We start from the raw sequence: 70470 nt of genomic DNA, 5'->3' as shown, positions 1-70470 counted from the left end.
CCAGTTTCTCTGCCAGCGCGGGGTCCCTGGGGGGCGCAGAGTCCTGCGACTGCACAGGGTGACCCGGTGCAGGCTCTGGGGCACGCTCCGTCCATGGAGCCGGGGGGGGGGCGGTTTCGGATCTGCCACCACACGCCCCTAGAGCCAGGTCAGTGGGTTCTCCTTCGGGTATCTCTCTGTCACTCGCCACCGGAACAGGCAAGCCAGCTCTGCTGCCACAATTATAGGCTATTAGCAGGTTAAGCAAACCCCGCCATGTGCGTAGTAATTCCAGCACTGGCAGATCCCCAGATGGGAACTCGCACCAGAGCGCAGAGCCGACTTCTTGCCACAGCCCGAAACCCAAGGCGGTGTCTCCGTTCGGGGAGATGCCATGCAGGGCAGCCCAGTCCAATAACTCACAGAGTGAATTCTCAGAAATGGAGGTGTTCATTAAACTGAAAACACCTTTCCAGACTGTTAATACAGCGTCGGTTTTTAAGCTGCTGTTCGCCATTCTTTCAGTCCCTTCAGACATCCCAGTCCGGAGGGGGGGAAAGGGAACAGCGTACCTCTAGAGAAATTTGGCTTGGCTTGCAGCGTACAGGACATGTCGCAGTATGCAGATCACGTTGGCATGCACCAAATATTACTGTATCCTGCAGCCGTAGGGAGGACAGGAGAGAGACCCAACAGGCAGGAGTTGTGCAGCAAGATTGATTTATTTAATTATTTTACAAACTCTTTTATAGACTTTTTTCTTCATAGTCTAATTGGACAAAGGATCAGCCACCCCCGGGTTGACTGGCTAGAAATCCTAAACATCCATTATCAAAATATTTTCCCACTGTACCATAAACAAAGCTCTGCAAGGTCGCAGGCGTTCATAGTTTATAGAACTCCGCAAATATCTTCATGAGAGAGAAAAGTATCTCACGGGCTTAGAAAGAAGCAGGAAAATTTCTTGCTAACAGCACTATTGTATCCACAGTACTACACATGACTAATCGTGAGCTGTGAGATAAATACTTGTAGATGCTAAAAGAGCTGGAAGAGAGATTTTCCTATTTTTAACAGCCACTTGTGAAAGTCTCCTTTCTTACACAAACTAGCTGGGAAAACTGTTTGAAGTTTTGTAAACTATCTCACAGGTGCGCAAGTTGTTTGTGTTTTGTTTTCCACACTGGGAAAAATATTTTGGAAATGGGTGTTATGCCATTCAGCCAATCGCTCTGGGACGCAGATGCTCAAGCATCCAATGGTTTTATGCCACTCTTGCAAACAAAGCTATATAAGCTGATTTATATAATTAAATATAGCCACTTCTGGCCTTTGAACCCGATCCTGGACTGTGTTGTTCTTGGTACAACAGTGTAGATACAAAAATGCTGCTAGCAAGGATTTTCTTGCTATTTTCTAAGTCCGTGAGAGACTTTTCTCTCTCACAGAAGAGGTAGCAGGGTATGTAAACAACCAAGCTACCTGCAACCTTGAAAAGTCTTGTTTATAGTAGAAAAATATTTTGATAATGGATGTTTTAGGATTTTAGCCAATCACCCCAAGGGGTGGCTGATCCTTTGTCCAATTAGACTATGAAGAAAAAAGTCTATGAAAGGGTTTGTAAAATAATTAAATAAATCAATCTTGCTGCACAATTCCTGCCTGCTGGATCTTCTCTCCTCCTCCTCCCTATGGCTGCGGGACACAGTGATATACCGTAGGAACCAGGTCTGCGGTAATACAACAGCAACAAGTACTCTCTAAAAGGTTTTCGGTTTTTAAGTGTTGGGAAAAGGCAGCAGACAGAAAGAGAATCTAAAAGTTCTCTGGCAATCCGAAAGATAGATGCAGCGTAGGCAAGGATGGTGTCAGCCTTCAGATACTGCCCCCTCAGCCTGCCTGGATGGTGAAATGAATGGGCCACTTCCCAAGGAGCAGAGACTACTTGAGCATCTGAATACCAGCAGTTTGAGAGCTCTCTGCTGAGTCTGCTGACAACAGTACTATATGGTGTGGATCCAGTGTTGGCTTTGAATTAAACATACCTTTCTTGTGCAGCTGAAGAGCAGTAGGACAGGCAATTTTATCTGGTCTTAACACTGACACCCACCTTGAAAGAACTTGATCAGTATTTCCAATTGCCTGCCTCGAGTCTTTTGTGCTTTTCTGAACAAGCAATGGTGCATGTGTAGCCTTCACACCTTACCTGAAGGGCCACCAAGTTTCACAAAGCACATGAGGGAGAGAAGAGTAACAAAATTTTCAGAGAAGGTTGCTGTCAGGCTAGGAGAAGGGATTACTTGTTATGGACCATAATTAAATGAAAGGCAGAGGGAGGAGGATATGTCTGTGTTTGTTTGCATCAGACAAGAAAATGTACATCCAACACCACACAAAATTAACATTGTCACTAGAACACCAGTTAATCACTTCAGACACCTTATCTGTCTCCCATACCTCCCTGCCTCAGATGTATCATCATTTACACTGTAAAATGTTGCTAACTAAGAACAATCTGGAGGCTTAATGGACCACAGATCAAGAAGCTTGACATGTTAGTGTTGTTTCCCTGCCCACTGCCTCTTTTACACAACATGTAAATAATGCTGGTCCATCACCAAACACTTGGTAAGGATTTGGCTTGTCATTCGAGGATACAAAACACACAGGTGGCCAGTTACAAAAGGGAACCAGGAGAAAAACAGTTTGTGAGGCTGCAAGACACAGAAAGGGCACTTCAAGGGGTCTGCAGTAAGGGAGAGGCACCCAATCTGATTTCACATTGCACTTCTGCATGCACCTTTTTAACACAAAGGCATTCATGAGGGACAGTCCAACAGTCAAGAAGCACATCTGTAGTTCTGTTGATAGCAAGTGTGTAGAAACAAAGATTAGAGCACTCTTTAGGGTATTTAGCTGTCAGCTAAAGCTTCAAAATTCTCCTTTGCAAACGGCCTAATAGCCCCAAAACTGCTACAAAAACCACTCTGAAGCTGATCAGTATGCAGGAGCAGAACAAATTCACACGGGTAAGTTTTGCTACAATCAGGCTATTAAGCTTTTACTTTGCATCCATAGTCTGGCATCAACTCTTCAACAGCCAGAAAGATGCTTCTTCAAGAGTAACAAGACTGTATAAGAGGTTTATTCTTTTTCCCAAGCGATACACATACTTCAGATAATGAAGTGGCCATCTGGAAGGACAGATAAGTAATCCGGAAATCTTTGAAAAGTCAAATATTTTTTGACATTAGTAGGAATTTTATAAATCTTAGTGAATAATGTAATTTTTTTTCTTATTATTCGAAAGAGATTCAATGTATAAATACCTCTGAAAGCATTGAGGACCAGTCACTCTGCAGATGGCAGTCATTCATGTGAAAATCCTTAAGTCCCAGTATCATTCAGAAGGAAAAAAGAGGAAACAACAGCAAAAAAAAACCACAACCCCCTCCACTATGCCACACATATGAACTGCTAAAAATAATAATCCACAGTCTCATATTGTTATGAAAACGCTGTCCAGCTGAGTCCCCTAAATTGTGCTTTTGATTTGTCTGTTATTTAAGATTTGTCTGTTTCTTTGTTCAGACTGACTAAAATACTTTAAGTTGGCAAAGCCCAGCTCCCAGAAAACAAGCACATTGAATTATAAGTTATTCAATGACAATTCACATGCTATCCCTTCAACTCGATTCAAAATCACTATTACAAAAAAAGTAAACCTAGATGTTTGTTTTATTGCCACATGCCACAGACCAGGAGCTTTATTTTACATAGTTTGGATTACATAATCTAGGGGTGAATCTGAAGAAGGTATCATCTCTGATGTACTGTTCAGCTACGACGTGTCTGGATTCAGTTTAGAAATAGGTTTAACCATTTACTTAATTATTTAGTTATAAACCCAATTAAGAGCCTCTACATCAGCAAGCAGCTGTAGGCATGGGACCCAAGGTTACAGGATCCATTATGTAGGACCACTCTTCCCTGCTCATCATGGTCAGACTCAAGCATGGAAATCTTCATTCCACATATGAGGATATTTGACTTAACCACTGTTTGAAATAATTTCCACTGTAACGCCATGGAGCACAATGGGTTACTTCTGCTCAGTCTAGTATCTAAAATATATAGGTCTGAAAGACTAAAGAAGAAGAGAGAAAGACTTTGATATGTTTTTCCCATGATTCTCATCTCAAAACTATTCCTATGGGTAAAATTGCCTAAGGTTTTCTTGAGCAGAACTGTCTTAGATTAAATCTTTTCTCTGCTCACTCTGTTCCAGCAATGGCATCATTATGGTTCTGATAAGCTGGCGTTAGACAGTGTTGTGGTTTAACCCCAGCTGGCAACTCAGCCCCAGCAGTCATTCACAGTCTCCCCTCACTGGTAGGATGAGGGAGAGAATCGGAGCAGAAACTCTGAGAAGACTTGGCGATTGAAATAAAGAAAGTTTACCAGGCAAAGTAAAGCCATGCACACAAGCAAAGCAAAGCAAGGAATTTATTCACTGCTTTCTATGGCCAGGCAGGAATTCATCCTTCCCCAGGAAAGCAGGGCTCCAACCTGTGTAACAGTGATTTGTGAAGGCACATGTCACCATCCCAACACCCCCTCCCCCACTCCTTCCTCCCTTTTCCCCTGGATTTATATGCTGAACTTGACACTGTATGGTCTGGGATATCCTTTCGGTCATTTGGGGTCAGCTGTCCTGGCTGTGTCCCCTCCCAACTCCTTGTGCACCCAACCTCCTCACTGGTGGGGTGGTGCGAGAAGCAACAAAGTCCCTGACTCTGTGCAAGCACTGCTCAGCAATAACTAAAATATCCCTGTGTTATCAGCACCTTTCCCACCACAAATCCAAAACACAGCCCCTATCAGCCAATATGAAGAAAATTACCAAGCCCAAACCAGCACAGTTGGTATCTCACTTCACAATCCCTTTTGAATATTCATTTATCACAGAAGAAATTTTTTCCCCTCCTTCACTGTTACACAAGATTAAGCGGTCAAGGCAAAGTCCAAAGAATTAAAATAATAATTTAATATATAGTATATAATTAATATAATATATAGTAATAAAAACAAGGCATGGAGAAATCTACTTATGCAACAGACTTAAGTATTTGCAGAAACTTGAAACAGTCCTAACTAAAAGCAGTATTCTCCTCCTCCATCCACATAGAGGGACACTCTAATATCTGTCTTCCAGAATAATATAATTCAGATGTTTCCATTCAGGATCATACAATCACAAATGTCAGAAACAATGACCCTGATATGGCCTTTACTGTCTTTCTTTCCATAGGCCTGGATTTCTAATCTCTTTAAAACATCCAGAATTCCCAGCATTATATTAGGGAATGGGTTCCAAATCTCAGAGGAAAGGAGTAAATTATTCAGACCATATTCCAAAGCACTAGCTTTCCTTTGATACTCTCAGTCAAGTACTTGGAAAGAGGCAGGACTTGCATATGGGGCAGTTGTGCCATAAGGCCAACACTTTCCCAACCACCACTTGTTCTGCATGTTCTCCCTCAAATCACTTCCTGAGTTTCTGCAGCATCGCACACAGAACAGTTAGACCTCCTGAGTCATGGAACAAGTAATAGTCTTTATCCTATTACCCTATAAGATGGGTATGGAAGAGCACAAGAATATCAGGTTTTCCTCCCAGCTTCCCACTCAGTACCCCTTAGAACACCAGCCACTGATAAACTTTGCTGCTTTACACATCAGCCCATCAAATTCAACTTGACCAACGTTAACAGAAAGGCCTACAAGCAAGTGAAAATGAAGTTCTAGCTGCTCCTTTTTTTCTGGGAGTAGCTTCCCACTCCTAATGAAGCATATTTTAAGCATGTTGGTAAAATGGTACAGTAAAAACCCCAGAACTTCACTGCTTGCTCCATGGCTAATTAAGCCATTTACCTGTATTGCTGTCAGTCTAGGAACCACCGACTAGAATCAAAAGGGGAAGAGTAAGAGATTTCCCATGGTTTTAAAGGCATTTCATTAATGCATATCTTTGGTCATAAATTACTGTTTACCTGTCAACTGGGTTCAGAACACCCACAAGGTGTTCTTTGAAGTTAACTCTTGGATTTAAAGACTTTTATACAGTTGTTGAGAAACTGTTTGATCTGAAAATATGAGTCTTTTGAAGTGGAGAGCTAATGAAAGATTATTCTTTTTTTGACACAGATCAAGCAGTTAATGAGATAAAGTGATGGGAAGACAGGCTTAATAGAATATGTGGATGCATCAGTGTTACTTTTCTTTGTACGGATTAACAGAAAACCCAGACGTACTCAGGGCCACATGAGTCAAAATCATAACGAAGAAAAAAATTAACTTTAGTCAGACACAGCTCTTAACCAGAATTAAAGGTATTTTGGGACTGTACTCTAAACTCCCTCACCAATACATACAGAATAGAAAATTGAGCTATTAGGGATTTGGCCTGTGCTGGTTGTGCGTGCCAGGATAGCTGGTCCCTGACACAGGGCTAATACACCAAGTAAAGGGCATGGCTGAACAAAATGAAGATCCAGTATAAATGAACTATACATGTGCTCTTAATGTTTTTAAAAGCTATCAGGCACATAGTTTTTATAATGCCACAAACACGTCAAGGAGTGACTTTTGAACCCAACAAGTGAACATTTTGAACATTTTATTAAAATATAGCGCTTCCCAATGGAAAAGCTAATATTAAGGGTTTGAGATACAGAAACATTCTGCTCTTTTCAAACAAAATCCACTGACAGTGGAGTGCCCTAGTTCCATGTACCACTGGCAGAAGTTATCTGTTCTAATTCACATGGGATACAGCACCAGAAATATCAAGACACAAGAAGAAAAGTCATGCAGTTCCAGGACAAAATTTAAGCTATGGACAGTAAACCTAAGAAGCAAAAAATTAGGTAGAAGATTAATTCCTTATATTAAAATACAAATAGCCAAAAATCATAGGTTTATTTACTTGACATGAAATAAATTCACTTACCAGCTGTGTCTATCTTGGTCTTCATTTGGTTTTGTACAAGTAATTTGTCTAAGTCAGAAAAAGATGTCTAAAAATACAGAAAATATTTTTAATACCTTTTTAAGTAGGGTCATGTTCTACAAAGGATGGATAACAATATCATACCTTTGTAGACAAAAAACAACCCAACTTGCTTTCCTCTAAATTCTTGCAGAAGAATAGTAGGAGTACTTCAAGCCTTTAAAAAAATAGGCTACTGATACAATCCACCTTTATTTGTGTCTTTCTTTAGCTCAAGCACAGTGTTTCCCTTGAAATCAACACCTGAAGATGATGAATTAGTCAAAACAGTTGGTGAGCAAATAAAATGCTGAAATGTAAGGAAAACAGCCCTATAAAAGAACTTGCAATCCAGCTTGATAGCTTTGTGCAGTCTACTTTAGCCTTCAGAAGTCATGGTAAAATGGCAGAGGATTTCAGTTCTGCATCCTCAAACCTGCAATATAATTGATAGAAATGACAAACAGAAGCCATGGGGGGAAAAATAAGATACTTCAATTGCTTTTTGTTTAGTACCTTCTGTTCTGGGGCAGCAGTGCCAAAGTCACTTGTAACAGAACTGTTACATGACCTGAGCAAACTAGATAAAATGTAAATACCCACCAAAAATAATTTTTTTAAAAGTAGGAGAAAAAAGCACACAACTGAGAAATCAAATTACAAACTGTAAATACAATCACCGCTAAAGAAAAGAAATTAATTTTTAATTGTCTTCCATTATTTCCGAGAAATAACCTAATAATTGCTAACTAGATTTGTGTGTGTTCATACAAATCTTCCCTGATGGCATAGTTAATAATGTGAAACCTCAGCCCAAGACACATTTCTACGCTTTGATAGACTCGCACAACCTATGCAGTACCTTTGTTGCCAATATTTCCAGAAAGAGAAAAAAACTGCAAACCCCACAACTATCCAATGCTCATCTAATCCAGCCCCTCATCTCTGATAGCAAACAATACCAGATGTTTCCAGAAATACAGGGAATCACAGGATATTCTGAGCTTGAAGGGACCCACAAGGATCATCAAGTTCAGCTCAAGTGAATGGCCTGTACAGGGATCCAACCCAGGACCTTGGCATTATTAACACCCTGCTCCAACCAAGATCATCTCAAGAAATCCCAAGACAAACCCATCCTAACACATAAGGAAAGATGTTTCCTTTTCTCCTTGAGGTAAATATTACTTTATGCTCAGTTTTCTCTGACAACCACCATTAGCTTGAATTAAAGTACTGAGGAGAGAGTAGCTGGATTATCAAACAGCATGTTCATTACAATTTATTTCAGCGTTGCAGTCTCCAATACCTCACCTTGACCACAAAGCAGCCAGTTCAGTGTTCCCCATAAAGAGGAAATGTAAGATTATTTGAGATGTGATGGAGAAGCAGGAATCGAGTTCAAAGTGCAAACTGCTACAAGCTGGTTGGACTGATCTGCTTTAAGTGATGGTGAGATCTGCTATTGCACTGAACTTTGGCAACTCAGTTTCACTTGAGCCTGTTGTCAGTGAGAAAGGAGGTGGCGAGAAGAAACATTCATGAATATGCATGCAAACTAAAGCCGAATTTTGATTTGGCTGCATTCATAATCCATTTATATTCATTTCTGTGGATGATCAGATGCTAGAGATTTATTAATGAAAATGAACTGAGCACTCAGTCACCAGAAGAGAATTCTGAGCAGTATTTTCAATGACAAGCCCTACCAATGGCTGGTGAACTATACAAGTCACCTAATCAAGCAAGGAAATAAGCAAAAGTAAAAACAAAAAGTGATCACCAATACTCACCATGAGGTGTTCACAGAGAAGCTGTTCATCAGTACCTGTTCTGAGGAATGGAATTTCAGTGGTCTGAGTTCTGACCTGGATCCATCCTCAGGCAATGTAAAGCAGTAATAACAATTTCTGTAACTAAGCATTTGGAAAGCTACAAGTAAGAGACATGAGATAGGAGATCTGGCTATCAGAAATAAACCAGGAAACTGTACAACTGTGTTCTGTCCTTTCACAAATGAAGCGCAACAAAAAGGAAAAAAATAGCCAATTATTTGTTATGACAAGTTGCACAAACCTAAAAGACAGCCTAGACAAGGACTCAAACACATTATGATTTCAGGTTAACTGAATATCTGCACAGTGCTAAGGCACAACCTAACTGTCCTCAACAAAGGGACTATCTCATCTGTCCTCTCATATAAAGACCCTCTTTGCATGCTGGACACTTTCTAAGCAACACAGAATATCAGATTGCAGCAGGGCAAATGGCAACTTGGCTTAGCCAGAAGCCATCAGGAGAGTTACATCACGCAACTTTCTTCTCCAGATTATATGGAAATCCAAGACTGTGCTACAGAAGATTTAAGTTAGAGCAGCACAGAGCCTCAACTGTAAGACTGTTACATTTTGGACTTTCAAATTCTTAAATTTGCCCTTTACTTTAAAAAGTCAATGATTTCACCAAGAAAGTTTGATTAGTTTCTTTTACTTTCTGTAATGAAGTGCCATCCTTTTTACACTTGAAAGGATCTTTGTAATAATGCAACATTGATCTTTTGAATACAGATGAGCTAACCTAGATAATAGGATTTGGTACCCGAAAGAAAAGGCTCTGAATGTATATACCTAAGGCTTCAGTGCCATCAAGAGGATTTTAAAGATAAGGCACCTGTTCTTGAGCAAAAGTTTAGGTGAGGCATTGTAACAATACTCTTGCATTTCCATTATATATGTAGGCGATCTTTCATTGCAAATAAAAAAATTCTGTGTCATAACTGAGAATGTAATAAACACACCCACATGAGGGAGTGATCATGCAGAACCAGCCGGCAAGCAGTAATGCAAAGTAAAAAGCAGCCATCAGCAACTTCCATGGATAAAGTTTGGAGCTTCTCTTCTCTCTGATACTCTGACTACACCATGCTACCTATTTCACTGGCTGCAAAAACATCTTCTGGAAAGAGGAAACAGTTTGAAAAAAGTGTTAACAGCAACTTCCTGGAAAGAAAGGAAAATGAGGAATTTTTATTTCTTTTTAATATACCTGTTTCTCTATTTAAAATGGAGTTTCACACCAGAAACTGTACCAACAACAGTGCCTAGTGGAAACCTGACAAGTTATCAGCAATCCTAACAAGTCACGTCTATATGCAACTTTCTTAGCATGCCGAAATACAAATCAGTCGTTGCCAGCAAACAGAGCACAAAACTGGGCACCAAAATACTTGCGTTTTCTTCCCAATTGTACTACAAACTTACTGCATTCATTTTCTAGCCAGCATAACAAATCTACACCTTTATTCCTTCATCACTTTCTTCCTTCTGTGCATTAGCTTTCACAACCACCATGTGACAGGAGCAATTTCTTGTCATGTTCTCATAACACACTTTCATTGCTAGGTCTGTTTCATAATCTATAATGATTTTATTTAATTCTGTCATTTCCAAATACAGATTGTGTCTATTCTGAGAAGGAAAGCCATGCTGACAACAGTTTTAAAATAATCCACGATGAATTTTATGTCATCCATGACCTGTAACACAGAAAAATGTTCAGCACAAACCCAATCATATTAAGGAAATAAAAATAAATAGATATTTAAAAAATAAAGCTACTTGTGCCTCACAACACCTTGTTTAAATCTAACAAAATTCAAACCTTCCCCTCCTCCTCCAAGAAGAAAATATAGTTTCTAACATCTCATCCAAGCTCTTGCCAGGCTGCTAATGGAGCAGCTAGAGCTGAATTCAAACTGTGCCTCAACACCATTTTCAAATACAGTTCTATTCCCAGTGTGGGCAGAGCCTCTGAGGAAGATAACATCAAGAGTCATTTCAGCTGACCTTTTTGGAATCTTTTTATGATATAGCCCACTAATAGGCTTATTGGGAATGCATTTTGCACCAGAAAGATTTGTATTGGTCTGAGTAACTTCAGTTGGAGTTTTTCTACACAGAGCAATCATTTTGCTGGTGACAGCACACCTGTGCCTCCATTTCGGCTACAGCTCTCCAGGCTCTCAGACAACTGAAACACAATCATCCGGTATTCAGAACATCAAGTGCTTCCGTTAGACCATGATAGCAGCAGGATATCTCCCAATCTTTTCCTTTGCAAGTGCCTTCAGGCAGCACCTATAGATTGGTAGCTTAAGAAGAAAGACAGTCTGAGCCATGGCTTTAACTTGTAAACAGGATCTTTGAAAGAGCAAAGGTGTGAGTTTGTTTCCAGTAAAGCAAACTTGCTTTGTTGTTTGCTTTCAGCATTTTTGTGATAAATCTACAGAGTAGGAATGGATTTCCTGTCTGCCTCTGCAAACTTCCCTTACCCAGCAAAACTGCCAGAATTTTATTTCCAATGCCTTCATGTGTCAGGGTCAAAGACAAGGGGTCAAAAGTGCATTTCAAGATTAGGTGCATTTCTTTTCAATACTTACACAATCTGCTATAGTAAGTGAAAACTAAACACTAGGATTTCCAGGGTGTCAAGAGACAGAACATGAAGGCCCTAGCTTTTGGTTCCTGCCTGCTTTATTAATGTGCTTCTGTCATCATGTATGAATAACTGACACTTCCAAATGAAGCAGATGAACAGTCCATTTAAAACAGAGAAATTTCACACATTGTGAAAAGGAGATTGTTTATATTTCAGCTAGATAAACAAAACTAAATCCTGTAGAGTTTTTCCCACAGTATATTTTACAAGAAAACACTCAAACCAATTGTGTTCAGGATTTTCTTACCAGTTGAGAAAACTACAGTGTAACATCATGCTTGATGGCACACAAACTTTCAAACTTTGGGCATTGTTATTGCTTCTCAGCCATCCAGCACAAAAAGAGCAAGTAAACTCATTACCACACACCTCCCCGAAAAATGATCCTATTGCCTCCAGCCATTTTACTCTGCCTGTAGAAAAACACATCTGAAATCTTAATGACAAGTTTGGCAGGTAGCATCCAGCAAAGCGATGTGTACTACCAACTAAATATCACCTATTGTACAAGCCGTGCATCAGAAGGGAAACGAGCACCCTACTCACACAATTAGCACATGTCCATCAAATTGACAAATGAAGATAAATCAGTTATTTGGCTACTTTCGTCAGTGTAAACACATGAAGAAATAATAAACAGTATAAATTTTTAACTGCCCATCTTGTTCCAGCGGCAAACGCGAAACTCCCTCTGCCTTCAATAACCGGGAAGGAGCTCAGGGGCCGCGCCGCACCGCGCGGGCAGCACCGCCCTCCGGCGGCCGCGCTGCGCAACTGCAGCCCCGCGCCCGGGGAACTGCGGCAAGCGGGGAATTCAGCCCCGGCAGCGACCCGGCACCGGCCACCGCGGCGTGTGGACAATCACCCCAAACGGGGAATTCAGCCCCGGCAGCGACCCGGCACCGGCCACCGCGGCGTGTGGACAATCACCCCAAACGGGGAATTCAGCCCCGGCAGCGACCCGGCACCGGCCACCGCGGCGTGTGGACAATCACCCCAAACGGGGAATTCAGCCCCGGCAGCGACCCGGCACCGGCCACCGCGGCGTGTGGACAATCACCCCAAATGGGGAATTCAGCCCCGGCAGCGACCCGGCACCGGCCACCGCGGCGTGTGGACAATCACCCCAAACGGGGAATTCAGCCCCGGCAGCCACCCGGCACCGGCCACCGCGGCGTGTGGACAATCACCCCAAACGGGGAATTCAGCTCCGGTATCCCACCCCGGCACGGACCACCCGTGTGTTTGGCTAATTGAGACAAACAGGGAATTCCCCAACATCCCATTCTTGTCCCTGGTTACTTATGTGTTTTGTTAACTGCCGCAAACACGGGAATTTTACATATTCCGTCCTCATCACTGACCACTGGTGTGTTTGGCTAATGGCCATAAGCACGGGAATACTCTCCTCGTCACTGAGCACTGTTGTTGCAGCAGTACAAGCAAGCCCTGGTCACAGGCAGGGGCTCTCGGCCTCAGACAGATTTTGAAGTCCAAGCAAACACCACCACAGCTCCCAAACAGACTCTTGAGCAAGTTGGCAAGTCGAAAAGGAAAGGTTGTTGCAAACCATCTTTGCTGCCTTGCTTCAATTTCAGTTTATTCTCTTTCACAGTGCACAGAGAGCTTTAATTAAACAAGATGACATCCCAAACAAAGCAAACAAAAAACCCAGAAATGAACAGAAACAAACAGAAAAAGAAACAGAATCAGGAACAACCCCCCAAAAACTAAAACACAACTACAACAAAAAACAAAAACCACAAAAAACAAAAACCACAAAACACATGAAAAAATACAGCTTTTTCACTAGATAAGTGTTTCAGATATTTATAGAGATAGCACATCGTCCAGAGTAGGCCGGTCTCAAGAACAGGCTTTGGGAATTCCTCCAGGAATAGCTGTCCCTGCTCTTGCACCGGGGCTAGGCACTTGAGTGGGGTTCTTCCCCAGCCAGCATCTGGAGCTCACTCGTCCTGACAAACACTAGCTTTACACAGATTCCACCCTACTGTAGTTGACAGACAGGCTGCTCACATCGTTTCCACGTGTTAAGCTCCACTACTTAATGCATTACTAGAAGACATTAGCATCTATCCTGCATCAATTCTTCCTTTTGTAGGGAGAAAGAGCAGGCTCAAAGAACAGCTACTCCTTTTGAAGGCACTGCTGACTGCACTTACCTTAGAGAACACAGCCAAGGAAAAGAGGTGAGGTTTTTCCCCACGGGAAGGAAGCAGTTAGGATGCTCATCACTCTCCACTCTACAACCTCTTCCCACCACAAAACCAAAATATAAGTAGCTTCTGGATACTTGGCCTTCAACTATAAAAGGGGTGTAACTACGACCCGGAAGCTTCAACCACAGTTTCATGCACATCACCTGAAGCACTAAGAACTCTTACAGGTGTTGCTGAGTACCGACATCATAATGACCCTGAGCCACACCTAAAGTCTTGAGAAATGTTATTGGTTTTATTCACCCAGTCTAAATAAGGGTAAATGGAGGGAGCAAACAGAGTAAATGATCCATTAATGGAAAACACCTGTGAAAAGGAGTTACGGAACCCACTGCCCACAAAAATAGATGGTTCGATTAGAAAACACAATAAAACACACGGCCTCACACCAGCACACGCATTATCTGGAATACCTGCAAGAACTACACTGTTATAGCAAAGAAGGCAGTGAAGCACTCAGAGGCAGAGCTGTCCCCTCCTTCAGCCCCAGCTGGCACCCAGAGCAGACCTGCACCACAAGGAGCTTCACTCATCCATCCTCTCAGCTTGGGAAACTCTGAAGTATTTAAAGATCAGGAAAAAAATCCAAACAACTCCTCAAGACCACTTTGAAGTGATCAGCTTAAGCCATTATACTTATAAAACCCCAAACAGACCACAGCATAATACCTTAAAAAACAGCAATTCCTCCCTCAGCCGGGCAGCACCATTTTGAGCCACTTAGCATCACCGTGTGAGGGGATCTGAGCCTCTCCGTTTTACCCTCAGCTCTCACACCTCTCCTGTGCTGGTGGTTGTGGTGCACATCCCAGGGCTTCATTTCCAGAGGGGAAACATGGGGAAAACAGCCATACAGAGTTGCTCTATTTTAACTCACAGCTGCAGTATGGTTTGAGGGGCAAAGGTGCCTCGGGCCTGAGGGTGGGTTTGTACAAAAAATGTAGCTTCGTGTAGGGAAATTATTGTAAAGCACAACTGGAACAGAAGTGATCACCATGTTACAGTCTGGGAAACACAAAGCAGGTAGTGAGTACATTTAAATATTTTATCTCAGTGCCAAAAGTACCCATGAAACAGCTCCCTTAAGAACTAGAAAAGGAGGCTGTCACCTGTGAAAGGTACTCTGACCATTTTAATTCCTCTGTGTAAACTGGGTGAAGCCTTCAGTGCAGAATGAAAATGAGCTTTTGAAGTGACTTGAGTTATAAAGCTCCAGCTGGTTTTGGTCACTGAGGAGTGCTGGATACCTGCTCTGAAGTGATGGCACTGCAGCAGTAACGCCATAAATGTGCCTTGGGTGAGTGTCTATAGCCACTCAACCTGGAGATATGAAAAACACAGTAGATCCCAATCTGTGAAGAGTTTTCCAGCCCAGCCATATATTCTAAAGTGAAAATGTCCTTGCTCTGCTCTGAGCTAAGTTCTAAAATGTTTCATGTAGAATAAAAGTGAAATCATAAGAATGGCTGCTGGAGATGGAAATGAAAATTAAGGTGGAGGCCTTCAGAGTTGTCCTAGATCCTGTGCTGTCCACTTCAGAATTAATGCAACATGTGGTCTTGAAACAGGTTCCACCACATCCTAAAATAGGTGACTTAATTACTGCCACGGTCTTTGATGCCAGGCCAGACCCCTTCCTGTATTGTGACTTGTGTGACAGTTGATATTCACAGGTGAATGCCAAGCCTCTGCCACAGAAACTGCTGCCATCACTCAGGTTACATTAGGACAGTCCTAAAGCCAGGGGGGATTACTTACATGCAATTGGGAGAAACACAAAGCCTCAGGGATTCACTAAGCAGTCTCTGAAAATCAGATGGGGAATTTTTGTAATAAAAGTGTTACATGATATTTATGCCTGTTGTCTCTACCTGCTGTAATCCAGTCCACCAGCTTTCTTTTCTCAAACTATGTTTATGGACTTTGAAAATGGGTCATCTTTCAGTTTATGTAGGATTAAGAAATTTCCCCTCCTGCCCCATAATCCAGATAAATGATATCCACTCTAGCTGTCCTGCCTACTCAGAGCTGCCAAGCACATTTATCTTGACTAATCTTCTTTTCCAGGATCCATGCTGACTCCCCTTAAGCAATTACATATATCTAAATGTTCTGTGCGCATAATTGCTCTCCATGCATTTTTTGCCACTGTGATCAGATTTACAAGCCCGCAGTGTTCTCAATCTTCTTCTAGTCCTTCTGCTTCTATTAGACACTCACTGGTGCCTAATGCTGAACTTTGTCCTGTAATAAATTATCAGTAAAATACACACTTTAGAAAGAAAAAGTCAAAATAGACACTATTAAGACTCGAGAAAGGAAACATTTTAAGTTGGTTCTCTGATCTCACCCAGCCTAGAGGCCTTTTCTTTCCTTTCTTACTTCCCTGGCCAGAGGGAAGCCAGAGGAGCTGCCCATGGAGTAGGCAGGCTGAGCTCCTCATCCGCTGGCCACAGTCGGTCCCCAGCTAACAGGGAGAGGGGGCCTGGCAGTGACCACAGTCAGATCTGGGGGCAAAGGCCCAGGGAGTTTTCCCATGGCTCTTCCCCACTGAGCTTCTCCTGGCAGCCCCATCCTAGAGCTGACCCCACACTGCAGCCAAGTCCAGACCCAGGGAAAAGGGGCTGCAGGGCCAGTGGCCCCCTCAGGACCCTGGCATCTATCTGCACTGTACCCTGGTGATCTTAATCATGTCTCTGAGTCTCACTTCACTGTTATAAATGTGACCTTGCATTTTTCATATCTGCTCACTATTTGTTCTGTTTCCTATATTGCCTCCTACAGTCATTTCCATACTCTCAGCTTTCTGTGTTATATCTCTTCCTACTGGAAGTCCTCTTCAAAAATCAAACAAGAAAGAGGCCAGTCATAACATGACATCTGTAACTAAAATAGAAATTAAAGAAAACCTGAATAAAAAGGGTGGTATTTTGCGGCACGTCCATTCAACTCCACATGTATTGCCCCAAAGAGAGGAGGAAATAAAAGCCCTTTGCTGTGTCTTGAGAGAGGCCCAGAGCCAGTGTTTTCATAGTTCCCTTCCTTTTGTCTGGACTTGCTGTTTCTAAATCTTTCTCTTCTTTTCCTCTGCATCAGTTTAACATTAACCTCCAGAAGTGAATCCTCTAGATCTGTGGGATATGTAGGCACTTACAGCAGTGCCCCCATGCCACAGTTGGGTGAATGAGGTTTCCAGAAGCTGAAGAAGCTGTACATTTCTCCTGATAAACAAACGAGAATGGTTCTCAGCAGGAGGGAGGAGAACATTGTGCAAAACTCCCCACTTAATTGCACAGAAGATAATGAGGAGAGGGAATATCAAAAGCACGACTAAATGTTCAAACTAGTATTGTGCATCCAGTTTCCATGGACTGGATGTGTAATACTCCTTTTGTGCTTTTAGAAGTCAGGTTGAAGTGAACAGTACTCTTAGGGAGTGTGCAGGCCTCATGTAGGCTGAGACAAGCACTGCTGCTGCAGAGTGGTTCCAGCCAGTGTGTGAGGGAGATTTGCTCTTACAATATTTACGTCTTGTTTGCATGAAAAGATAAGATTAATATTACACATTTTAGTATTTTAGTTACTAAGTTAAGCATATCTTCATTTACACTAATGTATTTGTTTTCAGATGGAGGACTTTTGTTTACGGGTACTGGTTATCTTGTACTTTAACTGTGTCTCTATGCTTTTCTTTTTTTCTTCCAATATTTGTTGCCTTTGTGTATCACTGTCATCAGTGTACACAGTTGCATTTTTGTTGGAGCTAACTAACCACTAAAGACTTGAAGCAGTCATGCACAGGCTTGGTCCCTGCTTCTTTTTCCTTTTGCTAATCAGAGATTGTCCCCCAGGACGTCTGATGCTCTATGTCCTCAGGGAAAAAATCGGAAGGTACTTAACCTGTGACAACCAAGCAGCTTTTCATATTGCCTCTTTGATATTCATACACCTGGGAGGGATAAAAAAATACTGCTATTGTCACTCATTGGGCTGTGTTCCTGTATTGCCCATTCTTGCAAGAAACAGTAGAACTATTGCAAGACCAATGATTTACAATTTAGATTAACTACTTTGAGAAAATATACAGAATATCACACAGAGGAATATGTTCTGCTTTAACTTGGACCCTTCTCCTATTCACAAATTCTTCCCTTCCTGCCATCTTCATTCGCAAACTGAATTTGGGCAAAATAAAGCCTCTTTATATACAAGGGCATGTTGATTAATTTTCAGTTCTTTAGACTTACACTCATTTTTTGAACCTCCACTGTTGCAAAGCATTTGCTGCGCAAAATACTTCTCTTCCCACACCTGCTAGAATATTGAAATATATAATTCATCTTGACCTTGTGCCTTGTCAGCTTTTAATAGTTCTAACTGACCGTCTGCTCCAGCATAATCATAAAACCTTTTAACATCTCACTTACTCCAGTTTCCAAAATTTGACCTTCTCCAGCCTTTCTCATGAATCATGGACCAAATAAATTCACTTAGACTACTGCCAGTGTCTGTTCAAGTTGTTGTTGAACTAATTGAACTTATATAGGATATTTGTGCTACCTCTTTATATTTCCTGGGTCAACAGAACTAAGGGGCTAAGACTGGTATACAAATCCAAGCTTCTTTTTTAATGGATTCCTTAACCTTGACTCCTTTTAAGCCTTTTTTTCCATACTTTATTTGTCCATCCATCATTCAGGACTTTCAAAAATACTGTCTGATTTACCTGTATTCTAATGACTCAGAATTTGCAAGACACTCAGTATTAGATGATGATCAGTAATTCTGAAAATTAGACCTTTTGCTTGTTGAGTTAAAAATACACCAGTTGAATCAACTGGCAAGACAGGCAAGAATAGAACCTGGTATTTGAAATTGTTAAGTACTGGGTTGTTTTGGAAACTTCCCACAAGACAGTGGCAAGAAGCACAACCAGTTGTGTACCAAACATACTAGGCAAATATAGCATATATCTATAAAAAGGAGGATCAGAAACTCCAAGCAATTAAAATTTCTACTGATGACTAAGAAAGATTTGTGTGCTGGAGTGCTGGCAGAAGGAGGAAGAGCATAGCAGAAGCTGGGAAAATGTTTTTATGTACAACCAGGCGTTAAAAGTACATCAACCCCAATATTTCAAAGAAGCTTTTCCTGGACGTATCTGCCAAATGTGTCTTTTCTGTTTTCTGGAAGTTGGCCATCTTGGAGGACTCAGAGCCTGTTCCCACAACTGCTGACCATGCAGGCTGCTCCCTTTGCTCAAACAGCAGAGTCATGGCTGTTGGTCCAAGAGAACTTTTTCCCACACAGTGTTTCTTTAATGTCTCTGCTTGACTACTAGTCACTGTGAGCAGTTAGCTTTCCCAGATTTCCTTAAAGTAAAAACTACAAACTGTTTTAGCCCCTCCTTTGCCTTCTACCGATACAACAGCCCCATAAAATGCAGTATAAGCCCTATTTGCACACATTCGTACTTGTACAGCATTGTCACTGGGACTGGGGTAGGAGCAGTGGCTTTGGGGATCTCATCAGGTCCATCCGCTGTGATTGCACTCACTGCCATCACCAGTTCCTAGACTTCAATGAAAAGATTTGCTGCACTCTTTGATACCAATTTGAATTACAGTATCCCCAACAGAGTACTATCAAAACTTAAAAATACATGGAAGTCCATAATCTGTATCCTTATTTGCCTCTCATCAAGGTACTCCCAAGCATTTATGCTTAGAAGTTTTATCCTGTGCTTAAATGTAAGCATGGTAAGGAACCCTACTGAAATCAGTGGAATATTAAGCACAGAGAGAAATCTTTCCTGTAATAGTTTTCTTAATGTAATTCCTAATCCCTGCTGCCTACACACTTTTTCTTTTTCTATACCTATTAATGACATTTTTTCATGCTGGCAAATGCCCTATGACATTACACAGCAGTCATTATTTTGGAAGCCAGTGTCACTGAACAGCCATTCCTCCTCACAAGCCCTTTTTCAGGTTATAAAGAAGCCATTTCAGACAGAAGCCTCACTTCTCTAAGGTTCTAATTAAATACTAATTCAGGCAAGTAACTGAATAAAGTTTTTATAAAGTAAACAAGCAACACTGCAAAGCCACAAGTTCCCTGAGCTCAAAGCTGCAACTCAGGGACTCTCAAGACAGCGCTAAGCTTACCATTCAATTTATCTCTGAAGTCCAAAATCTCATCAAAAACAGTGGATATTGTAGGAGGCTATATATTTCTATCTTGTTATACAGTTCATTTAAGTTCCTGTTATACTGTAATCGCTAGATGCACAAGCAGTTTCGTATGTGAGTGACTGGTTGTAAAGTTAACACACGAAGCAAATAGCTTAAATAAAGATGTGCCACTTAAAAAAACATCCAGTTTCAAATTAATTACAGAGTATGTGGGAACAGAATGGTTAAAAACTTGAATAATTTATGTCATTAGTGAGTTAATGTAAAACAGCCTCATGTAAATTAGGGCAGAAATGACTAATATCATTTGAGATTAAGTTACCTGCTCTGCCAGGTGCTGCACAGGTCACAGCTCTGCAGGTACCTCCAGCAGGTACACCCCGGTGCTTTGGAGCAGGAGTTGTTCCCCTGCTGCCGTCATGCTCTCCACAAGCAGGTGCTTCCTGAGCCTCCTGGAGAGATGTGCAGTCCCTTCAGACACATACTGGGCAGAGAGTGTGAGGGGTGTCATTGGGGGAATCCTCCTTAATGGACTTACTTATTTCTCATTATATTAATCACTGAAAAAATGGTTTCAGCCAACTGTCCTAATTCCCATACCCATATTTGCCTCTGTGGCAGAACAGACTTGAATTCAATGCACTGAGATAAAGGCTTATGTATGTGCACGATGTTATAGGGGGATGATGTCAGGCAAGGCTGACTGAATTATTTCAGCTGTTTCTTAAGAACTTCAGCACACAGAAGAACTTCATCCCGAGGAGTATTTTTTTAATTAAGTTTTTCTTCACAGATTCAGTTGCAGACCCTGTAATTCACAACAGCCTTTGAAACGCATCTTTCTCGAAGGCCCATGGTGGGTATGAGAGGGACAAGCTCCTGGTCCAGCTGCCTCCTAAGCCAGCTGTAACTTGACACATCAGTGTATTACTCTGGAGTGGACTGCAGCCCGGCTGCAGCCCAGGGATGTGGACATCAAAACGTCCTCTCTTTTTGATCAGAGATGCAGCATGTGGTGCACTTCGCTTCTGCCTTCCTTCAGCTGTAGTAATTTAGTGTGCAACTGACAGGTGCATTGATCATCACTTGGGCAGATCCTTTTCCAGACAGCAGATGGAAAAAATGCCAAAATGCTATTTTGTGACTTAGAATTCTCTTTGTGTGATGAGAAATGTCACCAACTTCTGTCAACCTGCTTTTATTTGAAATCTACTGTATAACTTAGATGTAGTGGGTTCAGTTTGTAAACCAGGCAGAAACACCAATTAAGTGTAGTGGTTTGGTCCAAAATATCCATTACTTACTTATTCTCCTCCTGTGAGATAAGAATTAGGGGAAAGCAAAGCACGCACAAAACTTAAAAGAATATAAAGAAGTTTATTAACAGACCTAAAAGGAAGGAAAAAAAGTCAGACTAAACCTTCAGAACACTTCTCCTCCCCCCACCTTTCTCCCTTCTCCCACTGAGAACATAAGAAGACAACTGTTGGGGTCTCCTCCCCCGCTGTGTAGCCCTGGGAGAGGGGCCCTGAGGGCACAGACACGGGGTTTCCCTGCGCCTGCTCAGCCTCGTTCCCCATTGGTTGGTTTGTGTTCCCTGCGCGGGCAGAAGGACCCTTGGTCCGGTGACTGGAACAGCTCCTCGGCAGAGCCCCGGCCATGCGGCTGGAGAAATAAACATCTCTCTGAAACAGCTATCAAGAATCTGTCTGTCCATATATATTTCCATTCCACGGGACGCCTGGTTTGATATATGCGTGTTGCAGTATCCCCACTGCAACAAATGGTGGTGAATTGTGAGCAGAACAATCCCCGATCCCTAAGCGACTGATTTGTGTGAGTAAACCCTGGAAACTTTGGATTCCTCTTCTTGGTTTTGCTTTGCTATTCCGTATCTAAACTATGGAGGAACCGTGGGAAGACTCTCGGCTTTCAGAGCCGCATATGGACATTTATCTTAAAATGATTCTTGAACAACGATTTGTAAATTTTAGCTTGATTCAAGCTCAAAAAGAACTGAAACACTTCCTGGCATGGTTGTTTAAGAACTTTTTCTATGTTTCTTGGGATTTAATTCTTACCAAGGGCTTTTGGAAAACCGTTTGGACACAGTTAATATTTGAGTCAAAATATATGCCGATGGAAGAATATTTTTGTGAATATTATTTAATTACCGAGACTGTTGAGCAATGTCAGGTGTGTCCTAGTGAAGGGAAGCCTGGCTCAGGGACCGTGCGGCCCAGGCCACGTGCACCGAGCGCTCTGCGAGCAGCAGCGAGGCAGTTCCTGCACGTGGGCGGAGCCACGCGAGCCGCAGTGTCGGTGGCGGAGCGAGGCGCGGCGGGAGCGGTGGGACCCAGCAGTGCCCGCCTGGCCCCGCACAGCGCGTGGTGGAGCGAGCCCCATGAACGCCCGACCGAGAGGGGTGGCGCGCGGGCAGCGGCTGGCGGCGGTGGCGGTGGAGCGGAGCCGCGCCCAGCCGAGACGCGCGCTGGAGCAGGGTGCAGGGGGGTCATCGCTTGGAGGCCCAGCCGAGATGCAGCGCCTGGCAGCGGCAGCGAAGCTGCGACCAGAGGAGGCGACGCACGGAGAACTGAGCGGCGCGGCCCGGCCCGGCCCGCGCAGCCCTGAACGCGACCCCGGGAAGAGCGCGCAGGCACCAGCAGCCCCGAGAATTCCAACACGGGAGCGACCAAAAGAGAGAGCAAAGACACAGCGAGACAGAAAACAGCAGCCACTCGAAAAAAGGAAAAAATCATAGTAGCTAAGATCTTAGGGATAGTAAAATGGTATAATGTTAAGCAAAATTATGGTCTTATAACAAGGTGTGACAACCAGCAAGACATATTTGTGCATAGAACTGCTATTAAAAAGAATAACCCTGAAAAATGCATCCCAAGCTTGGGAGATGGAGAGGTGGTGGAATTCAAAATTATACAAGGTAGAAAAGGGTTACAAGCATCGCAGGTCACTGGGCCTGATGGTGCTCCTGTAAAAGGCAGTATATCTGCGAAAAATCGTAGTCATGTTAGACAATATCTCCATTGTAAGCCCCCCCTACAGTCTCCCTTTCCTAATCCCACCTTTCCCTTTTGCCCTATGTCTTACTACCCCCAGTGTATTCCCAATCCGTTTTTTCATCCATGGTTTCCCTCACAAAACCATGCTTTTGCCAACTGTTTCCCCAAAAATCCCTTTCTGATGGCGAGTGGGGGATGAAAAGGGGGAGGGAAGAAATTAAACCCTCTCCTGCCTCAGTTTCCCCACAAAGCATGTTCAGAGAGTTCTGTCTCCCTTCTGTCAGCCCTAAGATGTTCCACAGAATCTGTTTGGACATTTAAAGACTCAGGAGGGTGGCTTGTTTTGTTTTGAAACTGTTCTTGTTATGTTTATCCAGTTGTTTTCATTCTCCTTTTATTAAAATAAAACGGGTGAGGTGTTGGGGTCCCTCCCCCGCCGTGTAGCCCTGGGAGAGGGGCCCTGAGGGCACAGACACGGGGCTTCCCTGCCCCTGCTCAGCCACGTTCCCATTGGTTGGTTTGTGTTCCCTGCGCGGGCAGAAGGACCCTTGGTCCCGTGACTGGAACAGTTCCTCGGCAGAGCCCCGGCCATGTGGGTGGAGAAATAAACATCTCTCTGAAACAGCTATCAAGAATCTGTCTGTCCATATATATTTCCATTCCACGGGATGCCTGGTTTGATATATGCATGTTACAGTATCCGCACTGTAACAGACAACCCTTAAGATTTTCAATCAGTTTACCACCACTATAATAATCTTTTTCAGTTCACTTAGAAGAGGAGTCTCTCTTCCTCATGCTATGGAGACATCTCCACAAGAGGTTCTCTCATGGCTTCAATGTCACAACGAGACAGCCACCGTGGTTGGTTCTCTGCCTGCATGTGAGAGTCCCTTCCCCCGATTTACAGCTTTCCCCACAACTGCTTTCAAGGGTCCAGTCTGGAGCTACCGGGGTACCATTTTAAGGTTGAGCTGTTCAGAAACAAAGGTTCTCTTCACCTATCTCTGGGATCATCTTCAGCTCCAGGAACAGAGGCCCTCCTCCTCCCCTGGGAGCAAGGGTCTTCATCACTTTCATCTCCCTCTGTTCAAGCTCATCATCAAATCACAGCTACTTCAACATTTGCTTGTTTCAGCACAGGTAGTTTTGCTCACAATTGCGGTTTGAATGCTCCACCCTCCATGCTTCATGGAATTACAACGGGTACTCTGATGTATCATAGTCCATCACCATAGCTTTACAACAGAATTTCAGCTTCTAGGCTTTGAAGCATCTCCTCTTTCTCCTCTCTCAGGGTTTCAGCTCTTCCTTCTTCACTGACTTTGGTGTCTTTATGGTGTTTTCTTCACGTGCCTTCACCCTTCCTTTTCTTTTGACTTGGGAGAGGATTGATGTCTGCAGGCTTCATCTGTTCTGGAGAAAACTTACAGCAGTAAAAGGGTTAATCGCACCCAGGCCCCGCAGCTGGAATTCACTTACCGTTATTGGGCACATGATCTTTGCCGGGCAGCGGCCTCAGATGAATTTCGGCCGCACTGGGTGAGGGCTGGCCTGGCCACGCCATGGGGCCGCCTGCATGGAGCAGGGCTGCGGGGGCTCCGGGGTGGCTGTCTCCCGGCCGGCCCGGCTTGCACTGAGGGGGCTGCACCGGGTGTCCAGCGAGCAGAAGCAGCTGAGATCTCAGCCAAACCGCGCCGAGCAGGGCCCAGCCGCGGGCCCCCAGGCACCTGTCCAAAAGCTGGAAACAAGACAGCTTTCCCGGCTTTGTTTGTTCTTAAATGTGGATCACAGAGGCGTGTCAAGCTTCTTAAGTGGCTTAAAAAAAGTTGCCAATATTCAAACTAGCCAGTTGATTGGTTCTGTTGGGTCTGGAGGAAGCTATGAGCATCTCTTTGCAAAGAATCACTTCTGGGACTGATGGAGCCCTCTTTAACTAAAAACCCAAACTATGCTAAACCATGACAATAGAGTAGGAAGTGAGAGACACTAAAAGACTGGTTTGAGCTGAAATTAGGTTTTCCTAGAGATTTTAATGTAAAATTCCAAAAATGTGGCTCTTAATAACCAAAAGGATTTCAAGCATCATCTGATTTTCCTGTTTCATTTTTACCCCATAAACCATGAATCCCAGAGTACTAAAGCAAAATGGACATGTAGAGCTGTGACAATTTTTCTTTCAGTTTTTACAGAACAAATATTAAAGTTTGGAATTTAAGAGAATCTAGAACTCCAGAATCCAGGTATGTCACTTAATACATTTACTTTTTTCTTTTTTGTTTGCAAAATCCTTAGCAAATTGGAAATTTAGAATGCAAGGAGGCAGTTTAAACCTTAAAAGCAAAAACAAACAAAAACCTCAAAACAATGAAAAACTGGCAACAATTTGTTTTATAAATCTAATGGGCTTCGAAGTCCTGCTCTGCACGAAAGTCCTTGGAGATTACCTCACTGGCACTTCCACAGTTTCTACTGAAAAGCAAACACTTCTTACACTTGGGCTTCCCAAAACAACCAAGAAATTTCCTCAAATGATTCACTTGTGGTTGCAAAGAACAACAAAAGTCAGAGGGTCTGCAAAAGCTTACAAGGTTTTATTAGTGAATTACACTATGGAATGGAAATTGATACCAGTTAATCCCTAACCTCCTACATAAGCACATAGCAGGGGGTTTTACATAAAGGAGTAGAGTGAAAGGGAAGGGAGAGAGAGGAGGAGAGAGGAAGAAAGGGAGAAGAGATCACCAGTCCTGGCTTCAGAGCTGACCCAGTTGATGGGGTGCCCAGGGTTCTGAGCTTGGTGGGGGTACCTTTCTCTAGGTAAGTTTTCCCTGCCCTGGAGATGAGTTTATCACTTTCCATGCAAATTAGTTATCATGCAGTCCTGTCAGGTTTAGCGTGCTAGCTCGAAGAGAGCCCAGAGGTCTTAGTGGCAACCCGACTGGTCCTAGGCGGTCCACACAAAAAGAGAGGACGCAGGAGGGGATGAGCTCCTCACCCGAGGGAGCCATCTGTGAGCTGTGTGTGAAGGCATGCAGGCGGACGCGAAGAAGAGAGAACGGGGACTCCGTGTAAGTTCCATGCAGAAGGTTTATTTAGATGAAATGATGTGCGGAGGAGATGGCGAGGCAAAGATCTGAGTGTGTCCAGGGATTTTATAGTGGGGATAGGAAAGGCAGGGATAAGGGATACAGCCAATTGGATACTTGACAGGAGGTGGGGTTGAGGCTGAGGGAACCAATGGAAATAACACCAAGGAGGGACTTAGGGAAGGAACCAATGGGGTGTCGAGTACAACAGAACTTTCTAGAATTAATGCATATTAACTTAGGGGAAATAAATATTAACAAACTTATACATTAAACAGGAAGGGGAAAACATGAACCAATCATACAATATGTAAACTGCAGAACTGGGGGATTATGGGCTCTCACCCTAAATAAGAATGAGGCATTAAACCTCAGGGCCTGACCACAACAGTTTGGTGTCTGTTGGATCTTCAGGGGCCAGGGCGGCTGCAGCCACTTGCACTGCCACACAGTCCATTCTTCCAGACCTTTCTGGAAATGGGTTAGAAAGCTTTGGGGTCTTTTTAAAAAAATGTATGCCCACTTCTGGACCACATTCCTGTGCTTGTGCTGTATGTGTTGTGTATATGTCCAGCAGCCAGAACAAGGACATTTGTCCCAGAAAAGTGCTGTTCAACCCACCCCTGTATGGCCCCTTCACCAGACACCAACAGTCCTTGGCTGACTCTGCAGCCATCCAGCTATTGGTGTTTGAAATACACATTAGCCCCTTCTCTGCTGAGCTTCTACAGCATCGTTGCAGCCTGAACAGAAAATGAGACTTTAAAACCAGTGACTTTTCCTCCTCTATGCCCACTGCTGACAGATAGCAATGAATAAATGAATATAAACCTCCGATAACCCTCAAATGAGGTCTCACACAGGACTGTGTATTGCCATACTTCCATCACTAACCTGGCAGAAACTGGCACTGCTTCTGTAAAAAGAGGCCTCTCTTTCCTCCCAACACCAAGACTGTATCTCATGCAATCACAATGGTTTTGACCCTAAAAGGTTCCTGGGCCCTTGTTGATGAACACAAACACCTCCAGTGCCACAGAGCCAGAAACAAAGCCAGAGACAAAAAGGGAAGAGTATGGCAAGTTCTTTCAACAGCAACACATCTTTAAAGTGACTGGAAAATGACAGTTCCACTGCCTCTTGCAGTATTTATTGGTGCTGTCTTAGATTTCTAAAACCAAAGGAGGGAAATGTCAGCCAAGGTGTCTGTCCAGTAGCAAAGTGCCTCAAGACTGCAGTCTCCAAGGGGGATGCTGAGGACATGGAACCCCTCTGACAGGCTGTAACTGGACAGTGGAACTTACCTGCTCGGTGGGGAAAAAAAAAGTTCAAATATTTCGATTTTGTCCTCCCAGTAAAATACCTATCTCATCTCAGTTAAGTCCTTTACCTTTGGGAGAAAAGTCATCCTTTTTTCCTTTCTGGTCAAACTGCTCCCTGCAAGGGGAAGGAACATAGAATGTTCCTGATCCAGCCCTGAGGCCCAGGACATTACAGGCTCATATTTTCAATGCCTTCTGTATCTTTTGTGTGTACATTTATCACATCTCCAAGGCAGTGACACTGACAGAGAAACTGATCCAACCTAATCTAACTCTGGAAATAAGTCTTGAATCAGAGAAAAAAACCCTAACACTGAAAGGGCACAGAGATTTCAAGAATTGCAAACATTTATGATTCAGATAAATCCTGATGGTAAAGAAAGAATCAACAACTGTTTCTCATGCTGGCACTATATATTTATTGTCATTTTGGAGATAGGTTACCATGTGTGTATCAGGACTTCAGAATAAAAACAAATTTGGATTAAGAATGCTTAGCGTATGCCAGTTGAAATGAAATGACTGAACGTAAAGCTGACCCTTACAAGACCTTCAATTGGTCTATTTTTGTGTGTGTTTCCCCCACACAATTAAAAAAAAAAAAAATCTGCACATCTTTCCTTTCCCCTTCATTTCAACCTCAGAAAAATAAATGACCATCCAATTGCATCTTTACTAGCTTTACTAATAATCTGCTAGCAATATCAGAACATTTATATTGTTGATTCTGCAACTTCAAAAGGAAACAAAGCTTAACAATGTTCTTGCTCCATATTATCTGGCTATTGAGTCCAGCTTTAAGACTAGACTTAAGCAGACTAAAGACTGTCTTATATTAGACTATTGCAGTTCCATTATTATGCTGCAAACCTTCACCACACACACTTTGCTGTTCCAGGACAAGCCGCAGCAGTGCCAGGTCCAACAGTCTGTGCAAAAGCCGCTACAGTGCTACAAATTCTTAAACACCTTTCCTCTCCATCTCCCATGTACTGACTAACAAACATCTTCCATTAATTTAGCCAGCTGGAAATGCTGTTCCCAAAAAGGGAAAGATGAAGATATTTTGTGCTTTCATACAAAAAAGAAACAACCACCCAGTCAAAAAGAAAAAAAAATAATTAAAAAAATCCTCCAATTCCCCACCCAAAAAACCCCCTGGTCAAAACTATTGGTTGCCCATCGTCCCCACCCTCCCCTAGCTTTTATAAGTCACCATGAAAACAAATGCATACAACGTACTGTACAAATACAAAGCTGCAGGCATTCAATTTACAGAACATTCTGAAAATATTTCAAGCATAAAAAGTACACTTGATAATTGCAAAAATAAAGTTTCACTTTTTTAAAAAACATTTTGATCAGAGCAAAACAAACATTTAAGGATTCCTACTTCAGCTTAACTCTCTAAGAACACCACTTTCAGAAGTTAAAAACAAAAAACTCAGGTTTTTGGCAATAAAGTAACTGACCATGTCTTTAATGGAGAAATGGTATATACAACAATGGCACAGACCTTAAGCATCAACAACATATTTCAGCCAAAAGTAAGTGAGCAAGTGATCTGAGTCATTCTTAGCATCACACAGTACTGATTACTAAGAATCTCAACCCACCAAGAACAGATATTAAGTTAAGACTGGTACAAATGGAAGGAAAAATCCATGACATCACATAGGCTCAGTTTTTGTCACTGAACTTTTTTTAGGCTAAATTTCACTAGTGCAAGACCATTTGTTTACCCAATTAAATGAAAGCTCATAAATGCCACAATTTAAGAACACTCATACAAAACTATTTTTTCTTTTAAAAAAGTGCCACATACCATACTTTACTAAAAAAGTTACAAACTAATGGAAGACTGTCTGTCTCCATCTCTTGTCAACAAGGAAAGGCCAAAGTGATTCTCTGATCCCAGCTCGAAATGGTGTTCTCTGACCTATCCCCAGCATCTCCAACTTGGAGCAGTCCAGCTGAGCATTCTTCGGACGAAGAGCACCCACAACTGGACTATCAGTAATCTGAAAACAGAAGATAAAAAAAACCCCACACCAATAAGTAATGAGAAGAGACAGAATACTTGTATATATACATTAGAACTTTTTCTTCACAGTTTTCTATATAGGCATGTTCCCCTCCTCCCTTCCAACTATTTTGTGGGGTTTTTTTTGATTGGGATTTTTTTGCTATTTGCTTGTTTTGTAGTTAACTTTATTTCAACATGTCAGGCCACGTGAAGTGTTTTAAGGCAAATTTTTCTTACTCAATTACTGCTACTGTTTGTGTTTTTCTACATTTCATTCATATTTTCACTCTATCGTTATTGTCACAAGGTAAGGAATGCTCCAGAATGTTAATGGAACCACGTCTTGATCAATATACTTGAAGAGAAATAGAGCTGGGCAGAAAAAATTCAGACTAAGTGTTCTCCATTGTTTTTCTTGCCATCTTCCAAATCACATTTCAGTTCCAGCGTTCACCAATTCTGAATTCTTGGAATTTATTTTGTACATAGATAACATCTTACTGACATGTTGTATTCCCACAACATTATGTTGTGGGAATAGACATAAAACTATGTCTTTAAGAGTAGTCTCAAATGTCAATAAAACTGCAGGAGACATGTTTTAAACAAAGCAAAAATAATTAGTAGTTCTTAAGTGCATGTATTCAGAAATAAATCTGGACATTGCATAGCTTTTACAGAGCCCTACCTTCAAGTTAATGTTCTATAAATCTGTAACAAAAAAGTATGGATTTGCTTGTGACTCAGGGGAACAGTTCAGCAGAAATACCATTACACTACAGACTGGGAAACTGGAGACTGACTGACTGACTAATTTTTCTAATTCAGCAGGTCAAATAGCTGTTGTTTTCCTGAGCTTGATACCAGCCAGCCCCCTGTGACACTGTGTGTCAATTCCCCATGCTTGATACCAGCACATCCAGCTGTGCTGGACATGCACAGCCCATCCTGAAGAGGAAGATCACTTGTACAGCCAGTGGGAGACCTGCTACTTGCAATGCCCAAGCACATCTGTCTGCCTACAGGTCCAACAACATATCACTTACTGGCCTCAAGTGGCTGCTGGGAAGGTTGAAAGCATCTGCAATTGCACATGCCATCTCATACTTAGTCATCTGTTCATTGCCAGACCAGTGAAATGTTCCTTTTATTGATGGGTCCTAAAGAAGAAACAGGAAACACAGATGAAAGGAAGCAGCCACCTGGCCCTCAGGCTAATTCCTGTGCAAGAACTGTGCAGCACTATCATCCAGCAAGACCCTATCCCGAAAGGCACCTTACAGCACCTCAGTGGTGTTCTAGAAATGTCTGTACCCTTTCAGAGAGCACCTGACCAGGGACTGAGACTGGAAATTCGTGTTACTTCTATTTGACCTGACTTTTCACCAACAGCTTATGTTCTGTAGAATGAAGAGGAGGGAAAGGAGCTGCTCACCAACTGAGCAAGGTCAAAGAGCTGGGGAGGAGGAACTCAGCTGTTCACTTAAAAAAGGCAAAAGGCATCACACACATTCTGAATGTTAAACTGCAACCCCTGTACAAGTCCAATCAAACCGACTGCACCATGTCCACGGTACATATTCTCAAAGTTACCATGTGAAAAAATAAAGGTGGCTGTTTCCTGTTTGATTCTGTAACCTTGCAAAGATGGTAATCTGAAGATGCTCTGGTGAACAAATGCAAAGAAGTAATTCGGTCCCGTGGCTTTGTTTTGCCACTTCAGTGTTCTTAATACAATAAACCAAGGGCATCTTTGAGAATTACATTCAACCACCATGGCTTTTTTTTAGTTCAAACTAGCAATTTGTAAAAGGCGTATCAGAAAAAGTTAGGCATTTCTAATTCTCTCCTCTATACCAGAAGACACAAAGCAATTTTCAGAAGGTTCTGTCCCATCCCTTCAATCACTTTTGTTTCAAAGACCACAATACCCCCATAGTCATGTAAAGATCCTGCAGTATTACAGCCAGTTCTTTCCTCCCTCCCAGCATTCCAGAAATGCAAGTAGTCCAGGTGATGTGCAGTTCTCAGTTGTTCAGAAGCAAAGCTGAGAACTCAAACTGTTTTCACCTTGCAGAGGCTCATTTCTTGCTCTTACCAGCATTCTCTTCTCTGCTAGTTGTCTGCAAACAGCTGCTACATCCTTGACATTGGTAGGAAATCTCTGTTGCCAGTGGTCCATGTTGGCAGATTTATTACTGAACTGCACTTTATCAAACATAACCGTCACAGCACTCTCCTCCAGTCTTTCCACCTCTCCATACAAGACAGGAATCCTAAGTACTGCGGTTTCTAAAAGAAAGAATATTTTAGTTCATGGGTGGGTACAAAGGCTGCAGCATAATCCAAAAAGTGGTTTGGAAGCGTTAAGAAATATGTTGATCATATTAAGCATCTACAAATCACAAATAAAATGCAAGTAGTATGTTGGCTCTCAGAATATAATTTTAATTTATATCAAAACCAGTTTATAAACACCACGATTATATGCATTTATTTTCACTTATGCCATTGATTTCCAGAAAGTTAAGAAGCTTTCATTAGCAGCATAAAAATGCCTGTTTGGATTAGAACAAAAATTAAAAATTAAAAAACCCGACTGCTCTGTGCAGTTACTCCAGCACTCCCCATCCTCACTGGGTAAGAGCAAGGAGACAAATTCTCACCAATCACAAGTCATCAATTCAGCCATCAATTAGAAAGATTTTTCACCCATCATGCAGAAACCTCCTGTATAAAGGAGGATATTATTTACCAGAAAAAAAGACATGAACCTTGAAATAAATAAAAAGCTTGACAAATAAGGAATAGGTTCGCAGAACACAACAGTAAATAATGTTAGATTCCAGGACAGTGATTTGAGAAATTAAATTAACAAAATGCAAAGAGAAGCATATTTCATGATGGAATACATCATAGTAGTCTATCTCTGTCATGAAGACTCGAAAAGCCTCTGAAGAGAAATCCAAGGCTATGACAAATTACTTAAAAGTAATAGATAGTTTTGCTGAAAGAGAAAACAAAAAAGTCAGACCTGAAATTAGAAGCTGAAGTCATCAAAATGTTGCAATTCTTAATATATTTGGAGAAAAATGCTATAGTTATTGGCAAGACAAACAGAAAGAGCTAACACAAAAATTGTTCTCACAGAAAAGTAAACCAGAATAAGTACTTAGACAGGAAAAACAAATAGAAAACCCAACATGACACTGATTGCCTGCTGCTCTAGAAGCATTTATTTGGTCATTCAGCAGGTATGTTCTTCCTCTCTTTAAATAGTGGTTGAAGTATCTCTTTTTTAATTGCTTTAGAAGTATTCATTCTTTGAGAAGACAGTTGCCTTCCTTTTGTTCTCAGCTCTCTGGGACGTGAAGAGGATCAGCCTCATGAGTAACCTCCTGAGAACCTCCTGACACTTTGTAGTTTTATAAGCATTACTATACATATATATATATTTATAAGCATGTATCCCCTTCTAACTAAAGTAAAGTATCTTCGTGAAAAATTGTTAAACCCACTTACTGGAGATTTTTGCATTGTACAACAGAAATGGACAGGGCAGTTCTTCACACAACTACAGATTTGACCAACAGAATTCTACCTACACCATATCAGCAAATTACTGGTTGGAACACCAGTACATGGAAAATACTTATATTTGTATGAATCAAGAGAACTCATATTTTCAAACACTTTACTCAGCACCACCTCGACACTCCTCCTGCTAATAATACCACTGCTGTAACCCAGTGCTGCCTGACAGATCCTGCTCCAAAAGTTTACAAAACCAAGCTGCAGTGTTGAGTTGGGGGAAGGGTCTAGCAAGATACCCACACGTTCTCGGATTTGGTAAAGTCTTATCTTCGTTACCAATCTAGAAGAGGGAGCAAACAGCATCACAGTCAAATTTGGAGATGGTATTTAATGTAGAGGTGGAGTGAGTAACTTGTCATTTAAATTTATTTTTACTTAAATAAGACTTTTCCTATCTAAGTGTTTTTTGACAAAGTTTTTTTCTTACTAGTAATGACAAATCCATCATACATAGCATATATTTACTTACCGGAAGATCATCACACTAATTTATCAATAGCTTGGTTCTCTGGTTGGGAAGCACAGAAGCACAGTGTCAGTATCATACTGACATATCAGAAGCCTCTTCTGCGTGTGCACTGAGATTATTTTCTTCAGAATTTTTGATAAAATACAAGTGCTTCTGTCCTTATAATCTGTGACTGGATACTGACAGTGCACTAACTAGAAACAGCCAAATCTCTCTTTTATACAAGAAATAAATCTTAAATTAAAGGGAACATACTGTTTTCCCTTAAGAAAAATTTTTAAAATTATGTTTGTTTATTTTGAATGCCAAATTTTCATTAAGAAAAGACTTAAACAAATTTTAAAAATCCTGTTGTTTAAAACCATAATATGTTATTAACCTTTTAGAAAGTGTTACAAGCAGTAATCTGACGTGTGCACGTGACTAAAACCAAAATGGGTGGCCTGTTGGCATATGTAATAGAGCAAAACCCAAAGAGTAACAAGACTCCATGTTGATTTGAGCTGTATTATTACTGAATCACAAGTCTGGTTTTCCCTTTAAGTAAACATACATTGAGAACACTTGCAATACATCTCCCTAAATAACTGCAGCTATATATTGAATGAAGTATTTTACCTTTCCTTAGGAACAGCAGATTCACAATAGACAAAGGCTTACAAATGTCCATCAGGGACAGACAAATAACATTAATGAAGATCAGAACAGGTAAGAAATAAAAGCTTTAGTTAAGATATAAGCAAGAGGAATTGCTCATGAGCAAGGAGACCAACTCCTAATCATACTCTTCTCTGAAATTCATTTCCATTGTTTTTCAACTTCACCATTGACTTAAGAGTCTACTAAGCTAATATAAAAATAGAAAGCCTGTATTAAAAATGGTTGAGTGTCTTACCTTCATTGTTTTCCAGAACTGCTTTTTCACCCTCCAATTTGGTTTTACCATATAAATTCAGGGGATTTGGTACATCAGTCTCTTTATATGGAGGGCTTGTTCCATCAAATACATAGTCTGTACTAATGTAGATCAGAAATGCTCCAACTCCAGCTAGGAAGAAAATGTTTATAGATAGTTTATATTAATTTATGCCTTCTTTGAAATATCAACAGACCCTTAAACCAATCTCCCAAGGATCTCATCTTCCATCACATTAATTCCCGCTGCTTTGTCTGTTCCCTGATCCTTCACAGAGTTGCGCACGCTACTCATATTGAAAACAGATCAACAGCACACTGAGGGCAGAAGTGACATTCACACTTACACTACTTGTATTGATGTCCCTGTATAAACAGATGCAGGACTTCAACAAGACACCAAATCCATGAGATGGTCTCCTTACCTGCCTCTTTTGCTAAGTTCGCTGAAGCAGCCACATTGAGCTGAGAAGCAGCATCTGGTTGACTTTCTACAATATCTGGCCTTCTCTCAGCAGCACAGTGCACTATAACATGAGGCTGGAAATTAAAGACTAATTTTAAACAACCCACATGTCAAGAGATGGCAGTTACACCCTAACTCTAGCGATGACACCCCTCAGGCAAAACTAAGTAATAAAAAATAGCATTGTTATTTTTAATTACAGCATTCTGAGGCACACCTTTTCCTTAGTATTTTTTTACAATACAGACATGCTGTTACAAGATACCAAAACCATTTATCATTAATTGTGCAATTATGGTCTTCAGTAGCTTTGATTTTACAGCTTGAAGTTGTGGGGTTTTTTTCTTTTTAACTCTGTATAGTAAAATATATATTAATATAAGACATATCTCTCACACACACAAGGGTACTAAAAATTTTTAGGTAAGCTATTTACACATGGCTTATTTGACATATGCAGATTATTAAGATGACATTTAAGATTATTTTATAGAATAACACCCTGTATAATGTATTTCAGGTTTTACATATACCTCTTGGCACTTAGACTGAAAAAGCAGTGAACACTGCACACTACACCAAGTTACTGCTGCTGTATTCAAATACTCCTCCACTTGCCCAGAACTGTGTATTAACACATTACCGTGTCAATAACCCACACATATCTTTTCCTTTCCTTTCCAGTGTCCTGGCATGTACAGCTGTGCCTGCAGCCTAACTGTAGTGAGCACAGCAAAGGCCAGAGCTGTCTGTACCTACAGAGCAAACCTCTGCTCTGGGTGGGGCAGAACACGCAGCCGCACCTTTGTCAGAGCTCTGCCAAAGCACTAGCCCCACTCATGCTCCAGAACTCAGCAGCACTATCAGCTGACTACTGGACCCCTCCCATCCACTTTATACTCCAGAAACTTACCTGAAAATCATGGATAATGTCATGAACTGCAATAGAGTCCAGAAGATTAATCTGTTCAAATCTGGGCTGAGCTCTCCTGTATCCACAGCCAACTGCATTCCAATTATTTTCATTGAATTCTTTAAACACAGCTCTGCCAAGAAGTCCTGTAGCACCAGTGATCAAAATTCGCCTACTGGGAATGTCAACATCTTCCTAGGGAAATGACAACAGGAAGAGTTTTGTTTCTAGTGTAATTTTTCACTGGTTTTTCTTCAAAAGTATGCAAGGCTACAGTCAGAGGCTACTGTATTAAAAAAGCTTCTCCTGAGTCTTTTGGAGTGTCTCATGGAACACCAACGTCTGGGAACACCAATACTGCAGCCAGTCAGCTATTTAACCATATATTCAAAGATAATGAAAACAAAATTTCAGTGAGAAACTCATTTACTTCTACAACAATCCAAACCACTAGTGAAGACAGAATTTTAAGTTCATTCAAAAGCTGATAACTTGGTGCAATCTGAAAGGAGGGAAATAACTTCTTTAGAAAATGGACCCCAAAGATGTGACATTTAAGGTCCAAATCCTACAACAAATAATTCTGGATAGACTGTGCCTATTAAAACCTGCAGCAATACAATATAACTTACTGTAGTAATTAAAGACTTGAATTTTATTATTAAATAGAAGAGTAATTCATTGTTATTCAACACAATAGTCTAATAGGAAGTAAAACCAAGATACAAAATGCATCTGGAAGTGATTTGACAATTTCAGCTCTCAATCTATACAACAAACTAAAGCTGTACTTCAGCTGCTGCACATTTCGGTATGTGGGACAGCTGCGAACATCAGCATACACAAACTTCATCCCACCTCTCACTAGAACATACCAGTTTTTCAAGACAGCAAACACAAGACCCATGTCTGTCTCTGCAACTTTATTTTCCTTTAATGCTTTCTGTCTGTATCTGCCAGGAATAAACCCAAAAACTGCCTGCTAAAAACAAAAATGAAAGCATATCTTTACCATGCCTGTGCAGAAAAAACTTTGGTTGTGCAGAACCCATAAATCTTGCATTTCCTGACCACTTTACACACAAGGACAATTTGTGGCAACTTACCATAATTCTGTACATCACAGAATGCTTTCTGCTATGCAATCTCAGCAGCCCAATAATTTCTAAGCATCGTACCAGACTATTACTCTTTGATTGCAGCACAGGAAGCCACAGCACTCCCAAATTACTGTCTTTCACCCTTAAAGTTACAAAGCTTTTGTTCCATAAGGGTATATATAGAGGGGCCCGATGGAAACAGCCTACCCCAAAACAATTGTTTCAAGTTCCCTGCACAGCACATGCATTTTTCTCAACTCTAAACCTCCAGATGAAGGCTGACTTATTCCCATTAGTACTGGAAGAAAATTAGTAATTTACATCTGGACAGTTGCCAGAAAATGACAGACTGCAGCACGTGATTTTTCAAAAAGTTACTTTTATCCTTAAATTTTACCTGAGAACACAAGCTGATTGACCATTTTTAAGACTACCCAGGCTTCTCAAACAGCACAAGCAAGAACACGCAACTACTATTTTCTTCAGTACTTCTTTTCTTAGCAAAGTCTGCACAAAGTGTCACAGAACCTATGATCAGGGCTTCTACAGCCAATAAATACCCGCTAATAAATATCCAACACTTGCTGCAGAACAGAGTCAAAAGGTTCTCTAAAAACGTCACTGAACATCTTCAGTAAGTAGAAAGTGACCAACACAAAACGAAGTGTCATTTGCAAAATCTGACGTTTTTAAGCCTCATTCATCTAAGTTTATTTTACATATCTTAAAGAGGATGTTACATCAGCAGTACAGCTTGAACTAGATACAAACACAGCTTTCACCAAGCACAGTTTGCATGCTGTTGCTGTTATCTGCAAGACTAATTGATTCCAGTCACTTGTTTCTGAAATAGCAATACAAATGATAGATGTTTCTCATAAATCCAACACCAAATAATTACCAGTTTGAACCTCTTCTTGCCAGAAGTTTTAACAATCTGGTGATACAGAACCTGCACAGATGAACTCTTTCTGTGTATGCTACCTTGCTCCCTCAAAGGACATCACCCAGCTGCAGGACCATTTCTGTGGTCTATAGCACTACTGAATCACTGTGCAATTTTGAGCTTTATGATGAACCATCCAATTGAATGTTATCTGATGTCCATATTCACCAAGAATAATAAAAAAGTATTGTGTTTAGAAGTCTCATTCACATAAAAATAAACAAGCCACAGCATTATCAGATTAAAAAATAGAATTTGTGAGACACCAGATCACTTTGTAGACACTACCGAAATATAAAATAACAGTATAACTTATAAAAAGAGCAAAACGTGATGCATTTCAAGTTGAAAACCAGAAAACAAGTACTTATAAAGTTTTTCATAAAGATTTTCAAGGTTTATATTTTTATTTAGAAAATCATTATGAACTCAAACCACCAATTTTAAGGAATGGCCACTAAAGCCCGGAAGTTACTGGTATAACAGATTTACAACATAATAGGATGAGATACAAGTCACTACAGGGAAGGGAGCATGAGACCGAACTCTCTCCGCTCTGACATCCTCTGCAGTCACAGAAAGCAAAAGGCAAACCCTGGGGCTTTCCAAAGGCTCGCAATGACAAGTGAACTTACATTCGCGTTGCCAGAAGTTGTTCTGCCTTTCCCTACACGCCCAACCCTCATTGCTGCGGTAGCTCACGTACACCTGTGGGGCACCACCGACACCGCCCGAGACAGCAGGCAGGGACGCGCCTCCCAGAGGATTCTCCTAAGTGGAATCACCGCATGGGGTCTCTATCACCGAGCCCTTTCCTGTGCCACGGGCCCACCGGGACCGGAGCCGCGACCCCCGAGCACTGCGGGCTGCCGAGCACAACATCTCCGTGGCCATTCCAGCGACGCCGTGCGGATACAAAATGACCCGACTCTCGGAGCCCGCGGGCGCTCCCAGCTGCGGTTCTCAGGTACCCACGGCCCCTCAGGGCGCAGCTCCAGCGGCCGCGGCCCCCCAAGCCCGGCCCCGTCACGAACGCGTCAGCGCTCCGGGCCTGCCCGCCCGGCCCCGCGCTGCACAGCGGCACAGCCGTCCCACGGCGGACTGCCGGCTCCGCCGCCCTCACCTCCACGAGTTCGCAGCGTCCCGGCGCGAAGCGGATCCTAAGCTCCTTCTCCCGGCCGACCATGGCGGGGCCGGGCCAGGCCTGGTCGCGCTCCGCGCCCGCGGCTCGCCCGGCGCTGCGCGAGGGAGGCTCCGCGCCCGTGCTGAGCGCCGCGCGACAGGGGGCGCCCTCGCCCCGGCGCGCGCGCCCAGCGCACGCGCCGCCAGCCGCCGCGCACTCATTGGCTGGGGCGTGCCGGAGGGGGCGGGGCCAAGACGGGGATTTAAAGGGGCAGGCGCAGTCTCGGGGGACAAGAGGGGCCCGCGCGTGGCGGGAGGGGAGAGCGGCGGGAAGCGCAGGGGGACAATACAAACTGTGAGGGACTGCAGCAAGCCCGCCCAGCGGCTCAAAGCCTCAAAGTGTCTTGGCAACAGCGCCTAGCATTTAGAAACACAGACGCGATGCCCACTCCTAACGCTTCTGGCCTCAGGGCGGAGAAGGGAAGCAGAGGGAGCCTGTGGTCCCGGGGCACCACAAGCGCCGGGCTGCCGTAGCTGCAGGGCTGGCTCTTCTTTTCAGGTTCATGGTGCTTTAAACAATAATAAAAGTTACTGCAGCAATCACGTGTGTCGCTGAATTTTAACATTGGACCAAAGTTCGCCTATTGAAACTGTGAACTTTCTATTGTGATTTTTCATTTGTGAAAAACAAAGTGAACTGCAGAATTAGACCAAAATACCATATTACCCTGCATATAGGTCCGTCACATATTCACTAAAAATTACTTAATTTCACTTTTTAGAATGGTGGAAAATAAGCATTTTCAATCTGCCTTTATCCAGAGTTAAATGTAAAAGCAACTGGTAAATCCCACAGAGAAGGGGAGGGTTGTTTTTGAGAAAACGAGCACTGCTTACAGTACTCACCCTACGTTTATCATTACATGCTTACAAGGTGACAGATTTGATTTCTTTTAATACAAGTTTTGAAGGTAACAGGATACTGTATACAAAGTGTTACTGTACCATTTCTGTCCCACAAAGGCAGAGACTGGGCCTAGCATTTTTTTAGCAGGAGAACTTAAGTAGATGCATAAAAACTACCAGCCAAAACTCACTGTAGCTACATTCACACTTACTTGTATCTACCCCGATGAATTTATTTCAACTTGACTTGATTAAAAGAGTTTTAATTGGTAGTACTCAATGAAGAAAAGCAGAAAAGTCTACCAAAATTTAATAGCATCATACTAAATTTAATACAATATTGTAAATGACCTTTATTTATGGCAAACAACTAACATTTAAAGGACAAAAAGGTGGATATATATAAAAAAATTAAAATAAACCACTTCAGCTAGTTTCTGCCTTCATGGAATGCAGATGCCCTTTTTCCCTCTGTAACAAGCTACTGACATTTAATTCCCTTCCATTAACCTTAGAATTCTATTTCAAAATATCAGTAATTCATAAATTGAAATCAGGAAGAAAAATCTACAAAGAAATACTAAACTGTTTATCAGCATGGAGGTAAGAACTCCCAGTACACCTGATGTCACATCTCCTCCTCCCAACACAGCCTGGAAGAGCTCCCTGTGTTCTTAACAAAAACCATGATGTGGAAATAAAAATTTTGTCTTCCAGGCTCAGAGCAGGAAGAAAATAGCAAAAGCATGAGCCCTGAAATCTCAAGCTACAATCATCAATGAGCCTGTAAAATATGTCACCAGAATAAGTTAAATTATATATAGTTTTTGTATCTTTATTATATAATATAATCTATTTTTTCCTCAAATATTTACCTTGAGTTCTGTAGTGTTCTACCTATACTTTCAATTTCTTTATTATTGTCACATTCACTTTGTGAAACACTACGATTTCATGGAACAGCTAAATAAAAATGCTATTGTTTTCTAGCTCACACTCAGTTAAGCATAATGCATCCCTGGGTGACTAAATGGACCACTCATTAAATTAACATTTCAGACTGTAATTCACAGAGACTAAAGCATAATTAAGTCTCTCTCTCCCTCTCTCGTCCTCCTGTTTCCTTTTCCCTTGATTTTGTAATCAAAGTGTGGTAGCAACCTGTTAATGCAAATATCCAGAGCCTTACCTGCTCCATTTCCAGCAGCATTTCAGGCATTGCCAAACCACAGAGGGAATTACCAGCCTAGGAAATCACTGCAGTTCAACTGTGCACTTATTCCTTTGCTGTGCCTGCAGAGAGCACATGGACTGAGAGCAGCACTGGCTCTGCTGACCTATGAAACCAAAACACAAATCCAAGCCCTACATCACGTGTGGCTCTGAATCCTGTTAAGCTTTTGGTCTGGTCCGAGTGGTACCATTTAAGCAGCTCAGTATGAGCTTAAATTTTTACCTCATAACAGCCAGCATGAGCAAGCACAGCCATTGTGTGTGTAAGATCCATTCAAAGCACTGGCACTGAGTCTTATACAGTTTGTCTTTTATAGCAAACAGTGGGAGGGTTCTAATTAGGTCAGGCAGGTTGAGAATTCTAAGAGCTCTTCATTTTACATTTTAACTAAACACAGCCCAGCTCTTGCTACAATACAGCAAGATGAATGATCAGAGAAATAACTTTGTGTTAAATCATGGATTTTTCAATTAAAAAAAAAAATCTTCTGCAACATGAAAGTAATGGATTCCTGCAGTGAATACATAAGTCAGTTGAGCTACAAATGTCAAGGCTTTAGTTTTTAATGCTTCATTGCATATGTGCATGAAAGTGGTAAAGCCTCCTAGAGCTGAAGCTGAAAAAACCCCCTTAATTTCCCCTTGACTTCCACCCTTTGCTTCTCTCCCCACTCTGCTCCACATGATTTATCAATGTTTTAAAGCTCAAAAATCACCCTTGCTGTAGGGCTAGCAGAATTATTTGCTGGAGTTTCCTTTTCTTCTGGCAATATAAGCATACTCATGCCAGCAACCAGATGTAGCAACCCTAAAAGCCCAGTCATGTGACACCTGCCATTTTTGGCTTCCCTTGGCATATTTGTACCTTCTGTCAAAAAACTCTTGCTAATTTGACATAGGACATGTCAATCACCAAAAATTAGTCAAAAAAAAAAAAAAAAAAAAAAAAAAAAACCAGAAAAAAAAAGTACCTTATCTTAGTGTCTCCATTTTTATGTTTTGAGTTTTTGAGTTTGGTGGAACCTTTCATTAACATTCAGACAAATGCCTGTTTCCTCTACAATTTTTTTACTCCATTTACATCTTTCAGACAAGAAAACCTTCATTTTTTTTTCTCCACAAAAAGAGAACTCCAGTATAATATACTTCTAGCAACTTCTTTATCAAAATGTCTCTCAACACTTTGGGCTGCTAAATTGAATACCAAGTGCTCTTTTAATTAAAACACTTGAAGCTAATCCTCATCCTCAGTCTTCAGAGGATCAAGTAATCCAGCAAATACACAAAGATGACATTAACAGACAACATTTAGCAACTTCTTTCCCTTGGACTTAATGTGCATTTTTTGTATATAAGTTCCTAGGAATTATGAGGTCTGTGTAAACTCACAATGTCAGCATAAATGGCAATAAATTCTACCAGCTAAGCTTTGGGTACTGCCTCTGCAGCACCTCTGTGCAAGATAGCTGCACAGACATAACAAAAACACAGTTCCACCTTTGACTTAAATTCAGTACTTACTTCTGTATTAAGAAATAAGAGAATTTCGGGTTGTATATGTTGTACAGTTCAGCTAAATAATTTCCCTAAGACTAGAGAATATGTATGTAGTTTTTGAAGCAAGGCTGACACTGGGTTTTGTTATGAAGACAAGACTAGAAAAAAGAACATTAGATGAATCCCACTGTAATGTCATTTTGGGTTTTATCCCTGGTTTGCAAAGGAAATGGACAAATCCTTTCATTTAAATTTTTTATTGTGCTAAAATAGTCTTGATTTTAAATGCAGTTAAACAGATTCTTTCCCCCTTGCCACAGTTTCTGTACAATGCATGTGAGTACAGTGGATGTCCTCCCACCCAAGTGAGACAAGTTTGGTTGTTATTCCCTGTCACTGTAGCACTGATCACTTACAACAGCTGGCTACAAAGATTTTGTGGCAATTTAAGAGTCTAGTGGAAACAACATTGCTCTTAAGACACTAATCTTCGTCACAGTACACAAATGTTTAGATAAATGCAGTCAATTTGACTTTGACCTGAAAATGCTCTTCTGAAGATCAATAGCTGCAACACCTAGCCCCAGGATTTAAATTTGCACATACTGAATATAGATCCCACACAATATCAAAATTAAGTGTACAGTCTCATTTTCTACACTGGTTCTATGGTATGTAGGCCACAGAAGTAGAAGGGTCTCTTAGCAGTATTGTTGCCATTGGTACCAAAGCGGGCTATAAGCAGCAAAATTAATTTAGCATAGAATTGTATGCATTAGAAAAAAATTTAAAAATATATAAAAAAATCAAAAAACTTAACTGAAACCTGATTTCATTTGTAATCTTGTTCTCCAGTGCTTATTCACCTTTTCCAAACTTTAAATGCTTTGTTCAAAACTGAACTAAGCAGCTTCAGCATATCCAAAAAGTGCAACACTGAACACTTTTCAGAATTCATGCCTGCAATGTTGTTACCAGGAGTCAGGAACATGCATTCATGTGTTGCTTCTCAGTAAAACGTAGTTTTTCTAAAAGTACATAATTTTAGATCATTTTGCTAGGGCTCCTACTGATTTGTATTATATACAGCATCCAAGTTCACCTTGAAGAAGCAGCCTGCCGAAATCTCCTGTAGCACGTGAATTTATGGGTGATTTATTTTCTTAATACCAAGAAGACTTCAAATTTTGTTTTTATTACCTGTAATAGAAAAATGTTATGACATTTTAGTTTTTCACTATTGCTCCCACCACATGAAATAATTTCTTGTCTCCTGGGGCACAGAAGGTCCTACGCTGAATCTTACAGGTAAGCCAGGATTTCAGACCTTGGAACAGACACACTAACAAAACTCTCTCCCCTACCCTGCTTCCCTTGGTGCGTCCTCATGCGCTCCATCTTTTCCTCCACTCCACATTTATCTGCAGACCTTTTGCATCTTCGCTTGACACCTGCAGTGGTGTAGGGTCCTGCCAGGTAGCAGCTAAAGAACCAGGGTGCAAAGGTCTGGCTGAGCCACTTGTACCCCATGACCTGTGCAGGAGGCACTTCCTGTCACCTCATCAGCTGTAACATGTGAGCTGGTGACAGAAGGAAAATGGCTCTGCTGTCTGACCTGGCACACCACCGGCTCCTGTCAGATTGTAAGGATCTGGGCTGGAAGGCACAGTAGCAAACTGTACACTGGGAGTGCCCCATTGATGCAGCCTCCAACATCTGCTGTGGAACAAGACATGCCATTCACCTCCCCCAGACGCAGCAGACTATGCAAGACTCTCATACCTTCTTTGTTTAAGCTTAAGAGGCACAAAGGCTACATCAATATCAAACTTACCTTCTTTTAGAGGTGTTTTTGGAGGAATATTTTCCTTGCTATCATGCTGGAAAGCTTTGGAAGGATCAAAACGCTTAATGCCCTGTACTGCACACAGCTGCTCCTGAAGATGTCTGTTGGTTTGCTTTTCCTTGGCTAGCAATGCACGCAATTTTGAGACTTCCTGGAGAAAACAATGCTTGGATGTTAGATGAAGAACAGGAGAAGAGGCTGCTTCATCATTTACTGAGGGGGCCATTTTATCTAATGCTAAACATACAGACAATGACTGGTGGCATTAAAACCCAACCCAAACATACAGGTGTAGAGAAACCAGCAGCAAGGTACAGGTACAGCGTAACACCACTAAGCTATATGGCAGTATGAAACTTTCAGCAGACTGTTTATTAAGTCTAGGACCCCAAAAAAAGGTATGAAAAGCCAACCAAACTAAGAGTAGAGGTACTTATTTGTACTGCTGATCCCTCTTGTATGTTGTAAGTTCAGTCAAAAATTCAAAAACAGATTCTCTTGGCTTTTCTGAAGGCTGGTGGTTTATTGTAATCTGCTTCATGCAGGGAATTTAAGCACAGAAATAAGTAGCTTGCAGGATTAGTCTATAAATATTTACAGCAACAAACAAAAGCATCAAGCACATTAGTAACTTGCAGATTTCTAATTTTTCATTTCACAAACCTGCTTCAGGTGGGCATTGTCTTCCTTCAACTTCATAACATGCTTGATTTTTTGCTTCATGTTCTGGTGGCCAAGTAGTTTAGCATATGCATCACTCAGTTTATTCAGTTCTTCTTGGGCTGCCCCATGCTCCTCCAGGAGCGCATTCTTCTCAGCCTCAAAAGCATCTAGTTGTTGCTGAAATACATTTGAATGTCTTAGAAATCTTTCAACTAAGCGTAGCTTTTTACTGAACTGAAATCTACCAAGGAAGATTAGTTTGGGAAGGGGAATAGCTGGCTCATTGGATAGTAACTTAGGAAACCACTGCAGAATAAGTGCCTTGGAATGGGAAGTAGCATATTTACTTCTCAAGAGTAAAACTTGAGCCAACTGCAAAAGTCTTATGTCAACAGATACTAACAAACACCTCCTTCACAACACACCTGAAAAGGCTTAACTTTGTTATGTAAATCTTCATACAGTTTACGCCAGGTCTGGATCTCTTTCTTTAAGCTAGAGGTCACATCTTCACTTACGGTTTTCCTAAAAAGAAGTGGAGTTTCATTATGTTCCTTGTTAGCTCTCAGCACTTCTTCCCAATAAAACTTGGATGTGCCATAATATGCAGTTCTAGTTTGAGAAAGTCACCTTAATCTTTCTGCTTCAAGTTCTCTTTTCAGATCTTCAGTTTGCTCCTCAAGTTTTTCCTGAAGTTTAGTCATTTGAGCAAGGCAAGACTCTTTTGTTCTCTGTGTTTCTGCTTCTTTTAGTGCAAGCTTGGTCTGGACTTCTAAAAGCATCCTGAGGAAAATACCATAATCTCTTAATGAGCCCTTGATTTTTATTTTTTTTCCCACTACACTAAATCTAAAACCTACAAGTAAATATGGTTGAAAAGCTGTTAGTAGAACTGAAATAAAAATTTGCACAAACAGTGCCACAAACAAAACAGTAGTACAGAAGGCAATTAAGATGAACAACATTTTTAACTTTTCCTATAAGCAGTCCTTTTGAAGCACAGAAAGATCATATTGCTCATTTAAGGTTGTTCAACGCCAGCAGCTTTTAGCAGGGATAGTTTAGCGGTTAGGCTTTACATGCAGAGATTTGCTCCAGCAGGAACTAATCAAGACTGTTCAGTGTGGATGTATGCAAGATTTCAAAAACCCTACAACTAAAAGCAATGACCCCTCTTCAGCCCCAGCTGTTTGTTCCATCCCTTCCCTGCCACCTCAACCAGGAAATACCTCTTCAGTTTTTCTTTTACCAGCTCTAATGGAAACTGGAGACATTAAGCAGGTGGGAGGAAAGAAAGGGGAGCATCTTAACCAGCACAGAACCATAGGGAACATAGATCACTGAACTGCTGTTAGACAGCCAGAGAAGCACGTCCTCAGCTACTGGCCTAACACAACTTCTTGGGTATTATTTCACATCAGCTGCACTGTGGTGCCTCATATTAGGCAGAGAGAGAACCTCAGTTTACATCATCACAGTGTGGCAATTCATGGATGGTTAATTGGCATTTGCTTGTGAGCAGAACTTGAGGTGACATCATTCAGACTGGAGTGGCAAAGAGTAAGTTCTGCATTAAGTATTTGTCTCCCCTGGGGATCTTATTTGCAGAGCAGTCACTGCAACTGGTATTTCTGAAACAGACTATTCCAACATATTTCATTCAAGTATTTTCCTCTTCCTCTGTGTTCCACATATAGACAAAAGTCAAAATAACTGATTGGACAGACCTAATGCATATAAACTTAGTAAATTTTGTCTGTCAGTATTTTCAACCTTGTGCACTGGGAAAAGCAAGAAACTACTGCTTACACCAAATACTGATCTGATCTTGTAGAGCATCACATGAAGTTCTAGTTAGAAAGCCAAGTCTTAGTTTGTGTTCCTTAGCTTATGGAAAAGTTTGTCTGTGTAGTACCTTGCACATTCTTCGTTTGCTTTGTTTTTAGTGTATTCTGCTTCTTGAAGCAACTGCAGATTCTCTTGGCCTACTTTTTTTAGGTTGGCAACTTCTTCTCGCAGAGAGGTATTCTCCAGTTTAAAATTGCAAATTTCTTCAGCTGATGCTTTCTTGTAGCTGGTATTACAGTACAAATGAGAAAAATCTTATTACTTCAGGCAAAATACAGACTGACGTGTTTACACCTTACAAGAGCAATACAAGCTCATGCTAGCAAGTATCAAGGATTTTATACTCTGAAGATATGGCAGCATACAGGCACTGATGAATCCAAAGGTAAGAAAGAAACCACAACACAAAGTTCCATAAAGCCATAAGCAGTAACACTACAATGAATTCTATGATACAGATACTACCACATTTTTGTAGGTATTTTAAAACACAAGACCTACTCTATCTGAAGGTTATTTCAAACAGCAAAGCTCCTACTGTCTGTAGTTGGCATTGGCAAATATCCCACAGGATCCTTCATGGGTGAAGGATCACGCATACCTAGTAGTAACAGTATCGCTTTACATACTTTCACAACCTGAATATTTTAAGGTAAAAAACTTGCAGTAACTGTATGAAACTATTCTCAATTCAGTGCAAATTTTGATTCTAAACAAGTCTTTTTGCAAGACATTTCAGTGCCAAGAACACCATCGCTAGTTACAAATCTCATTGTGATTTAAAAGCACAACACCTCCAATTGGTTACATTTTAGAAGAAGAAATATCCAACTTCCTGAACTAGACAGTGATACTGTCACTATACTTGCCTAGTGCTCAATAAATAAATTCTTAATGCCACCAAATACCATCACAAAATCCTCTGCTCTACTGCCATGCCAACACTCATATGGTGTGAAGTACCAAGACACATAAACGAACAGTACATTTTATTGTCATCTTAGAGATAATCCCTGTCCTATACATTAATAAAACTTAAATACCTTTCAAAGTCAGCAACAGCCTTTCCAAGTTTCTGCAGTGTATTGCTGTGCTCTTCTTGGATTTGCAATACAGCACTGCTATGCATTTCCTTGATTTGCTCCAACTCTGCATTCTTCCTGAAATAAAAATTCAGCATTGCACACTGGAGAGAAGTATGTCTGAATGTATCACCAAATGCTGCTATCAGTTACAGAAGGCTTGAAGCAGCAGCAATAAATTCATTGTGACAAACCAGTAACTTCTCACATACTAAAGCACAATCTTCACATATAGGTATTATTAATGATTTCCCCTCCCCTTAACTTTCCAAGGGAGTTATAGAATAGACTGAAGGCCCAATAGTAAACTTAAACAAGAAACAACTGGCTTGAAAATCTTTTTGTCATTGCCTTCTCCAGGACAGAAACAGCCAGTACAACATGCACAGAGCTTACCCAGCACAGCAAGGTCAGAGCACTACAATACCAGCCTTTCAAGCAAATCCCAACTGCCTTTTTTTTTTTGGTGTGTGTTAAATTACAACAACGTAAAACTGACTCAAGTTACTATTGACACTGACTCAAGTTACTACTGCTAGTGATTAGATCTCATCACTATTAGTAATCAACAATCAACAAGAAATAACTTCAGATCTGCTCAGGCCTCTAAAACCTGAATTGGGCTCAGAAGCTCTGTTTACACTACTGATTTAACATTCTTCCTTTCAAAGCTTTAGAATCAGAAAATTTCTTTCACAAACCCTGTCAACTTTTCTTCCATCTGTGCAAGTTCAAGACGTTGAGATTTGATTTCTTGTTCCAATCGCTTCACCAACTTTTCAGCTTTCTTTTCCTTTGCATGCAATTTATTCAGCTCCTTCATAGTATCATTCAGCTCTTCTTCCAGAAGATGTCTCTCACTTGTTACTTCCTCTTCAAACTCCAGTAACTTCTGCTGCATTGATGCAGATGACTCCTGCATGCCAGAGTACCACAGATTTTAAAACTACCAGTACTTTCTGGGTAGTAGAGGGCTAGTTTTCAGCGTTTAAACTTCAAATCTATGGGAAGAACCAAAACCTCCATCCCACCAGCAATGATTCTCAGACCTATTAGACCACACAAGTTACTGCAGGCCAGTACCCACTTTGCCATGATAACCTAACTGTGGAATGCACATCTCATGCGTAATCCAAACAAGAATTTTTAGTGCCAATCCTTGAGATTACAACCTATTTTTAGACTTATTTATAGTCTGTATTTACCTTCTCTTGCTGCAGCTGAGAGATGACCTCCTCATGCTTCTGAAGCAGTTTTTCGTGTTCTTGTTCTGCCAAATCAATTTTTTTTTTCAGGTCTTCTATTTCAGCATTCATACTCAGGAACTGTCCTTTGGTCTCAGAGAACTCTTTCTCTACATAGAGAAATTGTCAATAAAACACAAATTCTCTTCTCTATCTTCAAATAGGTACAATATGTATTATTCATAATACTTCCATTCCATCTTTAGTTTGTTTGTTTTTCCCTTGCCTAACTACCAAAAACACAGAAAGAAAACCCCACACAAAACAAACCCATACCTTAAACCCATCTGGAAACTCCTCAAAATTGGCTCGAGGTATACCACTTTAAAATTATTTTAAACAGCAGGAGTGTTTGGACCAAGCAATTGGCCTTCACCAGAAGAGCATATGGCTGGGGAAAACAACTACATGAGTTCCCCAAAGTTTCTTCCACAAACTAGTACACAGAAGGCAGCTGGTACAGAAAACTGAGTACATATCTCAGATTGCAGAGTTGCTGGTGTAGGGAGAGAAGGAGTAAGGAGGTGAAAATGGGATCCTTGCCATATTCCCAACACCTCAATGAACCTGTACACAAGCTGTTAGCAGTGAATTCACACAATATTATACTGCTTCTCAATGAAGAATAAGGAACAAGAACTTAAGTGTTCACCTTTCAGATTAAGGCCACTCCTACAATTTTCATTGTGTACTATCTACCCAAGTTACCCTCCATGGAAACACCAATTCAGATTTAACAGATGTCAGATGTGAAGGGATTTCCCTGTTGTTAAAAATATGCCTTGGTGTTTCTAGCTGGAGCTCAGAGACTTCTCATTTGGAACAAACCAGTCTAAATTGACATTTTAGAAAAAACCTATTTGAGATGCTTTAAGGCATGTGAGTAATCCCACATATGGAACAGTGTACAAGAACTAACAATTACCTTTCTCTTGTTGAAGCAGTTGACACCTCTCATTAAGTTCTTTCATCAATTTACATGATTCTTCCTCTTTTGTTTTGAGGGTATTCTTCAGGATCTCAATATCTTGGTCTTTCTTACTCAGTGTCTCCTCCATCTGGGCGACTTCCAGTTTGTATTTCTCAGCTGTTTCTGCAACACTACTGTAGAAGAAAATTCAGGCACTTGTTACCACTAAATTTTGTTCGTAAGCTTACACATCAACACAAAGGAAAATGCTTAGGATTGTTGGTTTCCAAAAGGAAAACTAACTTCTTGAGAACAATTTGTTGTTACCTGAGCTCCGTGATATATTCCAGAAGTTTTTCAGTGTCAGACTTTTCTTCAACTTTCTCTCTCTCAGTAGCAGACCTAAAACCAGACAGTTTTTATGACAGATATATTTAAACAAATTCAGAGTTAATTAGTAACACACTTTCATCTCCCAGTTTGGCTGAAAAACTGATATTGGCTCTAAGAGGTGATTCTTCCCTCTTTTCATACCTGTTCCAGACAGTCTTCTCATTTGTAGTAAAGATGCTAAGCCGTATTTTGCCACGAGCAATATGCCACAAACATAATGCATTAACATAATGCAGCTTTTGTAGCAAATTATCATCTCCTCCCTTTGTGACCTGCACTACCTGCATTATTACCTTTGTGTACGTTAACAGCCAAGTTTGTGCTGCAGTGCCAGTTGTGCCAATCTGACATCAAACACAGCTTGGAAGTTCATTTTTCCTAGGTCACTATCCTCAGCAACAGGCTACACATTAGTGCACTGTTCCTGTGAAGCACATGACATTTTTTGGGCAGAATAGAAAGTGCTGTGTTAGAACTCACTCTCCATCTACACAGAGCTGCTGAAGCTGAGACTCCGCAGTTGCCTTTCTTCAGAGCACATGTCTACATCAAAGCAGCTCTGAAGGCACCACAATGGCTCTTCAATGCACTCCTCTGGAGAGCATGAATGCGTTTATCAAATCCATGCCAAATGCCTGGCTGCTAAATTAGGATTTCAGCTCCTGCTCTAATGCTTTTCTATTCTTGCTTATTCCTAACTTAGTAGTCTAAAGAGTCAGAAATATCCTATCCATACAAATGTCCTCCTCCAACCTGAACCACAATTCTGTTCTAAAGAGGTATGTCTTCCCTCTCCACCCCATACCCAAGAAAACCCCACCCATACCACACTGGCAGACAAAGGGTTGACATGATACAGTTTATCTTTTGGAAAAAGATTAGATACACTAGAGAAACAATGTTTTTAATGGTTGTTTTATCAAACCGCAGCAGCTGTTAGAACTTCATTCCATCATATTTATTCCAGATGACAAACACTAATAATGTCTGTTCCTTCTCAGTAGGGAGGACAGCCTGTATTTTGGTTACTACAAAGGGTAAGCATGGAAACACAGCTAGGTCATCATCTCATCTAATTCCCTTCCTAGCACTTACAGTTTTTCTTGTAACTGTGCTACTTTTCCTTTCGAATGCTCTAGATTTCTCTGCACTTCCTGCAGCTTCATTTCCATGTCTTCCTGCTTTGCCAGTGCAGTCTGAAAAAAAAAAACCAAACCCAAACTACATGTATTAACATTAAAATGACATTTAATATAAAAAGAGGGCATTGTGGAAGAGACAATGGTAAACCGAAATTTAATTCATCACTACAGTTTAATGATAGCACCTACTACTGTGCTAAACGGGATTGCAAGTATCCCTCTGTAAAGATATCAGCCACTTATTAAGCAACAACCACCACCAAGAGCTTCAAACTATACTGAGGATCACTGGTTTTGCTCCTGAGCAGCTCAGAATTACTGTCCTGTGCAAATGGTCATACCTTTTCCTTAGCATTCCTCATGTTTCTGAGCTTCATCAACTCCACGCACAGGCTGCTCATTTTCTTCTGCACACCATCTTCAGACAGCTTGTTAGAAAAGAAGATAAAACCACTAAGCATTATTCCTTTGTATGAATTGCTGTTCACACAACCCTTTCCAAGCTGTTCCCCTCCCACTCTGTGTTTAGACAGGCACAAGATCCCAAACCAGACATGCTCTATGTCAAAACAGATGCTGATCAGCAGCTAAAGCTTCCTTTTGCACAGGAAGCTCAATAACAGCAAAGGCAAAGCAAAGATGTACTTATTTGTGTGAATACCTTTGACTTCAGTAGTTCATTGCTTCTTGTTAGCTCCAAAAGCTGTTTTTTCAGGCATGCAACATTTGCTGAAAGAGAGGTTTTCTCCTGAACTGCAGCACTCAGCTTTGCTTCAATCTTAACAAAATCTTCATCCAGAGCCTGAAGTTTTTTATCCTGCTCTCCACGTTCTCTCACTAATGCACGGATCTAAAACATGAGGTATTTTCTTTATTTCTTACTATCATTACTTTAGCCTCTCCAAGTAAACCACAGGCATAAGTATCCAAACTGTATTTACTTCCATTCAGAATATGTATCTGTAACTCTCATTCACAGGAAGGAAATAACAGAATCACCACAATTCTCTATTATTACACATGATACAATAGCAACGTTTCACCTGACTTATTTTATGCTACTGAGCCAGTACAACATGTTAAAATGAGAATAGTCTTAGCTTTAATACACAACAGAAGCAAACTCTCCTTTTTGGCTGTGACAGACAAAAAGGCAGAATGTGACATTTGAGACACAAGGCACCAATTAGCACACAGAAGTGTGCTGATACAATTTAGAGTGCCTCTTAAGCATTAAAAGGATGACAATTAGTGAGCAAAAAATCTTAGCTAGCAACAGTTAAATGAAACAGAGCCTTTATGGGGTAGCCAACAGAGGACTTAGTTCTGTTTTTGAGAAGACTGACAGAATAACTGTTCGCAATCAGCCAGAATTAATGCAATTCCATTAGCTTTGTACATGCATATCTGATAATCTTTCTTTTGCACAGAGCCATTTGTAAACACTTGTATGCTGTGTGATGCAAAAGAGGCCAATTCTACCAGCTTGTATTTTTTATTATGGTAAGTGGGAAACATGACAGGATTTCACTCACATAATGTATTCATACCTCCTTCTCCAGTGCCTTCTGTTTCTTTTTCTCTTTCACAAGCATAAGATCTTTTTTAATCTTCACAATCCCATTAGCCGGCTTTGGAAAAGAGATGTGTTAGAAATCTCTAGCTTCATAGTAGCTGAATACAATTAAATACAAGAGTGGGTGCTTCATATAGACAATACTACAAAGATACATACCAAATAAAGAGCAAACCTTTGTCTCTTCCAGACAGGGCAGAAAAGTATCAGGTTAGGATGGGGTTTTTACTTTCTCATCAGCATTACTCTGAAGGGACAGCTCATAACCACAGGGACAGGAAGGAGATTAACAAAGTTGGAGACTTTAGCACCCACTAAGCTTCATAAAAACATTTTAATATCTTCACCTCAGGTTTGTTTGAAGAATTTTATCCTACATCACCAATACGTGTAAACTTAAGTAAAGTCAGGGCTATCATTTTTCAGCTTGTTAAGATACGAATCTTGAAATCCATATCCTTGCATAGGACACTGAGAACCTGTACATGCAGTACCATCCCCTCCCTGTTTCTTACACCACCAAGTTTCCACTCTGCCTTGCCCAGCCCATGAAAGAAGGAACCAAAACACCATCTCCTTAAAAAGAAAGGATCACACCATAACTACATGGTGAGCAAGAGGAAAAGAAATCCCAACAGCATAGCACCAAATATAACAAGTTGCTCTGTAGTCCCAAGTTAATTATCGCACAATTCCCAAGGATGCAGCAATTTCATTTTTCCTGCTTAGTTACTACGAACACAGACACAACAATATGTTCCATAGTTCACTTGGGTAGGTTAATGACAATTGTATGAAGAGGCTGTATTGTTTAAGCAGTCAGAGAGATTTAGCTGGGATTTAACACTGCTACAGACACCAGAGCAGAGTCTTACCGTTGATCCAAGAGATATGAGTCTCCTTGCAGTTACTGGGGTGGGTGCACTCTTCTCACTGCTCAGATTTGTCTCACCTGAAGAAGGATGCAGAAGAGAATGGTGAAGGAAGAGAGTGCACATGCACACGGGGGGAAATGTAACCAAACTACACAAGGTTAATTAACTGTGTACAAAAGACAACATTCCACCTGGTTGTTAGACTATCAACTTGACAACCCCGTACCAGCTACTTTTTTACTGCAATCAGACAGTTCAATATTAGTCATCTGGGCACTTGACAAAGTTTAGAGACAGACTGCCAGGTGACAGACAGTTTTGGTATTTCCACTTCTGCCAAGTTTCCCTGCCATGATCCAGATCCATAATGTCAGTTTTGAACTGAGGGATGCTTTAGATACTAAAAATGCATTTAAAGTATCTCTAAACCCAAGGTTAATTAGTAGTTTATTTGACCTCCAGAGGCCCCCCTAATTAGAAGTAGTCACATATAAAGCTATTTTTGGAAGATTCCAACAGATGTTTTTACAGCTGCTTCTTTGAGTTGGAAGGTAGACAGTGAATCTCTGCAACAGAAACCAATTTCTGAAGAGCAGAGCAGTAACAGCACTAACAATTGTAGCATCTAAAGATATTTTATCATTGCGTTCTGTGCAATTTTTACTTACTCTTCTGTTTCCTAACCCCTTGGCATGCTTCAGAGGACAGCAAACTTCTTGCTCCATCTGATGGCTTAACATTACGGGATCCTTGCAGGGGGGCACATGCTAGAAATGAGATTTTCAGAACAGCAAAGAACAATGAAGGTAAATTACAGGGTTTTCAGCTTCGATGAATTGAGGCTGATAACATATCTAGGGTAAACCTACAGCCAAAGTCTCACTGTGAGAGACTCGTACATCAGAAAACACTCTCGCTAGCATTGCCTCGGCCGTGACAAGCCCTGCACGTTCCTCTTACAGCGCTGTACTACGGAACTAGAGGCCAGCAAGACTTGGCACCACTTTAGTTACTACGTAAATTATACACGTTCGCTACTGTATTTGGCATGCTAGGGCTAGACACGAAGTCGGAACCTTCTACCTTAGAAAGGGACCCCCGCGAGAACCCAGAGGGTCCTCAGGCACCGCGTTTACGGGCTGCTCCTCACAGGAAGGGAGGCCCTGAGGCCGGCCCCTGGTCCCTCGAGCACCACCGAATAGCTCACCACCGAATAGCTCACCACCGCTCCCTCTGTCCCCTCTCCTCACGTACCAGCACTGCCATCACGGTGGAGATGGAGCTGACGGCCAAGCGGCGCGCGCACAGAGGCCATGGCAGCGCTGGGACCCCGTGGCCCCGGCGTTCAAAGAGGCCAACGGCCGCAGCGCGCGCCGCCCAGCCAATCAGCTCCCACCGCCCCGCCCGCCTCGGCCAATCGGCGCGCCCGGCGCGGGGCACGCGCGCTGCGGGCCCGGCGAAGGGGCGCGGTCGGCGGTGCGCGTGCGCGGGGTGGGCGCTCCCGGCGAGTCAGGCCGGGCCGGGCCGGGCCGGGCCGGGCCGGGGAGCGGGGCCGGGATCGCGGAGCGGGGCGGAGCGGGGCGGGGCGGAGCGGGCCGGAGCGGGCCGGGCCGCTGTGCGGGACTGTCTGTGCGGTTCGGTGCGGATCGCCGAGCGGAGCGCTGCCGTCGTGTCCCATGTCGGCTCCGTTCGAGGAGCGCAGCGGGGTGGTGCCCTGCGGAACGCCCTGGGGCCGCTGGTACCAGACGCTGGAGGAGGTGTTCATCGAGGTGCGCGTCCCGCCGGGCACCCGTGCCAAGGACGTGCGCTGCAGCCTGCGGAGCCGGCACATCGCGCTGGCCGTGCGCGGGCAGGAGCTGCTGCAGGTACCGCGGGCAGCCCGGGGGGAACGGGCCGGCGGCCGCGCTCGACGCGGAGGCCGCGAGGCGCCGGGGGGGCACGGGCTCAATTCGGTTATAAAATACCTTTGAAATCATCGAGTCCAGCCTATGAGCGACTGTGTCAACCGACCGTGGGCTTTCCTTAAACACAGTCCCCTCCAGGGACTGTGACTCCGCCACCTCCCTGGGCAGCCCGATCCAATGTCTAATCACAGTTTCTGTGAAATTTCTTCCTGATGTCCAACCCAGACTTGCCCTGGCACAGCTTAGACTGTGTCATCATGTGCTGTCATTAGTCGCCTGGGAGAAGGTTTGCACACCTGTGCCCTGTGGTGGCTGTTCTTTATCCCAGGTTTGATACATTAAAAATGACATTCCTTGGAAAACCTGCACGAGGTTTTTCAGATGGTGCATGTACTCCAGTACATGGAAAGAGAGCTGGAGAGGGAGTTCTTACATGTAGTGATGGGACAAGGGGGAAGGGCTTTAAATAGTCAGAAGACAGTGTTATACTGGATGTTAGGAAGAAATGAGTGAAGCCCTGGCACAGGTTCCCCAGAGGAGCTGTGGATGCCCCATCTCTGGAAGTGTTCAAGGCTGGGTTGGGCAGAGCTTGGAACAACCTGGGATAGTGGAAGGTGTCCTGGCCCATGGCAGGGAGCTGGAATGAGATGAACTTCAAGGTCCCTTCCAACCCAAACCATTCTGTGATTCTATGAAAAACAAAGATACAAATTCACATGGATTTTAACGTGGATGTGGGCAGCATTTCAGTGCACAGCTTCAATTGCTCCAGAAAGCCAAAAAAAAAACCAGCCTAAAGACAGATTTACTTTCACATTTATAATGAACTGCTCATACTGTCTGTATCCTGCACCAGAGCTAGATGTTACTCCTGGCAAAAACACTTGCATTTTCATGACAAGATTATTAAAAATGGCATTACCTGCTGAGAAACACAAGCCTTTTCAATGACTCCAGATACTGAAACAATGACAGATATTAAATGCTTCATTTTTTTAAAAATTGCATAACAAGCAATTATATTCTTTGACAAGGCTACATGCAAGTCTGTATTTGTAGGGCCAGATCACTGTTCATTTTCAGCAGAATAGAAGGTGGTTAAGTTGTGAGTAAAACTTCATAACAATGTGAACTAGATGCTGAAGACGTTTTACGGATTTTTAATATTGTACCTATCTTTTGCAGGGTAAGCTTTTTGACTCTACAGTAACTGATGAAGGAACATGGACCTTAGGTAATAACCTACATCTGAAGTGATATAAAGGCAGTAAAACTTTCCAATAGACACTGCAGAATAGTTTACCCCCTCTTTATCAATGGGAAAGATTACTGTCTTCCCTGTTCATAACTTTGTAAAAAGGCAATCGTTATTGCAGGATTAAGGAACTGAGGTATTACAAAAGCACTTGAGACTAAGGTTAATGAGAAAATGCCACATCCTGGAAGGTCATAATCGATGGGTTACAAACATCTTCATATAGTGAGAAGTTTTTTGCAAATCTTCATTTAAAGGTAAACAGTTACGGTACAGTTGTGTGGCCTATGAATCTCCATAATTATTACTTTTTATGCATTACATTTTTTGAATGAGTGTCAAAATCTACAGTGCAAGAGAATCAGAAAGAAATTTAAAAATCACACTAAGGTGTATATAATATATAATGAGGAAAAAATGTATCTGGCCATTGTATCATAAACACTGTAAAGTATTCAGAATATTTTGGGGTTTGGCAATCATATTTATGGACTGTGCCTCTCATTGTTTTCCTATGAAGGATTTTCTTTTCCAGTCAATATTTATTTTAAATTACTAAATAATCAATCAATCCTTAAACTAGAAGTGTTAACACACATTGTGAAGTGAAGCCCAGTCTTTTTCAGTATGTGAATGATCTTCAAAATACACTTCTAATGCTGTATTTATTCACTTCAGTAGAACTAAATACCCTGCACATTTACTTTGAAACATGCTTCCAATATATTCTCTATGGGCATACACAGTTTTTAAATAATCATCTGTTCATATGTTGCTAAAACTTAGTTCTAGCTTCTGTTGGTAATAACTCTCTGTAAAGCCTGACCTCAAATTTTTCATTATTGCCTTAGCAGAGTTGTCTGTATTAATAGATTAAATCTTTTCTCTGTTGTGAACCTCTATGTTTGCAATAGAAGTACTTACGATCTGTGTTTTAATCCCTTAAAACAGCTTTAGCATTTCACAGGCCAGAAGGGGAGAGATGACAGTACAGGCTGTCTTTGCTTTAGCCTTTTTTTTCTTATTGATGTTTATTTATTTATCAAGAACCAGATTGGCATTGGCATTAAGAATTTAAATTACTTCACATCTTGTGCTTGTTAATGGTGAATTCACCAAACCAAGAAAAGAACCAGCATGTAGGACTGAGTTTAAAGGTTGTTCTATGTTTTTTCATTCAACAGAAGACAGGCAGCTGATACGAATTGTTCTAATGAAGACAAATAGAGACGCTGGAAATTGTTGGACATCTCTGTTAGAAAATGAATATGCTGCTGATCCTTGGGTGCAGGACCAGATGCAAAGGAAACTTACACTGGAGCGATTCCAAAGAGAAGTAAGTTAAAGGACCATAATTACTCCTTATATTTTTTGTTAGCACACAGAGGTTATGGCCAGGAAAGCTGAGCAAATGCAATGGAAATACATGATTTAGTTCAATATCTATAAAATGCTTACAAGGTTTTATTACTGGGCTTTGAAGAGATTATTCTGTCTGCACTCTGTCTGTAAGGTTTGTGAAAAGTTCAGGTGAGTTTAGAGAGGCTATTGCTGTTTTACTTCATCTTCCTAACAAGTCTTCACTTTTTAGGCTACACACAACTTCTACTATTATCTAGAATTATGACATAGCCATATTTACAGTAAAGTTTGAACATCAAACTACTGGATATGCTTGTTTATAACGTAAGATGGAGTAGAATAGTTAGCTGGGAAAGATGTTTCCTTGTGCTTTCACTAAAAGTGCTTAAATTGTTTTGCTATACCTTTAGCAGACAACTATTCCTGTACATGTCTGCAGAGTTGTAGAATTACATCATTTTACTTAGCAGCTGAATCAGCACGCTATGTACTGCAAAAGAGAACAGCAGTTTTATGAACCTTGTTATCCATCAGGGCATGTATGTAGATTTTCAAAAGGCAATTCCAAAGGACACCAAAAGCCAGATCTCTTAAACTTTCCGTAATACTTCTTTTCTGGGAGATCTGCTTGCCAAGTCAAGAACAGCATTACAAAGTCACTTCAGCAGTAGGCAACCAAACTATGGCAATTCAAAGTTTGTTGACACATTTTCCGAGAATTTCAGTGCTGTGATAAATGTTTGACAAGTTGGTTGTTACATGTTCTTGTTAACAATGGCAGAATATTAACAAGAAGCATTTTAGGGTTTTTGTTTGTGGGCTGAGATTTTTTAAAGCATTTTTATTCTAAACAATTTTTAATTTTACCTCCATCAGAACCCTGGATTTGACTTCAGTGGGGCAGAAATTTCTGGAAACTACAGCAAAGGAGGACCAGACTTTTCTAGTCTTGAAAAGTAAACTTTTTGTATGTGATGCTTTAGGCAAATTACATTTTACAGTTAAGGACTGGAATCATGTAACTATTGAAGACTTCAGTGATCTCTTCAATGGATTGTTCACAAAAGTAATTACTTCAGTGAAGAGAAAGAAGATCTTTTCCAGCAGAATGAAGACAAAATGTTACCAGCTGATTTATAAGCTGTGCTAACTTTGTAATACTAAGGCACAAACTATAGAGGAAGGTGTACATAAAAAAGTAACGTCTTTAAGCAGAATGTTTTGCTTGGGTGGTTTTTTTTTTTAGGAACACCATAGTAAACCAATCAGTTATAAATCTGCCACTTGTCTTTATGCAAGGATATCTTATTCGTGCTTATCTACACTTGGGAAGGCATCTCCCCATGCATCAGGCTGGGGCTGATCTACTGGAGGACAGCTCTGTGGAGAAGGACCTTGGGGTCCTGGTGGACATTGAGCTGTCCCTGAGCCAGCAGTGCCCTGGGGGACAAGAAGGCCAATGGTATCCTGGGGTGAATCAGGAAGAACATTGCCAGAAGGTCAGGGAGGTGATCCTGCCCCTCTCTTCAGCCCTGATGAGGCCACATCTGGAGTGCTGTGTCCAGTTGGGCTCCTCAGGACAGGAGGGACATGGAACTCCTGGAATGAGTCCAGCAGAGGCTGTGGAGGCTGTGGAAGGGAGGACATCCCTACAAGGAAAGGCTCTGGGAGCTGGGGCTGTTCAGCCTCGAGAGGAGAAACAGCTGAGGGGACCTCATCCTTGTCTGTCCCTGTCTGCAGAGAGGGCTCAGAGCAGGGACCAGGCTCTGCTCTGTAGTGCCCAGCAACAGGACAAGAGACAATGGGCACAAACTGATGCCGAGGAAGTTCCACCTGGGCATGAGGAAGATGTTCTTCCCTGTGCAGTGACTGTGCACAGGAACAGGTTTCCCAGAGACAGTTTGGACTTACTGGGGTTAATCAAGAAATGTCTGGATGAAATCCTATGGTCATGTATTCTGGGATGACCCTGCTTGAGCAGGGAGGTGGGACCAGCTGATCCCACCCATAGTCCCTTCCAGCCTGACCCATTCTGACCCATTCACTGTTGAAGAACAGATATCATAAGATACTTAACATTTTCTCATGTGGTTGTCTAGCTGCTCCTTATAAAAATAAATTGGAAAAAAAATATCCATTATATCCTACCTCCTGCCTGGAAATTTTTCTCCAGGTACTCTCCAGGTATAAATCATGTTTACAGGCTTCCTACTAAGATGTTTCATAACAGACAAGAAAGCTACTTAGTTAAGCACATTTCAATGTTTAGTTTAAAGGTACATATCTTAATATTGAGACAGGACAATGAGAATTGCACATTGCATCCTCTCCCAGTAGCCTGACCACACCTTTGAATCACTTTGCACAGGTCAGCACAATGCCCAGGCAGCACTGGCAGGTGCAATACCCAGTTACACGTTTTGCAGTGCAATCACTCCCATGAGCTCATGAGAAGACTAGATTTGTCCAGTAGAGAGCTTTGGTACAGAGTCTCCTGTGACTGTGAAAGCTTTAACTAGTTTGAGATATGCAAAGAATGGTTTCCACCTCAGCTGGTACCATTACAGGAAAGGGTTGGCTGGCTAACACCTCATCCCACACTCTGATCTCTCCTTCTCCACTCCATCAGTCCATATGACAATCAGGTTTAACAGCCTGTTGCCAACAGCCCCTGCCCCACAGTGATGCAGAATTCAAGAGGACATTAGCAACACTGTCCCAGACCCTCTTTTTATCTAACATACAATAGTATTCTTATCATTCACTTCCTTGTTAGCACTAGAAGCATGATATGCCTCAAATACTGACCTGGTCTTCAGAATAAACAGTTGTGTTTTACAAAGCTTACCATTAAAGAGATCAGAGTTGAAGCAATCTTCAAAGTTTCTCAACTAGATTGCTCCTAAACAAAGGCCAAGATGGGGAACTAGCCCTGCTCCTACTGTACTTGTAACAATGTGCCTTTTCAGCATCAGCTTTTAGTACAGCAAAACTCTGGAAAACTAAAGCCAGATTTAGGGCATGTGACCCAGTTCTTTCGCTTAGTCTTCATTAGGTATCACAAAGTTTTTACACTCTATGAGATAACTTGTGGCATCAGTAAACCACAGCTCTTACAAAATACTGCAGTTACTGATGCTTAGTGACTGCCTTTTTTAAAGGAACACAGTAAAGTTTCTCTTTTCTCCTGCTCTGCCTACTCGACATGTTCAGTGGGTATCACATAGGCTAATGTTTAATGTGACTGCGGTAGGAGGCCAGTGCCCATCCCAGCAGGAACACGTGGACACAAGGTACTGCCCAAACAAGCACACCAGGTAAGCTGGCAGGTATTTGCTGTTGTCGTCAATATTGAGTGGGATTAGTCTTTCATTTCTTAACACACTGCAGCACTGCATTATTGCACGTAAGATTTTTCTAGTATTGCATACTCCCCAGAAAGTGAACCAGGTTTTAAAAATTAGTATCTAATTCAGCACCTGCAGTTACTGTAAACCAAGGTTAGATTACACAAGCTGCTCTACAAACTATAAGGTGTTAAAATTCCTTGTATTGGGATTGTTATTTCACTGACTAGGAAACAGTCTACCAAGTAAGACTGAAAACTGACACCACATACTGTTGTATTCATCATTGAAAGAACTGGTATTTGCTGGAAGGATCTTTAGTCTGAAATGTTACATATTCTTTCCATGAGTTGAGTTCTTCATTATTAAGATCATGGTTCAGATCATGTTTCTCAAATATTTGTGTGCCTGTTGACAAGGTCACAGGATGGTCTTCTTATCTTCTTGTATTCCTGTAAAAAAATCCAAACCAACCAGTCAACTGAAGTGCTTTCTACAAGAGCCAAACAAAGCATGAGATCTTAATACAACAAGACAACAGGAAGACAGTGGTTATAGAAAAATGTGTAGCCTCTGGAAGTAAAGTCTAGGTAAGGAAGTAGTTCACCATTTTTGCAGAGTAAAACAGTAACTGAAGTAAAGGAATAACTGAATTACAGATTTTAGCCTTGACTAAACAGTTATACAAGTAAAACTGCATAAAACCGTCTTGTAAGTGGCTTAAGTGAACAATTACAAGAAACTCATTCTAACAGGCTGGTTTTCTTCTTGGGATAGGAGCAAGGCAAGTTTTTTTTCCCCTTTTTCCCAGCTTTACTCCACATTTTAGTGTGAATGAGATAATTTGTCTGTAGAACATTTCTGCTACCACAACACATATCAGTTCTTTCTCCAATGTTCATACATTAATTAGGTTGTCACTTCTTTAGGTACAGCACTGGCTTAAGCATGAACACAAGAACAGGCCTACTACACTTACATTACATGATTCCAGGAGGTAACCTATAAGGAACCTGCAGGTAGTTACAAGCTAACTTTACTTCTACATTATCAGAAGTTGATTTTACAAGATCAGAAGTTGATTTTACAAGGAGTTACCTATTATGAGGTGGTCTCTGGAATGGTAGGAAGGTGTGTTATTCTGTAGTAGCTATGTTTAAGCTGCCGAGCTGTACGTCCAGACACAATCCATTTTAATTTCTGCACATTTGGTTTGGAACACTTGCTTGAGGAATATTCCATAAGGCACTTTAACACCAGCTCCTTCCAGAAGGTCAATTCTCTGTTATTTATCTACATAACAAGACAGAATGGCATATGTTAATAACTAATTAGATCTTTACTTTATACATGTACTTTCAGCTTCTTCAACAAGACAGGCAGCCAAATATCCCAGGCCAAATGACAAAAAACCAAAAAAAACCACAAGAAAGCCACAAAAGAAACCAATTTGCCAATGCACCTGTCCCTTCCCCATTGTGTAGACCTTTCCATGCGTTTTTCTTCCATCCTCCCCTGAAATTTTATCTGCACATACCTTGGAATGTAATTGCAGAAATTCCAATGCCTCCGTCAACTCCAGCAGTTTTTGTTCTTCTATCTCTAGTGCCATAATAGACAGTGCCAAGACAGAAGGCTGGAGAGAGAGAAAATGTTTTTAAACACTGCTTTGTTAAGTTTCAGCAGTTAATTTTTTTTTGAACTTTCAAGATGTTTACCTTGGCTTTAGAAAACATGATTCTGCAGTGACAGGCCTTTAGCTGTGTCTCAAGTCTCTCAAAATTAAGGTATTTTCCCCTGTAATAAAAACAGATGAGTGAATCTAGAGGAATGCAAGATTTATCAAGGCAGCATCACTCTGGAAACTCAGAGAAGCAGCAAGAATGTTAATTATCTAAACAAAGGCCTCATTTGTCCCAGAAGTTCTAGGGTTACATTCAAACAGGTGTTCAGTTTTGGCAGTCCCAATGCCAAAAATAAATCTTGTGTTACACTGGGGAGAGTTGCATTATCAAAGCAGGCTTAACAAGGAATTTCAGTGCTTACTAGCAAAAGGAATCTTTCTTGAGCCAGATTTTGCAATCTTTACAATGAGGCAATACTTCACTGCAGCGTAAGTAGAGATTTATTATACCATCATTATTGAGCAAGTTTGGTTTTCGGCTCAGAGAGCAATACTCAATTTATGCAAACAATATTTAAAATTACAATAATACTAAACCACAGATACTCACATTTATGACAATTACCAGCAAGGGGGAAAGTTTGTGGGATTTTTGAAGTACAGAAAGGTCAATTACTCAAGCAACTTCCCTGCTTATTTTTCTACATTCTACATTTCCCGATCATAGGCAGTTATAGCAAAATCAGTATCAGTTATTGTACCTTTCACAGCTTAAATTCTCATGAATGAATGAATGATAGAGCTGTAGAAATTGGAAGGCTGTTGTAGCTTTGATTTTCCAACACAATTTCTCCAATATGATTTTCTCCATTCTCATCATATCTGAAACAGTGAACCTATACTGGCTTATTCGAATTAAGTCAGTGGCTAAGGGCACATTTCTCTCTTCTTCTGATGCCTTCACAGCCAAGTAGAAGCAGCTGAGTCCAACACAGCCCAAGTGTTTAGGCTGTACCTAAAGAAAAGTGAACTGTTGTTATTTTCAAAGAAGTAGGCCTCTGATCAACTATTACCACATGAAGTATCAAACTGTAGGCACAGATCTATTTCAGGAAAAAGTTATTGGGGGGGGGGGGGGGCAGGGGGTTGTTTTGTGTTTTGGAGATTGAAAACTAAGTCTTTCATCATATATTCTTATATTTATTTAACCAAACCAGAAAACAGTCCCGCACCATAAGTTGCATCTCATTCATCTAAAAAGCAAGACTGCAGAGCAATTTTGATTGAGGTAGAACTGGTTTGCTAATGAGGTTCTAAAACAGCCTAATAAGAACCTTTTAGGACTTAATATGTTGTACATACTAGGTGATAGTGAAAAATGGGGATTTCTAACTCTTTTTTAAGTATATATATGCACACGTGTATATATTAATTGTCTTATTTAATCCATAGACAATGCAGTCCCCATTTTTACTGCTTATTCTGGATTCAGAAGTCTTTGAACTCATCATTTTCCCATCCATTTCATCTAGCTTTCTCATTTTTGCCTGAACACACAAGGAAAACAAGCTTTTGTTCTTGTCCAAATTGTACAGTGTAAATCCTATCTTGTTAGACAATTAAAAATGGCCTGGTCAGCATGTCACATCTGCACGGGAGAATGGAGTGCTAACTAATGTTTGACCAGATTTTAAGTGTTCGACAGCATCTTGATATACACAAGGCTTATTGACAGGTTGAAAAGGCAGTTAAGAAGAAGTAATTTAAGATGTTCTTGTATCTATGCAACAGGACAGGCAGTCTGTCTTGGTCTAACTCGTAAACACGTCCTGTGTTTCCCAGCCCCCGGGCATCCTTTAGTTCTTCCTTCTCCAGAGGAAACATCTTTCTTAACAATACCAAAATCTGAACGGAGAACACCAATTTTTAATTGTGCAATCAAGAATCTCTGGAACGAGCTTAACCTTTTTCTAAACCCAAGACATTCTAGCTTCGAAGAGGAACTAGGCTGGCAGCTTATACTATAAAAAGCCTTACCTTCATTTTTGATAAGAATCTATCTAAGAAATTCACAGCTAACGAGAACGTCTCAGTGTGGAAGCCAAAGAACTGAGTTAAGCTGAGGAGATCTTTCACTTCGAAGTCTCGCAGCCGTGCGGTCATTCGCAGGCCATTGTCGTGGGCAGCCTCGAGCAGCCTGAGGCCGGCGGCCCGGGGCTGAGCCCGCAGCTCCAGCTCCAGCATTGCGGGGAGCTGGAGCAGCAGGTCCCGAGCCTCGCCGCTCGCCAGGGTATCGATCATCTGCCACGAGAAACAACGCCAGCCAATCAAACAGCTAAAACGCGGAAAACTCACCAAAAGCCTCACAAACTCTACAGCCAAGATGCAGCAGCCCGGGCACACGCACGGAGCGCCCCAGCCCCGAGGCACCCCCGGCCCCGCAGCCCAGACTGTGCGGGGCACGGAGGGGCCGCGCAGGCGGCGCCTCCCGGGACATGCCCGGGCCTGTCCCACGCTGCCGCAGGGCTCTGCCGGCGGACGAGCGACGCGCGCGCTCCGCCGTGGGATGCGGGGACAGAGGGACAACGCCCACGCCACGGAAGGGACGGGAGGGGACGGGACGGACACAGCACGGGGAACCCAGCCGCGCAGCCGGCGGGACGGGAGTCGGCCTCGCGCCCTTACCTTGTCTGTGCAGCCCCGCTCCCTGCCCGAGAGGGGAGGGCCGGGCGGGCCGGAGTGTCCAGAGCGGGGCCGGAGTGTCCGGAGCGGGGCCGGAGTGTCCGGAGCGGGGCCGGGCGGTCAATGCCGAGCACCGTCCGGCCCCGCGGCACCTGCGCGCGCCGCGAGCCCGCGAGCTGCCGCCCCGCCCGCGCAGTGGCGCCCTCTGGCGGCCTCTCCGCGCCAGGCCCCGCCCCCCGCCTGCTCCTGAGGCGGCCGTGCGTCTGTGCTTCCATCGCCCCGTGGCTGGGAGCGGCGGCGCGTGCGGGGCCGGGAGCGTGCGGGCTCGGGGCGTGCGGGGCCGTGTGCCTGCCGGAACCAGCCCGACCGCCTTCTGCCCCCAGCGTGAGGCCCGCACCCCCCGGTAAGGCCCGGCTCCGCCGCTCCCGCCCCAGGCCGCTGTGACAGTCTAGTTCGTTGGGGCGCTGGGAGTTCCCCGAGCGTGCACCCACCTCTGGCACAAATGGCATTTAAAGTATAAATGGCTTCTAAACTCTTGCGATGGCTCCTGGCTGGGTTTCCAGGCCAGGGCAGATGTTGTCCCCCGGGCTGAAGGCTGGCAGGGTTCGGTGCGTTACTGCTCTCACCTCCGGCACAGCTTAAACCTCTCAGGTACAAGGCACTAAAGGGTTCATGTCTTTAATGCTTTCGAGTCCCCCGATATATTTTGGTATATTAATGGAAGGTGAGATTGTCACCAAAACTGCGGGAAAAACAAAAACCTTCCAACAACATTTTTACTGTTAGAGAATCAAGGCATTACTTTATTCTGGCCATCATGTTGTTCTGGCCAGGATGTGCAACAGAAATAATTTCAATCCACACATAGCCCGGGCGTGCAGAGAAAATGACTCCATGACACATCCAACACTCAAACCAGCATTGAAAACTATTCCAGGAGCTGAAAATATTCCCCTCCTGAACAGACTTTAGGAAAGTAAAGGAAATTGCTTAGTGTAAAGTGCTTCTGTTTTGGGCATGCTTGCGGCCCAAGGCATTTATTTATTTAATAAATGTTCCAAAGTGATTACCAGTTCCTTAAAAAGACTGAACCTTGGCTGAAGAATCCATTTTGCAGACCTTTACGATCGTATTTCAATGGGTTTAAGGTACTTAAGTTTTTTCTTAGAGGTGTTATTTCTACTTCAGACTAAAACTTGCAAGATATCTTGTGAGGGTTACTGTGAATTGCTTGAAAGGCTTAAAATTCTCTTTGAGGAATGAACCGACCTTTTCTGAAAAAGAAAGGTTTATAGGAAGGCAAACCTGTTAGCTGTATTTGATCTTTTCCATCTTTAAAGAAAATACATGTTTGTATGTCACTAATACATGAAGTGATACACACCTCTAAACTGGTTTTATTGGTACTGATACAGATATTGAACACATACACATCTTGCTGATAGGAGGAAGTACTCTTCATCTCAGGAGGGCATGGAAGAGCTCAAATCCAGGTGGATTTTATGGTTTTTAGAAATTACCTTAAGAAGACTAAGATTGCAATAAAGCCTAGGTGATAATTTTCCTGAGAAGAATGCTTTTTTTTCAGTGAAGTCTATCAGCTTGTTTGATGTTCAGAAACCTTTCTGAAATGAAGGTTGAATGATATTTAGCTTTTAGCCAGCATTTTTGGCACCACTTTTTTGCTAGCTCTAGTGATAGTTGACACCTGAACGCACAAGCCAAGTCATCCCATGTAGTCTGAGAGTGGGATTTTTGTCTCTACATATTCTGCTTTTGAGCATGTTCGTTTTGCACTTGCTGTAAGTTTTATTTCTCAAGTGCTTTATGACTTCCTTTGAAGCAGAGGAAGGTTGAGTTGCACTTTAAGTGGTGGCAAATTGCAAACACCCAGCACGTGTTCCAGGCAGTATTTCACACTCCCCTATAGCACAGTGTTTCCTTTTAATGGTGAGAACATGAGAGCTTGTTGCATGTGCCAGGGGTAAAGGATGAGTTAAAAGCTCTCTCGGCTTTTGTAGAGGCATGTATCCTCAAATTGAGACAATTCAGCTGACAGATGTGGTAGCTGTTACTGCAGTTGTTCAAAATACGGTACTTTTGTTAGCCAGGAATAATTCCAATATAGATGCACCCGGCAACAAACTATGAATGGTGTAAATAAATTCTGGTCCCCTCTGCCTGAAATGAGCAGCGTGCTGGGTTTGCTCTCTGAGGGAGGTCTTTGTTTTATAACTATGGGAGACTGCAGTTGTTCTCATTATCATTATTCTGTCTTGGAGTAACGTTGTTAATGAAGCTATAGGGTATTTTTGTTTAGCAAAAGATGTTCATACGTGTGGGGTTTTAACTGTTTAGAAACACTGGCTAAATACTGGCAAGTGCACTGCGTGTGTTTTCACAAGAGTGAGAACTCCCCAAAGCAACGGCTTGAGTTGCTTTGAATGCGGTGATCGCAATTGGCTGTTAAAAGCACTTGGCACATCCTCTCTGTGTTAATGGATGTCCTTACCAGTATTCATTGCTCTGTTGTCACCCAAGGAGGGGATGATGAGAGAGCAGCTCCCTGGGAAGCCTCTGCAGTCGTGCTCCTTCCTTAGAAGGACCGTAAAAGAGGGACTGTTTCATGCATCCATGAGCTTTATCACCTTATTTACTCATATGCATCAAAAGTGATATTCATACTAGTTTCTCATATTGTACTTATCGTGGATTTATTGTTGGTTTATTTAATTCTTCCTATCACTTACCTGTGGAAATTAATTAAAATTTGTTTTATTGGAAGAATCCTTCAGAACACCTTCCAGCAGGCACGACTAGAAGGAAGTGCAGTTAGAGATGCAGAGATTATAAAGAAAAGCGAGTTTTGCATAGCAAGTGCTTGGATTTCTGTAAGGCTCAGTGGAAGTCAGCATGAGGGAGCCCTTGGGTGTGAAGGTGAAATGACCAAATACTGCGCCTGTGCCTCTTTCCCCTCTGAAACGCCATTCACTTGCATGAAATCTAACTTCTAAGTTTCTACTTGCTGTCCATTTCACTTCCTCTGTCAGACCTTTGCAAACTACTGGTAGAGAGAATGCATCTAAAAGGCACTGGTTTGATCCTCATTATAATGTCCTTGATTTGAGTGTCTATTAGACAAGAAAAAGTAATTTGTTAAAAAAATTAAGAGTGGAAGGATCAATCCCAGGTCTCATGCCACAGCTCATCTGAGAGAAAATGAATTGTCTTTCAGTGCTACAAACTCTGTAAATCAATCTGTTGCTACTGGATGACATTCCCATATAATTGCCCATGAATGCAAACTCAAGTACTTCAAGTATTCACAGATGCTGAACATCAGAAATAAAGATTATAGTAAATCAGATGTCATGAATATGGATATTTATGTTGCCAGTAAATAGTCTGAGTTATCTAAATTAAAATTCAAAATTATATACTGCAAAGGAAGTGTTCTTTTTTTTTTTTTTTAAGAGTTGGAAAACATTTGCAGTATTCTTCCTGTCATTACTATGCACATAATAATCATGTGAAGCAAATGATACTTCTTTTCATGCTGCTTGTTTTAAATAGCTTTTATTTCTCAAATTGGTCTTAAAAATAGACTAAGGGAGTGCTGTAAAAAGCAGTGGGCCATGGATCTGGTTTGAAGCCACTGACCGCCAGCAAAATCGCTGGCCTGTTTTCTGTTGTGACAGTAAGGATTCTGGACTGAGGCAACAGCATGGAAAAACAGTTCATGTCGATTAAATGTAACATATAAGTTATGATTTAAAAATGTTTTTTGGGCTTAGGCACATGGCAACCAGAAGCCCTAAACACCTTCATGGGGCTGCTGTTGTCACTTGGGCAGCAGCTTGAGAAGTGTCTTGCTCTAAGCTGCCAGACTTTCTGCTGGAGTGGCTGAAGCAAGTGCACATACTCCATCTGCTCTGCAGGCTGATGTGTGTGGGTAGAAGATGCTTCAAGAGAGGGGCTGCAAACAGTGAAAGCACCAGGAGCTTCTGAAATGCATTGCAGCTGTTCCCTTGTAGCTCTGGCAGAGGTGAGACAGAGCATTAAGACTGGAGAGTAAAAATGCTACACCTTCTCTCTTAGATATCTGTCCTGCCTCTTCAGAGGTTGTCATGCCTCAGAC

General features: G+C 41.9%; 4 protein-coding genes across 7 annotated transcripts; 1 reads left to right on the top strand and 3 right to left on the bottom strand.

The window, feature by feature from the left end:
* Positions 1 to 26051: 26051 nt before the first annotated feature.
* On the bottom strand, positions 26052 to 41125 carry MAT2B (methionine adenosyltransferase 2B). Of its 3 annotated transcripts, none has more exons than XM_032124803.1 (7): positions 38945 to 39107; positions 35776 to 35970; positions 34822 to 34936; positions 34377 to 34529; positions 31517 to 31710; positions 30465 to 30578; positions 26052 to 29413 (listed from the first exon to the last, which is right to left on the bottom strand). In XM_032124803.1, exons 1-7 carry the CDS (start codon positions 39005 to 39007, stop codon positions 29243 to 29245), a joined length of 1005 nt encoding a protein of 334 aa, XP_031980694.1. In that variant the 5' UTR covers positions 39008 to 39107; the 3' UTR covers positions 26052 to 29242. The 3 variants fall into 3 exon arrangements, with proteins under 3 accessions (XP_031980694.1, XP_031980696.1, XP_031980695.1); XM_032124804.1 differs by lacking the exon at positions 38945 to 39107 and adding an exon at positions 41039 to 41125 and having other exon boundaries at positions 29073 to 29413; XM_032124805.1 differs by lacking the exon at positions 30465 to 30578.
* Positions 41126 to 42820: 1695 nt separating this feature from the next.
* On the bottom strand, positions 42821 to 55539 carry HMMR (hyaluronan mediated motility receptor). Of its 2 annotated transcripts, none has more exons than XM_032124802.1 (18): positions 55413 to 55539; positions 54827 to 54925; positions 54159 to 54235; positions 53258 to 53338; positions 52369 to 52557; positions 52049 to 52135; positions 51661 to 51761; positions 50500 to 50574; positions 50188 to 50366; positions 49224 to 49372; positions 48720 to 48934; positions 47980 to 48096; positions 47004 to 47162; positions 45719 to 45871; positions 45607 to 45613; positions 45089 to 45265; positions 44414 to 44576; positions 42821 to 43779 (listed from the first exon to the last, which is right to left on the bottom strand). In XM_032124802.1, exons 1-18 carry the CDS (start codon positions 55471 to 55473, stop codon positions 43760 to 43762), a joined length of 2109 nt encoding a protein of 702 aa, XP_031980693.1. In that variant the 5' UTR covers positions 55474 to 55539; the 3' UTR covers positions 42821 to 43759. The 2 variants fall into 2 exon arrangements, with proteins under 2 accessions (XP_031980693.1, XP_031980692.1); XM_032124801.1 differs by having other exon boundaries at positions 45514 to 45613; positions 55413 to 55538.
* A 142-nt stretch (positions 55540 to 55681) lies between these two features.
* On the top strand, positions 55682 to 59958 carry NUDCD2 (NudC domain containing 2). The gene is made up of 4 exons (XM_032125110.1): positions 55682 to 56023; positions 57248 to 57296; positions 58502 to 58653; positions 59556 to 59958. Exons 1-4 carry the CDS (start codon positions 55835 to 55837, stop codon positions 59637 to 59639), a joined length of 474 nt encoding a protein of 157 aa, XP_031981001.1. The 5' UTR covers positions 55682 to 55834; the 3' UTR covers positions 59640 to 59958.
* Positions 59959 to 60922: 964 nt separating this feature from the next.
* On the bottom strand, positions 60923 to 66513 carry CCNG1 (cyclin G1). The gene is made up of 7 exons (XM_032125108.1): positions 66336 to 66513; positions 65688 to 65951; positions 64412 to 64665; positions 63745 to 63823; positions 63564 to 63662; positions 63125 to 63319; positions 60923 to 62478 (listed from the first exon to the last, which is right to left on the bottom strand). Exons 2-6 carry the CDS (start codon positions 65949 to 65951, stop codon positions 63128 to 63130), a joined length of 888 nt encoding a protein of 295 aa, XP_031980999.1. The 5' UTR covers positions 66336 to 66513; the 3' UTR covers positions 60923 to 62478; positions 63125 to 63127.
* Positions 66514 to 70470: the final 3957 nt, after the last annotated feature.

The sequence above is a fragment of the Corvus moneduloides genome, chromosome 15 (assembly GCF_009650955.1).
Source record: "Corvus moneduloides isolate bCorMon1 chromosome 15, bCorMon1.pri, whole genome shotgun sequence".
NCBI classification, from domain to species: domain Eukaryota; kingdom Metazoa; phylum Chordata; class Aves; order Passeriformes; family Corvidae; genus Corvus; species Corvus moneduloides.
Note: the sequence above shows the minus strand (reverse complement) of the source record. Positions and strands in the feature narration are given on the sequence as shown.

What these genes read in the sequence shown, in the direction of transcription:
- MAT2B (XM_032124803.1), bottom strand. Translation starts at nt 39,007, where the DNA reads ATGGTCGGCCGGGAGAAGGAGCTTAGGATCCGCTTCGCGCCGGGACGC. An exon ending in AGTTCTGGAAAACAATGAAG is followed by an intron (nt 31,711 to 34,376) that starts GTAAGACACTCA and finishes TCTTTCTTTTAG; the next exon opens with AAACCGCAGTACTTAGGATT. An exon ending in TAGCAGAGAAGAGAATGCTG is followed by an intron (nt 30,579 to 31,516) that starts GTAAGAGCAAGA and finishes TTTCTTCTTTAG; the next exon opens with GACCCATCAATAAAAGGAAC.
- NUDCD2 (XM_032125110.1), top strand. Translation starts at nt 55,835, where the DNA reads ATGTCGGCTCCGTTCGAGGAGCGCAGCGGGGTGGTGCCCTGCGGAACG. An exon ending in GCGGGCAGGAGCTGCTGCAG is followed by an intron (nt 56,024 to 57,247) that starts GTACCGCGGGCA and finishes TATCTTTTGCAG; the next exon opens with GGTAAGCTTTTTGACTCTAC. An exon ending in TGAAGGAACATGGACCTTAG is followed by an intron (nt 57,297 to 58,501) that starts GTAATAACCTAC and finishes TTCATTCAACAG; the next exon opens with AAGACAGGCAGCTGATACGA.
- HMMR (XM_032124801.1), bottom strand. Translation starts at nt 55,473, where the DNA reads ATGGCCTCTGTGCGCGCGCCGCTTGGCCGTCAGCTCCATCTCCACCGT. An exon ending in CCACCGTGATGGCAGTGCTG is followed by an intron (nt 54,926 to 55,412) that starts GTACGTGAGGAG and finishes TCTCATTTCTAG; the next exon opens with CATGTGCCCCCCTGCAAGGA. An exon ending in TCATATCTCTTGGATCAACG is followed by an intron (nt 53,339 to 54,158) that starts GTAAGACTCTGC and finishes TCTTTTCCAAAG; the next exon opens with CCGGCTAATGGGATTGTGAA.
- CCNG1 (XM_032125108.1), bottom strand. Translation starts at nt 65,951, where the DNA reads ATGATCGATACCCTGGCGAGCGGCGAGGCTCGGGACCTGCTGCTCCAG. An exon ending in GATTCTTATCAAAAATGAAG is followed by an intron (nt 64,666 to 65,687) that starts GTAAGGCTTTTT and finishes ACTTTTCTTTAG; the next exon opens with GTACAGCCTAAACACTTGGG. An exon ending in GAGAATTTAAGCTGTGAAAG is followed by an intron (nt 63,824 to 64,411) that starts GTACAATAACTG and finishes TTTTTATTACAG; the next exon opens with GGGAAAATACCTTAATTTTG.